The following is a 56,081-nucleotide window of genomic DNA, read 5'->3' as shown; positions in this document are numbered from 1 at the left end:
ATAAGTGCAATGTTCTAAGTTTATTAAACAGTCATTTTAGAACTGGGATTGTCGGTCTTTATTAAGAAGAAGAGCTAGAATAAAACACAATTGCAAGGTCATGTACACTTGGGGAACAAGAAAACGTTTCCTATTACAAATTTTCTTGAAGCAAATGCATGCCATGCAATTTATAGTGGGCTCAATTTGTTCCCGAAAATCGAAAACGAAGGAATTTGCACGATCTGCCCATGCTCATTTGTTTCCTCCGGAAGCTCCGGTTTCCTCCCACACTCCACACAAGTGTGTTTCAGTTGCGCTTATTGTGTGAATGAGTATTCGTGGACTAAATTGTTCTGTTGTGTACTGAGCTGAATGATTGCAGGGAGTTTCGTGTGGTGTATCTAGCACTGCAAAGTGTCAGCTAGGTGTGTGAGAAGAATATAAGTGTGAGTTGGAATCAATCATTCAATGATCTTTCATTATTGCAATTAAGAGCTGAAAATTGCTTTATAACTCTAACCAATACATTTCTTCCTTAGTGTTTCAAGAAGCTGGTTTTAAATGTACTGTATAACAGAAATGATTATTACGTAACAGAGAAATTTTTGCACTAATTATTATTATTGTGAGCGCACATGATTGGAACATTTACAAGTTTCATTTGGCTAACGCTTTTCCCCAAAGCGATTTATAGTGTGAATGTACTTACTTATTTCTCCATATACGGCTGGGTAATTTTACTGGAGCAATTTGGGGTAATTATTTTGCTCAAAGGTACGAGAGGCTGGAGGTAGAACTTGAACCTGCGACCTTTGGAGCTGAAGAAGGAGCTCTAGCCACTACACTCCCTGCTGAACACAATTCTGCTCATTAATTGTAAGACATCATTTATAATAAAAGAAAGATAAATAAAAATATACAAATTCATTTGTAATTGCATTGCCTGTCAAAAGAATTCTGTGCATTTTATCGCTTCAAGTTTTAAGTAAGGCTTTCTTTCTGTACTCTTTTGGTCCTTACTTTTTCAACACATTTTTGCGCGTTCTTCAGTTTTTTTTTTTTTTGTTTTAGGCGCTCATATTATTATAGGTGATGTTTGTCAGCAGGCACAGGTTTCGAGAAATATTTATGAAAAAATTTTCTTACGGCTTCATAAAATTTGGAGGTGATACATGAATTATGAGACACTTCCATTCGTGACGTAGTAATTATTATTTTAAAAATAAATAAATCCTTCATTTCTTTATTTAACTGTCAGTGTTTCTTTATTCCAGCAGTTCAGTGTGCATTGAGATTAACTGATCACTTACAGATAAAGGATCTCTGACAATGTCGAAAATTCCGTTTGCAACGCAGACACACTCACGCACTACCACTTTCACAGCCTACGCAAACTTTCATAGATTATTATTCTTTCAAGATCAATAGGAGTGTACTAATACAGATTGATTTGCCAGTAACCGCCTGCACACAAAAACAAACGATTAAAATAAAAAATATTCACATAATTGCCCATTTTATTGTTTAAAACATGACTGCATTCAGTGCTTTATTTTAAAGCATACCTGCCTGATTTATAATTTAGAGAAAAAATGTTTTGACTTTTATTTATTTCAGGCAGTTGTACGGGCGTCGGCGCAATCTGTTTATCGATGACCATTAGGACCCCACAGTAACCAATCGTTTTGCGGGATACACAGGGCTGTATCCAGTCAGTATCCTTCATGGAATCGTGTGGCGAATCGCATGCCCGGTTGGCGTCACGTCTTCTGAGGCCCCGTCCAATCCGAATCGCCTGTACGTGCGGCCCCCAGTCCCTTTTTCAACCTTCACTAGCGCTACCGACTGAGGAGGGGCACCTTCGCTGAGTTTCGTGGTGCGCTGGAAGCGGCATTAATAGCGAGTAAAGAAGAGAAATAACATACATTCGAACAGAGACGCTATGTCCCTTCTAACAGTCAGTCGGCTGACGCCCAGACTTCTCGGCCCGAAGGTAAGGCGAGGTATATCGCGGGAGAGCCGGGTTGTCTTGAGTCAGTGTTGTTCTCTCGTGTTGTAGTCTGACTCTGAGCTCGGCCGGCACAGGACAGGTTCGCGCGGGTCCTTGGCTCGGCTGTGTGTGGTGCTCCAGACCCCGCTGCAGCCGCTCTACACCGCTGTTTCTTTCGCGGTCAAACACACAAAGGGGGAAATCACGGTTTCCCAGGTCGCTGACGCGGCCCGCCCGCCCGCCTGCCTGCCGTCCGTCGTCACCGATTTCGCGTGCTAGCCTACGCTACGGCCATGCGTGCCATCGCATATGGATGGTGGAGTTTGTCAACTGTTGAGACACGGTAGCTGTGACATCATGTTCGCGACGCTCTGCGAGGCTCTCTCTTTCATTTCTTCAGACAGTTCTGTTCAGTTGTGTTCTGCTAAAACTCCTGTTTGAAATGTTGTATGTGATTGATTCATGATTTGATTTTATGAGGTATGCCGCTGGGGGTGGTGATGTGTGATCATGTAGACCTGCTGAGTGTCTCAGTCCTATCTGGTCTTTCAGATCATGTCCACAGTGTGGTACCGAATGTCTGTGTTATAACTACTCGAAATCCACCACTTCTTATCAGGCCGGATGTCTGATCAGTTTACCCATGTACCAGAGCAAATACCCCAAGTGTAGTTAAACTGCCACTGATCATTTGCAAATAACTGAACAACGAGCCTTGATGGGTCACACAGTAAACACCTCTCTGTTACAGAATTCATCTGAATACACAAACACACACACACAAGGGGTTAGTGGGGCTCGATGGCATTTGTCTCAATCCGATAGGTACTGTAGTCAAAGCTGAAATAGACAAAAACTTTCATTAAAGGAATGGGAAGCGTGAATTTGCCACCATTCAGATGTCTCAGTAAGATTTCAGTTAAAAATTCACATTTGTAGCTCAGCATCCAGTCTGAAATTATTGGACAGCATGGTTGTGAAGTTTACAACTCTCATGTTTATTATTCTTAAGCCCGGCAACACAGGGCGTAAGGCCAGATGGGGAGGGGAAACACCCAGGACGGGACGCCAGTCCGTCACAAGGCACCCCAAGTGGGACTCGAACCCCAGACCCACCGGAGAGCAGGACCCGTGGTTCTGAAAATGTGTGTGTGTGTGTGTGTGTTGTTAAACCCTAAAATTAAGTAGAAATTTTGTCTTAAATAAAATTGACACTAAAGAAGAGAAATAACATGGGTTTGAACAGTCACTATATACCTTCTGACAATCATACTTAATAGTGTACTGTAAAATTATCATCCAGTGCTATGCATATGTGCATGCATATACGTATATAATTCTGTAGTTCCTGAAATGTGTTTGTCTCCACAAATGGTGCATACTGAAGGGATGTTGATCAAATCTTATCTGGAAATTGCTGCTCTGCTCTTTGTCTAGAGGACTATAGTTGACAGCTGTTTCCTGTGCTTTCAATTCATTCAATTGTCTTGAGCTTTTATGTTTCATATGAAACTGCGGTCTCAGAAGTATACCATGGTATACAAGACATCAGATTTGGAAATGCCTAGTTAACAATGAACATTTTCAATGCTTGGAATAATAGAAAAATTGTTACAAACCCTTCTTTCTGTGCACAGTAATAACTTAATTGTGCAAGAAACTTTTTTTTTTTTGTATAGTGAAGTGTGTGTATATTTTTTTTGATGTTTTTTGTATATAAAGGGATCGGTGTTTTTTTTTTTTTTTTTGAAGAATTGGCAGAATTCAGTTGTCAATGCTAGTGTGCTTTCTTGTAAACTGAAATGAGGTGGGGACATGCGGAGAATGCGGTTCCTTGAGAAGCCGCTCATTTGTGCTTTCTCTACGCCAGTGTTGTAACATTAAAAACTGAGACAAAGGTATGAAACCAAACATCGCTACTGGTTTGTCCATTTGGCATTTTTAATGTTTTTCCTGTTTTGTAGCTGTCACAGCATTTTCATTTTTCTTGAGGCAGGAAGGTTTTCTGATGAGCGGTCTTCATTGGGTGATCTCAGGTGCGTCATGCTGGATCTGGAGCACCGGGTGAAACGTTCAAGGCCGAGGTCATCTTGGCCAGACTGGCTTGGGGCTTGGGCTGTCACCCTGAATATTTGCCAGGTGCTCCAGTAATCTGGTCACTGTGCCTTTGACTTTCTGACTTTCCTGGTTTTAACCCACTTCCCCCCTCATGTGTTTAGCGACCATGTTCATTGCAGGGTCATGGCCTTGACCAAGCCAGTCTTCTATTGGAGAACAGAGTGGTGCCTGTTGATGCTGCATTTTATAACCATGATTGTAAGTCTCTTGATAAGTGTGTATTCAAAAGAGATAAATAGGGTTTAAGGGTTATTTTTATTGCTGTTTAGGTTTCCAGATTGCCCCCATTTGACACACTTCCCAATTCAGTATTGTTCAGCCGTTTGTGTATCAATCAAAGTTTAACAGACGTTTGCATAATTGTACGATTCCAGTCATTTTCATGTGTTCGTAATGGAACTAAGGCAATTCTCCCTCTGGTCTTGTGATCCGCTGTCTTTTCTAATGTTACTGGAACATGTAACTGAGTGATTCAGTGGTGGTCCTGCTATCGCTGAACAACGAATGTTGGAATAATGCACAATCGTTTGTTGTGTTGCAATAAATGGCTCCCAGTGAGACTGCAGCAGCAGTTCCAGATGCTTGCTTGTCATGCCAGAAATGCAGTACTTTAAAGAGTAGAGTGCAGTGTCAAGGATTTCTTTTATTTCTAAGTGAGCTCAGACTTGTTATTCTGTGTGTTTAGCATTCTGGGAGTAAGTGTTGGGCTTCAGGAGTGTGACCAGTAGCAAGAAGTGTCTGCGGTCCCCACAGGAGGCCTGTTGTTGAGTGCTTTCCTAATCCTGGCCTCAGCTTTCCTTGGTGCATGTGCTTTCTCTTTATCCCATCTGTCCTTCTCTGCCTGACTTTCCTGAGTAACCTCTCTGTTCAGCCTTGTTATTTTCAGGAGGGTGCGGCGGCGCAGTGGGTTGGACCGGGTCCTGGTCTCCGGTGGGTCTGGGGTTCTAGTCCCGCTTGGGGTGCCTTGTGGCGGATGGGCGTGCCGTTCTGGGTGCGTCCCCTCCCCTCCAGCCTTACGTCCTGTGTTGCCGGGTTAGGCTCCGGCTTCCTGTGACCCCGTATCGGACAAGTGGTTCAAACTCTGTGTGTGTGTGTGTGTGTGTGTGTGTGTGTGTGTGTGTGTGTGTGTGTGTGTGTGTGTGTGTATTTTAAGAAATATCACTTGTGGTCCTGGTGTCATGTGGGTGTTTTGAGGGGGTCCTCCCAAACTGCAGATTTTTTTTTTTTTTTAAGCCAGTTATGGTGCTCCTGTGCTAGCTCCAAATGAGTTTTGTGGTCGCTCAGTGTGATGGACAGCTGTGTATTTGGTTGCCAGTAGACTGTCGCGTGAGTCACCTCCCAGCCAATGCTGCTGAAGTTCTCAGAAGTGAGATATGTGGAAGTCACACTTCTTTTCTTCTGCAGCAATAAGTGACTGAGGTGGAGATGATTGCTGAGGTTGATGGATGGCCACAGAGCAGAGTTTAATATTTTATTACCCAGTTCGGAGTCCTCAACAAGTGCCCCTTTTCTGAAACTCTGCAGCAGGGCTGAGATTTTATAGATGACTGCTCATGTTTTAGTGCATTTTGTGGAGCTTGGTATCCCGCCACCTTCTGCATGGTGCCATATTTTATGTACTTAACTAGGTTCTCTATGCACTCATGGTGACTGAAGAAGCCCATGGTTGCTCTCGTTGATGTCTTGACCAACCCTTGAGTAAGTTGTCACAGTTGCCTGAGAAGCTGTTGACAATCTTGATTTCCTGTAAAACTTACCAGGCTCATCTGATGTTCGTGGATGCTTCCCCCCCTCTCTCCCCAGAATGCGGCATGTGTCCTTGTGGCCTCCAGAAACGCAAGTTCATCAGCAACAGTAAGTACCTGTCACTGAGACCTTGTCTCTCCATCATTGGAAAATTCAGTGTATCAATTTATTTCACTGCTGTAATTTCATCCTCTACAGAGTTGTTTATTCTAATATCAGTATATTAGAATACAGTATATCAGTATAATATCAGCTTTCTCTGGGCATTAAATTTTATGTGTTGGGATGACCTTTGAACTGCCCTGAACTGTTTTCTTGTATGGTTGACCTTTGAACAACACAGGTTTGAACTGCGCAGGTCCACTTATACACAGGGAAAATTTTTGGAGATTTGCAACAATTTAAAATAACTCGCAGATGAACCACGTAGCCTAGAAATATCGAAAAAATTAAAAAGTTAGGTATGTCATGAATGCATAAAATATATGTAGATACTAGTTCTATTTTATCATGTACTGCTGTAAAAATACAGAAATCTGTTATAAAAAGTTAAAATTTGTTAAAACTTGCACACACAAACTTATAGAGCGTACATAGCACCATTTGCAGTCAAGAGAAATGTAAACAAATGTAAAGATGCAGTATTAAATCATAACTGCATAAAATTAACTGTAGTACATGCTGTACTACTGTAATAGTCTATTGTTTACTACCATAAATTACACACATTTCTTAAGAAAAAATAAAAAGTAAAACTTTATGCACGTACGTAAAATACAGACAATGCGTAGCAGGCTACAAATCCAAAGAAAAAATTGTCTAGTACATTACACAATATGTCATAAATGCATAAAATATTGGCATATTTGATCTATTTTCTCATTAACAAATATTACACAAATCTATTATAATAAGTTACAGTCCACAAAAGAACTGTGATTCTGCATGGTTTCAAGGATGATGCTAATCATCTCCACATGAGCAGTTCATACAGTACTGTAAATGTATTTTCCTTTTGATTTCTTAACATTTTCTTTTCTCTAGCTTACTTTATTGTAAGAATACAGTATATAATACATGTAACGTACCAAATATGTGTTAATCGATTGGCGGGTCAGCGCCCCTAACTCCCGCAGTCAGTTGTGTTACTGTAAATGCTGTTTTGCATTTACTACATGTTGGAGTTCTTTCTGTCTGTCTGTCTGTCTGTTCCGGTCCAGTCCAGATTACTTCTGTTCAATTTTTTTTCTGTTGCAGAACCTAAAGGATGTCCTGTCTGACCTCATACCCAAGGAACAAAGCAGGATCAAGAACTTCAAACAGCAATATGGCAAAACCACAATTGGCCAAGTCACCGTGGACATGGTAAGTGTATGTTTCAGAAGCGCACCTATAGGGTTCTAAACCATACCAGAGGATTCGAACCTGGTTCCAGGGGGTGGATTTATAGAACTCTGTAGTAACATCCTTTTACACCTCTGTTACAGAGAGCTGACACTGGTACAGTGTCAGAGTTGCTAAAGCTTGTGCTTCACACTATTGTGCAAAAATATACAAATTGATTCCTATCTTAGGAACCCCTTGCCTTCATTTAACACAAGTATTATGACTTTCTATTACAGAAAATGTTAAAGGCTGTTATACTGCTTTTTTTTAAAAAAAAAAAAAAAAAAAAACATTTGTAATGGTACTCAACAAAACTTTTGGCTTCCCACTCATAGGGGTGGAATGGACTTTTTTTTGTACACTTTTGATGTATATAAACATAGGACACAGCACCATGTGACATGCATGCGTTATGCCATGAGACAAGCATAAACTTTTTTTTTTTTTAAACACACTAAACAGCTTGCTCAACACAAAGCAGTTCTTCCCTTATTTGAGCTGCTAAGATGTGCCTCAAAATAGTGACATTACTTGCTTGTGCTCTGAATCCTCTGCTGGCATGTTACTAGCTTGCTTATCACATGATGTTAGTGTTATTAATTTGTACATTTTCTGTTTTTGTTTCTCTGAATTTTTTTTTTTTTTTCCTTCCTCCGTCTCCAAGTTAGTTGTCTCCCCTCACAGCATGGCAGTCACACAAGTGCAGTGTGCTTGATGTGAGCTGCCTGTTACTCCACCCTGGTCATTTCTCTTATGTTTCTCAAGGAAACATAAGCTGATTTGCATTTCCTTGGCCTCTTAGCCAAAGGCAACCTGTGCGGCGTGAATGACATATAGGTCTGGTACACAGCCATTTTTGATGCCCACTTGCTGTACTTGTCTTACTGAGATATTCAGGGGGAGAACACCAAATGTATTATTAATTTTTAACATTTAGTACAAATGGTGCAAATAAAGTATACATTGCATGTATGAGCACTTATGCAATATCTTATGTGTAAAGGGGGAAAAATTAGCCAAAGCTAGGTTTTTCATATCTAAGACATTCATAGTTTTGCTTGAAGTTTTTTTTTTTTTTTTTTTTCCCTCCCCTCCAGTAATTGTGAACTCTGTTTTGAGCACTGCTTTTTCCCAGTAAAATTCTGGTATGTATTTATAGAACTTCCACAACACAGCTCACAGAAAGGATCATGTGCCTGACCAGGACCAGAAACTCAGCTGCTGTTTTCTGTTTTACAACTATGAAAAATAGCTCAATACCTCAATTTTAAAATAAAACACTTTTGCAGTGACTGATTGAGTTAAGCTTTCTAACACAGTTGAAGTGAATGTGCTGACCAGGGGAGCTGCTGGTACAATCTCAGTGAGAAGCAGTGATTGGTCATGGTCGCTGAGTTTGATGTGTTTGACAAGTGTGTCTTGCCTGTTGACAGGTGTATGGTGGTATGAGGGGCATGAAGGGCCTGGTGTATGAGACCTCTGTCCTGGATGCTGATGAGGTGAGTCTTCCATACTGTTCCTTCTTTCACTGTAAAGCAGGCACATTTCTGAGAAAAAAAAAAATGTAACTGCATCTGTGTGGTTTTTGAATGTTCAGTGTTGGTTGTAGAATGATGCTAATTGACATGGTTAGATGTCCTAGTCAGTGAGTTGTGCACCACTTTGGGCAGCAACCTGTCTATCTGTAAACGAGTAGATTATTTTAATGTTCAGGGAATCCAAATGGCAGACCACATGTCATAGGTAATCCTCATGAGAGCAACTCTTTCTGGTTCTGCAAATGCTCTGAGCTGAAAGTGCTGAATGTGCCCCAGGAAGAAGTGTGGTGGTTGCTTCTGATGAAATAATCTGCTGTATGACCTCCTTTTAGTGTTTTGTTTGTAAGTGAACAGTGCGGTGTTTTAAGGTATATGATCTAGATTGTCTGGTTTACATTTGTTATTATAATTATTCCTTTGTGCTATCAATCTGTCTATCTTAAGATGCCTTACACAAGTGGAAACTCTTGTAGCAGTTGGTTCTTAATTTTAGTTTGAAATGACTCTTCCTTTTCTCAGTTTCTTGTCCAACTTTCCTGCTTTGTCCTTCACCTTCTCTGCCTTCAGGGAATCCGTTTCCGTGGGTACAGCATTCCAGAATGCCAGAAACTCTTGCCCAAGGCTCCAGGGGGTCATGAGCCAGTGCCTGAGGGCCTGTTTTGGTTGTTGGTGACTGGGCAGGTGCCCACAGAGGAGCAGGTGAGGAGTGATGGGGGAAGGTCCTCCAGGTGGTTAAAGGAAGCACAGTACAGATTTGAAACTGTATTGTAAACACATACAGAAATTATTCTGGGACTGCTTGTTATAAGCAGAAAATAATATGATATGCAGTAAAATATGATGCAAGACAGATTCCTGTCCTTGTACAATAATGTTGCTTTTTGCACAAAATAACAGTGCTGTCATTCATTTTTGTGCAGAGCTTTGATTCAAATGATAGAGTTGTTGGTTTTAGCATACCTAATAGCCCATTCAGTCTGTCTGGCTGATCTCCTAACTGGATTAAGTCTTCGGTTTACCTGGTAGAGAATCCAGTAGTGCTTGAGCAATAGGAAATGGCCCTCTCAGACTCATACATGTACTGTGTTGTGGCCAGTTTTGAAATGCACAGTGCTTATCTTGTGGCTCCAGCATACACTTGTAAAGTATACTGCTTTAATGTGTTGAATGGGTGAAGGGTGGCACATCTGTGGAGAATATTAGTGATATGTATAATAGCTATAGCTGAAATATCACTGGAAACAAGGTGTTGATGGGTAAGGTGGTTCTGCCAAAATCCTCATTGTTACAATAATTATAATTTGTCAGTTATGGTCATTTTGTACTGTTTTCCAGTTTTTCGTGGGAGTGTTCAAACAATTCTTACTGAGCTATGTGTGTGTCTGTCACTCCAGGCGAATTGGCTGTCGAAGGAATGGGCCAAGCGAGCGGCTCTCCCCTCACACGTTGTCACTATGCTGGACAACTTCCCCATGAACTTGCACCCCATGTCCCAGTTCAGCGCTGCTATTACTGCCCTCAACAGTGAGAGCAGCTTTGCACGGGCTTACTCTGAGGGTGTCAGCAAGGGAAAGTACTGGGAGGTGAGCAGACAGACATGATCTTTCATGTGGAGCGTGGACAATTTCCATTTTACTTTCATTAGAGTATTAGGTATTTTTTGATTATAAAATAAATACCCGTTAGCAGCTGGTTTTTCTTGTCATTGCATCACTACAGGTTTGACTAGATAGTACTGACATTTATTCATTAATTTGACACTTTCTCCAAAGTGGCGTAAATGATTAACTAGTAAGTAGAAATATGTTACAGTTCCAAAGCAAAGACATTTTCTGGATTTAAAAAATTCTAGTAATCAAAAAAACAGCACTCTTCCAAAGAACTCATTCAATCACACATACATACCTAGCTTCACACCTGCAATGCTAGATATAGACAGAACTCTCTGCAATCATTCACTCTTCTGTGTAGCATCACACAATATGGGAAACTAGTCATTTCTCACCTCAAATGCATCTTTGGACTCGGAGGAAACCAGAGCTGCTGGAGGAAACCCACACGAACATGCAAACTCCACTCAAACTGAGAAGCTTGTCCAATCGAGCAGCCCAGTTGCTTTGAGGCACTCTCGCAACCCGCTGCCACCTTTTTGCCTGTGCCTACATGTGTCTAGGCTGTCCATTTAGAACAGAAACCCTGTGGATGTGTCACTGCTTTGCTATACAGATGGGCTTTTCAGCTTCTGGAAGTAAGTTCTTATCAACATGCAAACTCCACTCAAACTGAGAGCCTTTGTCTGTAAATTTTCGTTGTGTGACTCGTTTGTCTCTTCAAATTTTACAAAACCACTTTTGCTAAGAGGTGCTCTTTCAGGCTAGCATATCTTTTAGCTTGTCTTTAACTGTGTTTTGTTTGTTGTGAAATTTCTGGTTCTCAGTTCATCTATGAGGACTCCATGGACTTGATCGCTAAGCTGCCATGTGTTGCTGCTAAGATCTACCGCAACCTGTATCGTGAGGGCAGCAGCATCGGAGCCATAGACTCCAGCCTCGACTGGTCCTACAATTTCACCAACATGCTGGGCTACAGTGACCCTCAGTTCACGGAGCTCATGCGCCTCTACCTCACCATTCACAGGTCAGGATGGCACACTGTGGTTCTATTTAGCTGAAGTCTGCACTTCCTGGCTCAGATGGGGCTCTAATGCTCTCATTCAGGATTTTCTGGGTTGAGTGAAAGATTTTCTGTGGTCCTGATTATAGTATTTTGCTCACTGTTTGCTTCGAAATCCAGAAATTTTAAAGTTTCTGAGTTTTAAAAAAAATCACTTGGAGCTCTTCAGTAAGGAGGTATGACATTTGAAACAATGAAGCTCAGTTGGGGCAAAGTCTGTTTTTCTGAATCCATATGTCTCAGTCTTTAGTAACACAGAGATCTCTCATCTCATTCATAGGGCAGGTTCTATGAAAACCTCAGGTACAGTGATAGTAAAAAATGCTCTAAGAAATCTAGTTATTCACAGGGTTTCAGTGTTCTGGAACCCATTCTAAAAACAGGGTGAGCAAAGCGAACATAGTGAGCTTCTCTTTTGGTAACAGTTTTATGGGAAAGCAAGATGTTCAGCAGTTTCTCATGCTGCAGCAACCTGTTTAAGGGTTGGTCAAGACATCACATTGCATTGAAATTTCTTGAAATTTAAAAAAAAAAAAAAATCATGAATGAAATCCTTTTTTTTTGCGTATTCATTGATTCTAGTGACTGAAATGCAAAAGAATAATTCAGTCTTGAATTCACTCTTTTTTTGGATCTATAAAACCAAAATTATCGTAATGTGTCGTCGTGTGGTACATGGAATTTGTACCTCAAGGTACAGTTTAGATCGTAATGTTCGGTTTTGAAGTGGTCTTATGTGAAGCTAGGAAAAGGTGAATATTCAACATCTGTAATTTAAAATCAGCACTGTTTGTTTGCATTGCATGGTTAATTAGTAACATTCATTTAGTCAGTGTAAAATTTGACTTTTCACCTGTCTCCCACTCTAGTGACCACGAGGGCGGAAATGTCAGTGCCCACACCAGTCACCTTGTCGGCAGTGCCCTGTCTGACCCCTACCTCTCCTTTAGTGCTGCCATGAATGGCTTGGCTGGACCTCTGCATGGGTTGGCCAACCAGGTGCGTGGGACACGTTCTCCAGTTCAACTTAACTCTCTGTATTTGCTGCCACTTGTGTGCAGATTTAACCCTTCCTCCACAGATTTGACTCTTGATTCATTGGGTGTGTGTTTTTGTGTGCCCTGTCCTTAACACATCACATATGTGTTCTGCAGGAGGTGCTGGTGTGGCTAACAGCTCTGCAGAAGGAGCTGGGTGGTGAGGTTTCAGATGAAAAGCTGAGAGACTATATCTGGAACACCCTCAAGTCTGGAAGGGTAAGGAGGCAGGGTGCTAGTTTTGAAGGCACCTCATTGTCATCAGCATTGCGTTTGGAGTCCTTATGGTTCTATACTGTGTCTACATGCAGCTCTCTGTTATACTTGTGAAGTATACTTATACAGTATTCTGTGCTCCTAGATTGGGACATGGTTTTAAAATTAGCGTTGACTTAAGCATGTGTAGGACTTAAACATTCTCCTGCCAACTAAGGCGTACTGTCAATATTTAGACAAGAAGGACTCTGAGTATGTGACCCCAGTTAAACAGACAGAGTTGAGAAGGTCCCTGGAATGCCCTTCGTTTTTCTTCTCCTGCCTTTGACAGGTAGTCCCAGGCTACGGACATGCTGTGCTGAGGAAGACGGACCCTCGGTACACTTGCCAGCGCGAATTTGCCCTCGAGCACTTGCCGGACGATCCTTTGTTTAAACTGGTGTCTCAACTGTACAAGATTGTGCCCAACGTGCTGCTGGAGCAAGGCAAGGCCAAAAACCCCTGGCCTAATGTGGATGCCCATAGTGGGGTTCTCTTGCAGGTCAGTCTGCTGTCTCAGCCCCCAAGTCTTGTGTGCTCTCAGCTCTGTACTCTTTTGTATTTTATATTCAGTTCAGTTTTGTGAATTTTTTTTCCTCCCCTCCTCTTTTTCTTCTCTGTTAAATTAAGTGCTGAGAACGATATTTGTAAGTTGAACTGAGGGTGCAGCTTCACAGTGGCTGTTGGTGATATAGCTCAGATTGTAGTTTTAATTTGAGCTTTGCTATAATTGGGAGGTCTGGTAGAGGAAGGGACTTGCTGAATTTGGCTGCTAGAAGTTTTGGAATTCTGCCCCTCCTTTATTAGGTGCTTGCAAGTTACTGGTGTCCACAATTAACAGATGTGTAGCTCCCTCCCGTCAGCACTTAGCCAAAGACATTGTGGGGTTGGCAGGCATTTGCCCAACTGTATTGTAATGAAGTACTCTTGAAATTACAAGAAGCTTACTTGGACTTGTTACACATAAGTGTGTTCTTACCCATGGTTACCCCTATGACAGCTGCACATGGTTTTGTCTTGCCTGTGCTTCTCACCTCTGTACTGACCGCAGGCCTGTTTGTTTTTTGCCTCTCCAGTACTATGGCATGACGGAGATGAACTACTACACGGTGCTGTTTGGCGTCTCCCGGGCCCTGGGTGTCTTGGCACAGCTGATATGGAGCCGTGCACTGGGCTTCCCCTTGGAGCGGCCCAAGTCCATGAGCACGGACGGGCTTATGGCCCTGGTGGGGACAAAGTCAGGCTAGAGAGTAGCTGTGGGAGGATGAGGACAGGGTAGGAAGTGGAAAAGATTAAAAACTACCCTTTGGGACAGGGGATTCAAAGAGTCTGTATGCTTTTTTTTTTTTTTTTTTTTTTTTTAAAGTTATAAAAGGGCCTTCAAGTAGACTTCATTAGGTTACCAAAAAGGAGTGACACATCTAAAATTCTGAAACAAAAACACTGATTTCAGAAGGGGAGAAGGATAGCTTGTGATACCCGCAGACACTCACAGCCCTCAGTTTTTGTCCTTTTTTATTTTTTTTGTACCTCATCCCCTGTAGACTTGAGTTTTAAAACTGACATTTTGTTAACGTCATCGGTATGCTTTGCTGATATAAGAAGTCCTGCATCCCTGGTTTATTTTTCCCCTGAATCTGTGACACCAATGGGCCAACAGCTCCCTGTTGATTGAGGCTATTCTAGGATGTGATCCACTGTTGACCTGACACCCACATCTGTACCTTCCACAGCTGACAGAAAGCACTGAAGAGGAGGCTAGTAGTGAAAACTTCTGTTTGCTTTAGTCTGGGAGCTTATCAATCCCCAAAACATATGCAAACCCTCCTCCCCTACTGAGTTGGGGGGGGGGGGGGGAGGAACTTAGGTAGCTCTTCCTTTTTGAAGCTACAGTAAACATGGGAAATATAGTCCATAACCATAATCTGTTTGCTCTATTTTAGTGAGTTACCCAGTCCTTCACCATTCCTTTACCTTACTGCATTTGTGTTATTTGGTGCTAGAAGTGTTTGCTGAAACATTGATTGTCCAAAAGCCTTGCCAAAGCAAGAACAAAAATGCAAAGAACAAAAAAGTTTGACCAGTCCATGTATCTTGCCCTAGCTTCACTCTGGAAGGTCTCCTCCCTTGTAGCTCATTAAAACACTCCATAGTCAACCATGGCTTTGTTTGTACTCCAAAAGATTCCCCTTGGATCACCAATTAGGCAGAGTTATTTAAGATTAAAAAGTACTGGCCCTTTAAGTAATTTGTGTCTGCTTGACTTTCTGACTTCAATTTCTTGTCCCTGTCCCTTCTGCCAGTTGTTATTCTGGCACCTCTTCATTGAAGAATAACCTATTGGTCATTTCACTGTGTGCAAAATAGTTTTTATGGGGATGCAGAAAGTGTGAGGAAAAGGTGTAGCTAGTATTTTAAATGGTTGTTCAGCTGTAGGTCTTGCAGCTGCTGATAGCTTTAAGTTTATTCATGCAGCCAGGAGAACATGTGTCTGTGACACATTTTGTTTTAGCGTGTGCATGCCTGTCTACGTATGGTCACATCATTGAAAACATCTGCTGTTCCAGAATGAGCACCTGCTTGTAGTTTTTGATTTAGTAGTCATGCATTTGAGTTCGCTCATTAGATCAAAATGTGAGAGGAGCAAAATCCTTCTGTTTTAGAAGTCATGTTTAATTTTGTAGGTTTATGGTTTTATTTATACTTAGAAGTCCTTTTACTTGGAAGGATGTCTTATTGTCTCTAGTGATATTTTGATGGCAAATTTTTGTTAAAGAAGTTTAAGTAATTGAACTTGTTACTGGAGATTTGCTATGTCAGGTCCAAGGAAGGGTCTTTGCTGTGGTAAACCTGAACAAGGTATCTGAGCTCAGTTCACAGTATGATTCTGTGATGGAGTAAAACTGCAGTACAGTCATCTTAGATAAGTGCATCTGCTACAGTAATCGGCAAAGGCCGAGCAGCTCAGTTATTCTAGATGTTCTGGCGCGTAAGGAGGAGGACACATTTGCTTACTCAGCTGTCTGTGTAAATAAATCTGTGGTTGCTAGTAGGAGCTCTGTCTTCCTGGTTGTGGCTCTGCTCCTTGTAAGTGTGTGTCTGAGAGGAGGGGTGAAGCCCCAGCGGACTTCTCCCCAAGCACTCCATTTTGTCAGGCACCGTTGGGGCTGCTCTCCTCCGAGGGCTCACACAGTCTTCATTGGGCATAGCAGTTTGTCCCCAGAGTGCCCCCATCCCCCTTGCTGGTGCATGGGTGGGTGTCTGGATTCTGTGGTGTTATGACCATTGTTACACACCTCAGGTTATTCTGCTTTTAAGAGGAGAGGGACAGGGACACAAAAAAACAAAGATTGAAGTTGGGTTCCTGATACAAATGTAGCTGAATTGGGGTGGGGGGTATCCACAGGAGGATAAAAGTGATACACATGACAAAAATATTAATAAATGTTTTTATTAAGTTTCTCATGGTCTGTTTTTTTCCACCAGTGATTTTCTGTTGTATTTAGTGAGTGGGATAGTATGGTGGGACCACAGGTAGTGTAGAAGCAAAGACCAGCGCTCTTTCCCACCACTATTGTACTGCTTACCTTGAATTTTCCAAGTGCAGGTTGTCTTGAAGAAAAGTGTTAAGTAATGAAACAATAAGATAGAAGAAAAGTGTAAAGTAAGGAAACAATAATAGCGATTGAGTATGGTGACTGAGCATTATCCTTAAGGGTTCTGCTGTTGTGCCATAATTAAATGGCACTTCTCCAGCAAAATAGCCACATCTGTAAACTGATTAAAGCACTTTTGGAGCTGAATAGGCAATGTGGCAAAGAAAAGGTAAAAATGCTGATAATGGTACAATGGTGACCAATAAAGCTGGCTTGATCAGTTTAAGTCAGACTTCATGGAGCAGATGTTTGTATGAGGCAGGCCAGAGTTCAAATGACTAGTGCACAGCTCACCTCTGGTCCACACTTTCCAGGCTAACTAGGTGTGGTCATGGTGATGTTCAGTGAAAGTTGTGTAAAGCATGTGACGCTGCAGGAGTTTTGGTTTCTATTTTTACATGACCTGAAGTATTCCCTGGTGGGTTCTTGAGGATCTCTGAGCAGCTGGGGATGAACATACCCCCTTTTCTCACAAGTGGCCACCATCCAGAGTTCCACAGCAAAGAGGGCTGGAGCTCAGCACCTAGACTACTATAATGGTACTAGATTTAGAGTTAAAGAAGCTAGACGTTTTTCCATTTTCCACTTTCATATGCAAATACTGTGTGAAACTCCCTTTTACCTTTAATTTCTTTTTAAATCCATTTTTACTATTACAGATAATGTGCATTTGTAACATTTCCATTATATGGTTCTAATTATTCCCCAAATGGTATCAGGTGGGCTGGAACAAAATGCATGTAGTACTTATGTAAGGTAAGGTGTAGGAACGTACAGATTACACGTTCCATTTCACCTCCTCATGTTTATAATTAGCTGTTCCAGATGACACCATCCCACTCCAGTTTCTGCGCCCTCACTTGCCCTTTTCAGGAAGCAACGAGGGGCTGTGCACGTCACTGAGCGAGGTGATGCCATGCCTCCACCCCTATGAGATTCCACCACCAGTGCTGAGCCCTCAACACACCCTCTCTGCACCATGACAGTGGGTACCAGTCCACCTTCTCCCCTCAACACTGTGCACTGTACTTCTCCACTTCATCTTCTTGGCAGTGCTCCAGCGGGTCTCGTGGTTAAGCAATTTCTCTGAAACCCAATAATGTTTATTCACTCCCAAGCTGCCTGCTTGGAAACACTGCTGTTCTGGCTATTGGAATGTATACTGCATCACTTAGAGTTGATAATAAAAGCGCACACGTGCACAGACGCACGCAGGCTGAAACTGCTTGTTCCATGCGGGGTCACGGTGAACCGGAGCCTAACCTGGCAACACAGGGCGCAAGACCGGAGGGGGACGGGACACACCCAGGACGGGACGCCAGTCTATTGCAAGGCACCCCAAGCAAGACTTGAACCCCAGACCCACCAGAGAGCGGGACCCGGCAAGCCCAATGCACCACCGTACCAAGGCGCACCCCACGGCCCCACAGTGCAAAACAAATTCTATGGATGTACGTTTCTACGTAGTACCTTTGTTTGTACAACATTTCAGAGAAATGCCATAAAGCAGGGCAAACGAAGGAAGCACAGTTAATATTGCACTGATCAGCAGTTCTAACTGGCACTTACCAGAGTAGACACACTTTCATGAGCATGTTTTTGAAAGAGAAGGTAAAGCATTACTGGATATAAAGTAAAGGACAAAGAATTTCACTTTCTAGGAAGAAGGCACATTTACATTTACTGGACACCCATTTAATCCTTTTATTGGCGCGCACACAAAAATCTACCTTTATTTACCCCTACGGGCCACAGCACTGAATTTTATCAAGCATATTTCAGCATAGTACCGGTAAGAGATTTTCCTGCCACTTTTTCTAGATCAAAACATTGAGGTGTACATTTGCTGCTCAGTAGCTGCATTTGTTCAGCTGCAGTGTTTCTGAATCCACAGAAGACCAACAAGACTATGTACACATACCTCCCATCAGAGGGTAACAACTCGAGTGATTCCTGTGCCTGAGTGTGATAAATGGACGAAAAAGGTATCTTCTGTCAAAGATGGGTTATAAATACACTGCTAATAAGAAACTGTTCAGCCACTCCACAAGTAATCAATATCAAATACAACACTTTTGAAAAGTCATCTAAGGTGCAAATAAAAGGAATCCCCCCATGATTTCTCAGGAATACCACATTTTTAACTTCCCTGATCCATGTGGTGAATTACTAAAAACTGTTTTTACATATAATATGCCAGTTGTTCTAATTAATCAATGAATATTTCCACTAATTCAGAAATCTTCAACTATTAGTATATAGGTAATTTAATCACTTACATACCTTTACTTGTCATACAAACAGGAAAGCTGGGAATTCTTTTATAAAAAATGAAAGTGTGACCAGGTGACACATAAAGCATCAACAAAAGTAAAAGGGCCAGATTTTCATACATATATTAAGGCATTATTTCAGTGTCACTGATTCCATTAGTCTCCAGTTATAAATAGTCACATGTTGTTCACAGTCCTGGAAGTAAGCAACTGAAAGCAGTTTTTTTTTCCTGGCAAACATCCCTTTTTTCAACATCTCACAAAATGGGAAACCTTCCCCGGAGTGACACTGCAGTTTATGCAAGAAGAAAGGTTCCACAGCTGTGGTTAAGGACACTGTTCACTACAGTTTTTAGGTGACTGAAATTCTGTGTCCACACATGGAAAAACACACGGAGTGTGTGGAAACCAGGTGACACTAGGTCCTGTGCAAATAACTTCAGTGACCCAACTAGTAGGAGAGGTAGAAATAAAACCAGCACCGTTGTGGCGATCGATGACTGGAGATCAGTGTCTCAACTCATGATACAGCCACCCACACCTTAAAACAACAAAGTCAACATGCTGTAAAAAATGCTATTTGCACAACCACTAACCAACAAGACACAGTTAAGAAGCTTGTGCAGTTTAGGTGTGTGACATGTTCCAAGTCACACTGATTTACCTCTGAGAATGAAGAGCTGCACTCAAACAGGAAAGAATAGTCCACAAGTAGATGTGATTTATTTCAGTGCCAATAACACTAAGCACCGCACTGTGTTTGCGTGTCTTTGGACCCATTCGTCCTCAACTGAAATTTTAATTAAAAGTGGCCATCAATTAAATGTCACACTTAAAAGCAAAACTGCATTGTAACAGCTGTTTCTTTCATAAATAGATTATAGTTATTGTGTAACAACAAGGAAATCTTCCGTCTAAAACGGCTGTCCAGCCTTTTTGGCTAAGGGCTACAATCATTATTGTGAACGAGTTCAAGGGTGGATCATGTAAGAATGATGTTAAGTAACATACTGAATCTTAAATGTCTAAACTGAAAAAATTGTATTATATTGCACTGTATTTTATTTAGGTGTGGTGTGTGGTCATGTGTGTAACTCCATCACATGATTTAATAGAATTTATAACACTTAGATATAGTACGTAACAACCTGCGTTACTGAGGAGTGTTAAGTTCCGGCGGGAAGAGACGTTTATCGGAAATAGTTGGAAATAGCGGGGCAACTGCCGTGGAGGATGACGGGGATTATAAGCGGGAGTGTGCCTGTTGGACAGTGTGTAAAGGTAAAGAAAAGCTTGAGAAGGGCTAAGCAGGCTGGGAAGGCTCGCTTGAGGTGCAGGTCCTTGAGCACAAGGGTTCTTTGGAACGAGAGCATTATTTTCTTGTATTCGTGCTGAAACCTCTCACTGTGTTCGCGTTCCAGCAAACGTTCATAATGAACACTGTGTGTGCGTCCTTCCTTGCCCCATTCGCACCCAGAGCACATAACGCTACAGTACATTATAATATTACAAATGTTCGTGTAGGCCACGTTACATGAAACAGCAGGCTGCACTTTAGACAACTCAACTCTAATGACCTTAGAGGTGCAGAGCAGACCGCGTGTTCGTCAGGATGGATCCGGGGTGACACCACGAAAAGGTGCATCTACCGCACTTCCCAACTGAACTGCTACACATTCTCTGCCATCAAGCCAAAAGCTACCTGTGTGAAAAATGAGTCCCCATCATTTCAGACTGGAAACATCTCTACCTTAAATTCCTATGAAGTGGAATTGCATTGACTCAGACCAAAACCATGTGTCCTTGCTGTTCAACTCCTTCATCTCACAGAAAAAAAACCTTTTGTGATTAAAGTTTCAGCAGGGTGTGAATAACGAAGAGATCAACGAAGATATTCCCTTAACAAAACCAGAAACATAAGATATGTAACATATACATCACTGAAAACTTACATCACCATCACCGCATAGAATATGTTAAATACATTAAAAATGTATACTTCTCAAATTTGGAACCCCTCTTTTAGTCATGACTACAAAGCAAATAGCGATATAAAATGTATACCTATTCAGCTATTCATCTTTAAAGCAGGTTTGGGACAGTACGGTCATCAAGCAGTACAGTCCTGCATGTCAGCTAAGGGATTCGGAGGGAATGCAGTCCAACCTCTGTCAATCAGAGGCTGAGACCAAAAGGAAAAAAGAGCACAGCCTGTGGTCTAAAGCGCTTCAGCGCAACTCCTTAACTACCAGTTGCTTTAGCAGAGTAATCCTTCAGTCGGGAACAAAGTCGCCTATCTGGGACTCTAAGTGAAAATCACGTATTGGTATAAAATATATAACTATATTCTAATGCTTATACAACTGTCTCTTGAGGACTGATTAACCCCTAGTTTAATGGCTAAGACTAATGCTTTTGTATCCCCTGAAAAAAGCACAAACACACCTCAGTTTATTCACTGGAATATCCAGCAATATGAACTGAAAATATTTTAAGGTATGTATGTTGCTTTGGATAAAGTATCTGCAATGCAGAACCAATATTGTAATTAATGGAATAACCAGTTCCGAATGATTACAGAAGTAAAGGTATTTTCAAAGGGCCAGGTTCCACTGCACCCCCAGTAACTGTGATAAATATTTAGTTCCTGAAACAGGCCCTTGGAACTCCCAGTGCAGTGTTGGACAGCTGCAGTCTAAATGGTCCATCTTCAAGCTTTGAAAATACAGGAGCTGTATTTGTTGGCACTGAAATAAAAGGCAAAGCAGTACTCTTTGGTTAGACCAGTCCATGGGTATAAGACAGGGTGTTCTATATGGCGGGATGAAAGATCACCAACTGAGTCATGTGCCGAGAGGTTTGGATCATGTCTGGTGCACCTCGTGGAACATGAGCTCTCGCGGGATCCGTGTTTCCGGACCATATAGCTCGTAAGCACGTTGCTCAAACGCCACCACCATCTGCTTGACCACCTCATCGAAGAACATGGTGGCCAGCTGGGAATGCAGCAGGGAGCAGAACTCAAAGGAGATCTGGCAGGATATGTAACAAAAAGGCAAGGTCATTCTTAGAGCTCACTCTGGGGGCCTTTTAAAAAAACATAGCCCATAGTGCAGGCAGACAATACTTACAGAGAAGTCAACGGTGCAGGTCCTGTGATGACCAGGGATGCCTGGGCTAAAGCGCCATATTGTTTCCAGGTGATTGAAGAGTTTGCCATCGGTGCACACTGCCTAGAACAAGTACAGCACAATCAAGATGTTGGGAAGCAGTAGACAAAAAGAGGAATACTGACACCCAGGATGCAAACATGTCAAGACTTGCGTATGATACCTTGGCACTTACTTTGACAAGATGAGGACGAACACTAGTGATCATGGATGTGTAACGTTCCACAACTGGTGGGAAGCCCACCTCCAGTTGAGCCCTGGAGTGACCAGGCCTCTTCATGATGGTCTGGGATTTTTTACACCAAGGGACAAAGAGCTTGTAGTCATCAACGTTGGACACCACGTCATACATCTCCTGCATTGAATACCTGAGCAGGTAGGTGCAAACAAGACAGAAATCAGCTTAATTGTCCAATTCGACCGCTGGACTTCACCTCAAGAAAACATTTCACTACAACAGCAACATGTTTCCTTAAAACAACATGCTCTGGACTACAAGCTTGAGAATTCTAACATACAAATTACTGCAAGCAATAAGAGTAACTTGTGACAAGAAATCTGTTCACAGCATAAGGGTATATGCTAGAAAAAAATACCCAAACTCCTCTTACCCCAGTATTCTACGCTCGGAGTACTCTTTCCTCTTGTTGGTAAGGTTAATAAAGCCCCGACTAGAGGTAACTGGGACCATTTTGCAGCTCAGACAGCAAATCATTGTGGGAGTCCTGGTCATCAGAATATGGCATGATGACAAGTATCTGGCAAAGAGCACAAGAACCTGATCAATCTCTGAACCACTGGAAAGACAATAAATCTTCACTTTCTCTCACAGCTGTTGTCTCTTTTGTCACATGCTGAACTGGTTGAACCAGCTGGTTACCATACACTACTTCCCCAAGTTACCGCTGTTCCCCAGATCCCACTCCTGACACCAGTGTAACAACCCACCTCAACTATGTTGTTGGTGGGATTATTATTAAGCAGACAGGACTCCAGGAATGTGGGCTTTATTGTGCTGCAACATGCCTCAACACACGCACTCACCAGCCAAAGTGCAAACACACTGAACAATACAGGGGTCAGCAATAACACAATGAGCAAAAATCCCCTAATGTTTGCCCACTAAACTCTGGACATCACACACATAACTGCAATGGATCATAGGAGAACCACAGCTCAGCTGTTATGTTGCTTTGGAGGACAGCATCTGCTAAATCAACAAATGCTAGAATAAATGTAACACAAAAGACACAAACCTAATCAATTCATTCCCTGTACAAATAATTTAACTGTGAGGTAGTAATCAGAGAAGACAAGAGATGCATCTCGAAATGAACATTTAGCATATCCTTCACCTGTCCTTAGAGAGCACTCTCCGGAGGCTCAGGATTAAGTGCATATTCCAAGTAAAGACACAAAAGCCCTAATGTTTTAAAAAAATCTTTTTTCTTTCGTTTTAAGATCTTTGTTTGTCGTTGGCTATTGAATTTTCTACTTGTGTATATGAATATGCTTTCACATGTTCAGTTTAATAAGTCAGGCAGGTTACATAATTCAGCCATCTTTCCAGGTGCCACATGTTCCCAGGGCTGGCCAAGATGAAGTCTTACATAATCCCTGTCCCCAGGGGAACGATACAAATACGCGGATTAATTCATTGAGTGCTTTACCCAAGGAGCGGAAGCAGTGGTCTGCTTTCGTAGGAAAACTGCACGGTGACCCTGAATGAGGAGCATTTTTAAATAGCTGAACCCTGTGTCACTGAAAGCATTTTCAGACCTCATGACACTGTGCATCATTGGCATTACAGCATGCCTGGACCAGAGGATACGGCACCGCTTATTTGTTCTCAGCTGAAGAGCTGGAAAAAAGTACCGCTTAATACATAATCAGTACCTTATCAGACTGTGAGAAGTCCTGCACATTCTGCACAATGGAAATTTTCACAGAGAGCCTGAGCTCAGCTGGGTCAAGGAACAGAATAAACAGGCACTGTTACTCGTGACCCTTGAACACACTGTCACCTTTTAACCAGGAAAATAAAACACATTCTGTCGTGTTAAGGTAAAAGCCAATTTCACGTATACGGTACTTCTCCTTTACTTTGTACTACTGACACAAAACATTTGCAGCATTTCTGAAGGACTCCCCTTCATACTGTCCTATTGCTCCCCCTCATTTATCACTTTTGGAATCACAGGGACAATGCTCGGTAGATGGTACATGGTTTGGACAGGTGTTCTAAACACCTACATATAACCTTGAGTGGGAAAAAATGCACATTGCATTAAAGATACATTTTGTGTCTCCTTCACAATCATGAGAACACCATTATTAATCAAATAAGACGTGATCAGGTAAAACAGTTTCAAGTTTGCTTTCCAAAGGGTGTATATATATATACACACACACACACACACACACACACACACACACACACACACACTTTCTGAACCGCTTGTCCCATACGGGGTCGTGGGGAACCGGAGCCTAACCCGGCAAATCAGGGTGTAAGGCTGGAGGGGGAGGGGACACACCCAGGACGGGGACACACCCAGGACGGGATGCCAGTCCATCGCAAGGCACCCCAAGTGGGATTCAAACCCCAGACCCACTGGAGAGCAGGACTCGGTCCATCCCACTGCGCCCCCGCGAAGGGTATATACGTATCTGTTATATACTCTGGTGCCATTTATTCCTTTGAGAAATAGTGTTAAGTCCCAGGTATCTAGAATTTGTTCTAATTAAGCCACTCAAGACTGTTTAAAGAAACCACTGTCTTGACTTGTACCAGTTCATTAGCTCTGGGTTGGAAGACGTCACAGATACGAAACCTGCAAAACTGTGACATGTGCTGGATCCCCTGTGGAACACTGTCCCGCCAGGGACAAAGGTGTCAAACTGTGCAAATTTGTAAGTGACACTTTTTTGGAAGAAACCACACATGGGTTATGTTTGAAATATGCTGAAATGTGCTTTTTTTTTATACCTTCACTGCTGCACAGCACTGCAGTTACACTGCATGTACAGTGTCACACAGCCTGTTTCGCTTAATGGCATCAGTCACCAAATGTTTGAGCTGTTGCCTTGCAAATAAAAGGTTTGAATTCTGCTCTACATTTTATCAAGGTACCTAGCCTGAACTAATGTAGCGAAATAACCTGATGTATAAATAAATTATGACGTTGATTACCCAACATTGTAAGTCACCTTGAACAAAATAATGGTTAATAACAATTATGACACATAGAACAGTATACTGGCATCCAACAGAAGCTGCCTCAAACAAAGTATCTGCATGGATTTGTCCTCAAACTCAGTCATTTTACCCCAGAATCACAAACTAGGCTCAAGTCATTTAATTTAAATGTCTCAATTCTGATGTTCCCTTAAAGCGCTTCCGCTGAAACAGGATTACACGGCTCTGCTCACGAGGATCCCTTAGGTCCATCAAGTGGCCCATGCTTGGATTCATCCAGAAAAACTGTCTTCTACTGTCCAGCAGGTGGTGTAATGGTTAGTGCTGCTACCTCTGAATGTCAATCTTGGCTGTGTAGGTTTAAATAGCATAAACTGCTACAGTACCCCCAGCAATATACTTATCCAAAAATTGCTCCAGTAAAAATAACTCTGCTGGTTGTGTAATTTGGTAAATTATATGAAGTCCCTAGATTAACAGATGTACTGTTGACGGAATAGGATTTTAATCCCATATGGACTATGTCGGCTAGGCTGTGTATGATCAGTCCGGGAGGGCGAGTCCTGTCCATCCTGCGTGATCGCTCACCTGCTGGTGGCCTGTCTTCGTGGAAGCGCGTGGGCTCGGCGGGGGGTCCGCGCGCCCACCTCCGCCACCACGCCAGTAAAAATTCGCGTCCGCACGGGACAACCCCGGGCGCCCACGGACACGGCCATGTGTCTGCCCTTAACACAGAGTCTCTGAAAGTCCAGCGTGAGAGGGTTCGCCGGCCGCCACTCCCCGGGTCCGGTTCTAAACGGCGAAACCCCGCGCGATCTCCCCACACGTTCAATGTCCCATCAGTTCTTACTGTTCCTGGAAAAAAAAATCAAAGAAAGAACACTAAACATTACTGTTTCCGCGCAAAGCGCTGCGTGGACGGATCCCAACCATCAATGTTAAAGAATGTACAAACTAAGATGGCATTTCCATGATTTCTCAACAAGTCTTCGCGGATTTGCGCGTGATGTCCGACAAGCGGGACTGAGTCACTGAGGCAACGCTTCACGCGGTTGTTGACAGGTACAAATTTAAATTACCGCGCGCAGCAGCTGGGGACACAGCGTCCTCTGTACACGTACTCTGCACCACAAACTAACAGGAGGACATTATTGTGAAACTTGGAAAAAAACCTAAATCTACAATGTCCACCGTCTTCACTATATTACAAAACCAAACGACTACTTTCCCCTGTCCAGCACCGCCACGTTGTTGATAGGTTGCCTATGCTGGAATGTGGGCGGGGCTATTGTGGGTGGAGCTTCCAGTAGGCACGGCTTCTCGATTAACTCCGCCCCCTGGTTCATTCGGCGTTCAATCGTTTATTTACGTCACTGAGGGTTCGGAGCAGTCAGATAACGGCTCTCGGTTCTTCGCGGGATGCTGATACATCGGGGGCACTCAGGCAGTTAGTGACAACAAAAAAACATTAAAATTACAAGCATTAGTACTAGTTTTTGTTCATCATTTTGCTGAAGCGCTTATCCAACGTTGTGTACTAACTACGTAACTAACAGTTGCTCACCCAATTATACCACATTTACAATGGAGGTGCTTATGGTGAACCCCATCCCTCTGTCTGGAATGACAATAGGCATTTTTTCTCAGGGAACAAATTCAATTATATCAGTGCATTTTTTTTACATTTTGATGTCTTGATGCATCAAACAGCATTTAAGCCAAGACCTATAACGTCTGTGAGCCAAAAAAGCTTTTGGTTCAAGTGCCTTGACTCAAGTCCAGTGATGATGCTCTGTGCTGTACTTCTGTTATAGATTCCTGTTTAAACTTTGAGCTAATGATGGATGTGACTGTTGAATGAATTTGGGACAGCATTACACTATAGCACCTTTTATTTATTTTAGTTTGTATGTCTTTATCTCTACATTAGTGACTTTGGATTGTTACATGGGTTTGCTGATGATGTGTTGTTCTTGCATCAGCAACACAGTCTGGGGCATCTGATAATGTAGTGCTTAGAGCTGCTGTCTTTGGATCAGAAGGTTGCTATAGAAGTACAAACACACACATTTTCAGAACCGCTTGTCCCATACGGGGTCACAGGGAACCAGAGTCTAACCTGGCAACTGAGGGCGTAAGGCCAGAGGGGGAGGGGACACACCCAGGACAGGATGCCAGTCTGTCGCAAGGCACCCCAAGTGGGACTCGAACCCCAGACCCACCGGAGAGCAGGACCCGGTCCAACCCACTGCACCACCTTGCTATAGAAGTATAAATGGGTAAATGATTGCAGGTATCTTAACATTTTCACGTTGTAAGTTGCTTTGAAGAAATGCATCAGCTAAATGAAATAGATTTCTTTTGCTTTATGCTAATTATTTTGTCTTGTCCTAGATTGATCCTGTCTTAGCTGCGACACAATGTTTTACCCTGGATTGCCATTATGTGATGATCTTATAACATTTACTTAATACAAATCTTTGTGTTTTATGTGAACTATGGAATAATTTAATGTAAATTTAATGACAATGAATGATATTTAATGAATTTAATAATAATAATAATAATAATAATAATAATAATAATAATACGGTATATCGCTGTGGATTTTAGGTGCCGCTAGATGGCGCTGCTCACACTAGCGCGCAACTGCTTTTCCACCGCCACGCCTGCAGGCGGACTCTGCATTTTCCCGGTCAGTCTACCACAGCAATAAACAACGACGAGCACAGACAGACACCGAGAGACGCTATCCTTTAATAATAATCATAATAAAACTAAAGTACACCAGTTACCTCTCTGGCCCATCCTAATGAAGGACCTTCGCCCTGACTGACTTTGGGAGATGGGAATACTAAACATAACAGACCAGGTAAGCGGTGCGAACGGAATGTCGGCCGTTTGTCTTTCTCTTGTCCCTTTTTCCGAGGGAAGAAGCGCGAGCGGACTGGCGGGCGGGCGGCGCGCGCTCGGTCGCGCGGGCTGGGCCATGGCGCGGACTAGGAAATGCGAGTGGCGCGCGGCCTGGCGGCCCTGCTGCACGGCGGCCCGTGCGTTAAGCTTAACTTGAAAGTAGTGTGACCTATTTATATTTATTACCAGTTCTGCCGAAGCGCTTTGAATCGTGTGATTTGTCAGGAAATGTGTCGTAGATTCCAGCGCGAGTCGGTTGTCTGTACGCCGGATTCACCTGCCGAGGCGTATGACGTACCTCTCCTCTGCCTAGCATGGAACCAAACGAAGCGCTTTGTTTTGTGTGTTTTTTGGAGAATAATAATCATATATCGATGTCTGCTTCATTGACTGTTGTCAAGGTATCTGCGGCCGAGTTTGTTACCACTTCAAATTTGCCCCTGGCTCGTTTGCTTCCTCTCTTGACTTAGTTTCTTGACCGTGACGTACCGACCGGTTAACTCGGTAACCAGACGTGGTGTGAGTGAGGCAAATCTGTTCACTTATTTGCACCGCTTGCACTCGATTCCTTCTATGTGTGAGTCTTGCGACTTGCATTTTTTAAAAAAATTTTTTTTTTTTATTGTAATGATGTTTCCGTCTAAGGATTTGCTCCGTCATGAGCGGCCGGCTTCATCACAGCCGGTCTTGTACTAGTCCTGACAGTTAGAGTTAGTAGGGCACTCACTGGCCACGTCTAGCTTTGTTACTGAGAGAGTTACTAGCAGGGCACTCATACTTTGTACACAGCCAGTGATGTGTGATTAGCATGTAAATAATAACAAATGAATTTAATGGTTGAGGTTCAAGTACAGGTCCTCAGTTCAATGGGGAGTTTTGTTCCGGTAACCTTCAACCTTCACCTTGTTGTGAGTCATGAAATCAATTTATGCTGCATAAACCCTAGTTAAACTAGTTAGGATATCTAACTTGCAATTCTACGTTTTGTAAAGGGCTTTGTTTGTTATTTGTCACTAATTTCACATGGTACTCATGTTACAAGGCTAATAAAATACAGTAGTATATTTTCACTTTGCACTATTACCTTCCTTTCTAATTTTCTTTTGCTTTTTCTAATCTGCACCACCAGAATGTTTTTGGTTTGTTGCCATTTTAAGAGTAACTTGCGTGGAATTACAAACTGAATGTTTTTGTAAATTAAACACAACATACCGATGGACACTGAGTCCGTAAAGTGGGTGTCTTGCTGCATCGCGACCCGATGTTATTATTGTACAGCAAATTGATAACACACAAACACAACAGTGGTACTTTTTGTCAAAATTGAATACATGTATGTTATACTCATGGCCCAAGCTGGAAGAAGTATGCGAACCTGCTTTAGTAGCAATAACCTACACCAAATGTTCTCTGTTTCTGCTGAGAAGAACTTTAGACTGTTCTCCTTACAAAACTGTTTTAGCCTCTCTTCTCACAGCATCTCAGTTGGGTTGAGGTCTGAACTTTGACTGGACCATTCCAAGATACAAGTTCTGTTTGTCATTCTTTGTTGATTTACTCCTGTGTTTTTGGGTAATTGTCGACACCCAAGTTTTATCAGCCTTCAGGTGATGGACCACTACCATGACAATGTCAGGTAAAATTTAATAAAATTTTGGATTCATTGCTCCCCGATAGCAAGTTGTCAAGCCCTGAGGGAGCAAAGCATCTCCAATCCATGATGCTGTCACCATTATGCTTTATGGTTGGGATGAGGTTTTGGTGTTAGTGTGCAGTGCTTTTCTTTCTCCAAAGATACTGTTGTGCATTTCTGCCAGAGAGTTCAAATTTTGAGTAATCTTTTCTTACGGTGTTATCCCGGAAGCATTTTGGAACATCCAGGTGGTTATTGCAAACTTTAGACATGCAGGAGTTTTTTGTTTTGGAGAGCAATAGTTTTCTCCGTGGTGGTGTTCCATAAACACTATTGTTGTTCACTATTTTTCTGATAGTGGGCACATGAACAGGTACTTTTGCAGGTTGTTTGCGGTCATCTGGGGGTTTTTTTTCAGCATTGTGCACTGCAATCTTGTGGTGGTTTTTGCAGGGTGCCCACTCCAGGCGAATAGCAACATCACTGAATTTTTTTGTATTCATAGACAATTTGTTTTACTGTGGACTGATGAACACTGAGGCCTTTAGAAATGCTTCTTTTTTTTAAAAAAAAAAAAAAAAGCCTTTTTTAGTTTTATGCATTTGTGTAATTCATCTAAAGTCCTGGAATTTCTTTTGATCAGAGCATGGTTCACATGAACAGATCTTCATTAAGAAGAGCGGACTCTGTCAGTAAGCTACATTTCCGCGCTTATTTTATAGACCTCCAATCCACACCTTCATTCTCACTGATTGGAACATCTGACTCCAATTAGTTTTTGGACAGTTAGTCTAAAGGTTCACACACTTTTTCCAGTCTGGGCTGTGAATGTTCAATTATGTGTTCAAAAAGAAGTACAATTGTATGTTAAACAGAATCCATTTGCATATTATTGTAACTTAATTGATAAGACCACATTTTATGAATAAGTAATGCAGAAATTCAGGTAATTTCAAGGATTCACAAACATTTTCTTGCAACTGCTCTAAAAAATAGCTTTTTGAATTAGCACTTTTTTAAAGCTTTTCAGAGGGAGAAAAAGACTAAATATGCTAATTTGCATGACACTCGCATACCTTACTCAACCATAGGATAGTTTCTAGATCCCATTTATACGAATTAGAACTGATTGAGTACATTAAGGAAATTACTGTCTAGATTAACTTTATTGTATTACCAAAATATAAATATATACGGTCCCCAAAACCCATGGTAAGTTGAAAAAGCATTTAATACACCTAACCTACTGAACATCTTCACTTCTTATCCTTTAAGATGGTCAAGATCGTTGATTGCAAAAGTCCAAGTTCACGTGCGATGGACATTACGGGCTTGCCACTTTCATGCTAGACAGTTATCTTGAGTTTTTCCTCAAGAGTAATTTCCTTTCTCATCCTCCTCTCACCAGTAGCTGGAGACACAAATGGGTGTTTCGTAGACATGATGGATGCATAAAGCACAACATAGATACAGGGGGTATCCAAAAAAATGCTGGCAACACAGAACACTGTAAAGTATCAGTTGTATACACTAGCGATTCTGCACTAGAGTACAAAGCATCATGAGAGAGTATCGTACCGCCTATTTCTTGCTTGGAGGGAAAAAAAATCAAAATTGAAAATTCGAAGTTCTGTCGAAGTTTTATTCCTTCTTGCCAGTGAAATGCAGCTGGTGTTTAAGGTGAAACACTTTCTAATATTTTCTCCGTTCTACAGTTTCATTCTTGTGTAGCAACTGAAGCACAGATGGAGCAAAGCACTGTCTCTTTGGGTATAGCAGAGCACAACAGACTGAATAGGAGGTAGTGAACACAATTTTTTTTCAGATTTTCAGTCAGTTTAAAGTAGACTTTGTTTATTGTGAGTTGTTCACTGATTTATTCGAGTAACATGTGCAACACTCGTCATCTTGTCTTTGATTACCACACAGGTTCCTCACAGATATGGAACCTGAGCTCTAAACCCTGCAGAAGTTGGTTGAATTAATCCAGTCTCATGCTCCAGTTCTGTCCTTGGATGCATTTTACCACCAGCTTATGGTTGGACATAGAAATGCAGGTTTTGAAAATACTATTTAAAAATAAACAATTTTTTTGTTTGAAAACATAACTCAGATCTTTGCAACACTGGTACCCAGTGTACATAGATGAGTAGGGTTTTTTTTAATGTTTCTTGGACACCACAAATGAAAGAGGCCCCATGCAGTTTTTGGATACAAAGGCCTCGTTTTGTATTCTTCTGAATGGAGAAGGGTTTGGTTTGTAATCATTTTGCCGTCTTCATTAGTCATCTGTGGCTCACAAGCATAAAGAGCTGGTTGTTGTTCATGTGCCAAGTGGTACGAAACGGCTACCCTGCATCCCTCTTTCACTCATCAAATCATCATGATGAGGGACTGTTTGTGGACAGTGAACAAATTTCAGTTGGTTTCATTTTTAAACTAGTTTGCCTTAATTCTGTGCTCTAAACGGCTGATGCACAAGTCTGCCGCCTTGTCTTCCTATTCTATTTATAATAAGCTTTGATCTTTGACATAATAAGCTTATTGGTAAGCCACTCAGCTTTAATACCGTTTTTAAAAGGCAGGATTCCTCTTCTTTCCACTTGTACACATTTTAAGATGGACAAATCATTGTAATGCTGGCATTGGTATGAAATGGGGTCACAAATTTGCCTTAAGGTATCATTATGATGATCCTTTAAACTAAAACCTGAATAATGGACACTGAATTTTGAAAAATTAGTAAAAGCACAGTTCTTCTGAAACAAACTGTATCCAGACTAATTCCAGTAAATATCTGCCTTTGTGTCCATCTGTTGTTTCAATGTTTGTCCTTTCTCCTTCAGCCCCCTCTGGTCCAGGCCATATTCAGCCGAAATGCAGAAGAAGTTCAGTTATTGTTATTGCACAAGAAGGAAGAAGTTAATGCACTGGTAAGTACTGGACCAGAATTTCTATTTACATATTTGGCTGTTTTAATTCTTTTCATTTTAATTTTTAAATTAGATGTCCAGTTTCCAATTCACAGCTGTATGGTTTAAGTGTAAGAAGCCTGTGGGCAGCATAGTAGTCAGATCTGCTGTCTTGTGCTTGAAGGACTTGGGTTTGTCCGGCTTTCTCAGGGTAGTTCCCCTGTTCAAGGTACTTTCTCGAAGTGCTCCAGAAAAAATTGCCCAGCTGTATAGATAGGTAAACACTACAAGACCTTTAGTAGTGTAAACCCTACGCTGTAATTTGATTTGAAATAAAAAACTTAAGCATTTAATAAAGCAGAATATCATCATACATTCTTTTCAACAAGCTTGAACTGGTCAACGGAACATACTGGCATGTCTTCGGTTTTAACCTTGGGCCTGGGAAGTGAACTGCACCATTCTACAACCTGCTGAGACACCAAACCATAGCCTTTTAGTGCGTAGAGCTGTAACTCCTCCCACTCGTGTTAACTCTTGTTGCAACCTTTGTAGGCATTTAAACATTAATGTCAGAAGCTGCTGTTCTTATTGCAAGTAATCTTTACACACAAGAATTCGACAAGTTGTGATGTAATTTTTTTCGACTCCAGATTTATTCATTTTTAATGTGGTAAATGTATCCCCTCTCGCTGATGTCAGGTTACCTGACCTGAGAAGACTATCTAAATTTTTGTGAAGGAATAATGGACCGTTACAAGTATTTTCTGGTCTCATCTCCGATGACCTCCTCACTGTTTTACACTGTGGGCCCCTAAATCTAGGACAAAGCTGAAATGTGTATGTCAAGTTCCATTACGGTTCTGAAATGAGCACCACAAGCTTCTAAACTCCTTTTACTATTCCAGTGTTCAGTTCTGAGGGATAACATGCATTGTGTGTTATAGTTAGAATATAATATAGTTGAGAGAGTACAGCAGAGCACTTAGAGTAAGAAGCTGCTTTTCATGACCTGCTGATTTTGTCTGATGAGATACATGCAGAGAGCTGGGGCCCATCTTACTCATGACTTCTGCTGTTGTCCATTTGTCCTTAGTGTTAAGCTACTTACAATGATTTACCTGTATACTTGGTAATTTTTACTGTATAAATTCTGATTAAGTACTATGTTCACAGGTACTACAGCAGGAGGTGGGATTCAAACTTGAGGCCTTCAGTTGTACTGCTGCTGTTCTCGGCAACGATTCAAATATGAGTGATAGGGCTGAGACCTAATGTATCAGTTGTGCACTGAAGTATTTGCATGAGTGTGTAGATTAAGTGAATGTGTTTCTCTGTATTCACTATAATATTAGTCTCACCCCACGACCTCAGCGTAGGATTTTTGTCCCTAGTGAACATGTGGAGCTTTGATCCTTTTTGTTTCATATTAGCATCTCGTAAGTATCAGTTTTTGCTCCATGGTTACATTTTATTTTATAATTGCATAACTCTACCATCAAATATTGAAACTATAAAAAAAGCTTTACAACTTAACATTTTAATAGCATGTAAACTATGAATACCTTTTCCATTTGCATGGGATGCGTTTCTGTCTAAGCAAATGTGACACTCCTTGTGGTACAGCCTGTTTCCGGTCAGCACAGAGAAGTGTTTGTTTTCCTGTAAACATCTTCACCCATTGGATTTGTGTGTGGTTGTGGTGCCATGGAGCCCTCTGTCCTTTGGCCGCATTATTCAGCGCAGACAGTGCCGCGTTGTGGTGTGGGCGGAGACGTTGAAATCGATGGTAAATCATTTTCCTTGGGTGTTGCTAAAAGCCCCAGAACCTCATGGCGAAATCTTCCTGGAAGTCTGTCTATTAGAACTTAAGTAATGCTTGCCAGCTGTGACCAGTCTGAACTGACCGCATGGCTGAGGAGGGCATGTATAAAAGGCACATTTCACAGTGGGCCTCATTTGTAACATGAGTGATGGCTGTGAGAGCATTGTGTCTTGTGTCTTGTGGCCTGGCAGTTAGCTCTCTAGATGAAGTTAATGTGTAGGGATCCTCATAATGGTAAAGTAGTGTGCATAAAATGTCTTATCTGAAGTTCTGTTTTGTTTAGTAAGTTGTAACTGTTAGTGGTATTCTCAGTGGAATTTTTCAACACACTGACATTTTTCAGTTTTTTAATTGTTTTCTTCTAAACAGTTTTTATTGTTTGTTTGTACAGATGTCACCCGCAGTTCTGCATCCAGCTGTGAGTTGGCAGTAAAGAGCACCCAGGCAGAGAGGGGATGTGGGATTACACACACACACACACACACACACACACACACAGTTTCAGAACCGCTTGTCCCATACGGGGTTGCGGGGAACCGGAGCCTAACCCGGCAACTCGGTGTAAGGCTGGAGGGGGAGGGGACACACCCAGGACGGGACGCCAGTCCGTTGCATGACACCTCAAGTGGAATTCGAACCCCAAACCTAATGTAGAGCAGGACCCGGTTCAACCCGCTGCACCACCGCGCCCCCTGGATGTGGGATTGATTGAATGTGTTTTCAAATTTTCAGCTAGTGTAGGGTGTTTGTGAACAATAATAAGGTGAAAAATGTTGCATGTGTTTATGAAATAAATCTGTAAACAGTTGGCATTACATAGGAAGACAATTTCTATTTTCTGTCATTTCACATTAGTTTTAACAGTAAAGTAACTGACCCTGCGATGGATTAGCATCCTGTCCAGGGTGTACTCCCCTCAGCCTTGTGCCCACTGATTCCTGGGTAGGCTTTGAACCTCTCCAGCCCTGAATGAGACAATTAATTACTGAAGATGGAGGGGCATATGGCTATACATAACATAACTGAGTTAACATGGGATGATTTTTTTTTAATATAGCGATATCTGAGTCATTGTTGAAGTGATACAAGTCACAGAATTTACCCAGCAAATATTGTATATCGAGCGATACCTTTGTTCTTAAGCTTTTGCTGATTGCATAGATAGTAAAGCAAACGAAGTGGCCATATGCTGAAGAATGGTGAACATGTTTGTGGTATTTTTTTTTTTTTTTTTTTGGGGTAAAGAAAAATTCCTGTGATGGACTGGAGTCCCATTCACGGTGTTCTCTGTTTCACACCCTGTGTTTTTAGGGTAGGCTCACAGTGACTCTGCACAGGAGCAGTTAATGAAAATGAGGTAAATAAGCAAAAGTCTTGCAGTTTATTTTAGCTTCAGAGGAAGTTTTTGAGGAACCTCGGTCATGAGTAAATTGAGGGAGATTTTATAGATGGTCACATCACAGTTGGGTTTATGAACAAATTCCGTTTCTGAAAAGTTACAGTTGAGGACGTAGTGTAATTCAGCAAAGGACTGTAAATGGTAGCAGTAGGCAGGGGAGACAGCATTGTGTGGGGTGGGGCTGATCTTCACCAGTGCCTCTCTCTTCTAGTTGTTAGATACCATCAAACTCAGTCCTTTGAAACGTCTGCTCTCCTGTGCTTCTGTCCTGTCTATGTGGCCACTTCCATGTGTCTCCATGTGTCCAAATTAACATCATTGGGTATTTGATTTTAAACAACTGCTTTATCCTCTTGATTTTTTTGGGGTATATAATTACATGGCTGTTTCAGTGAGATTATAATAGGGTAAATTGGGGAAGGAGGACTTCATGTAAGGTGTTCCAACCCCGGGATTGGCCACACACCAATATACTTGTGTTCAAAGCTGCTTTTACTGGCAGCCTCTGGGTTACAAACGTCTAACTTGCGTATAGCCCATAGTTATGAACTACCCCCTTACGGAACAGAAGGTGTTTTTTTTTTTTTTTTTTTGTCACCGTTAAGTAACAAGAAAAAAAAAACTTTATATCAGGCCTATTATATAAAAAAATTTGAGTTACATGCAATGATTCGTAATTACAAACGGGCGCTACTTTGCGGCGCACATCAAGACATTGCCTGTCTACAGCGGTTTGTCGGCTCGTGGGGGGACGCATGAGCCCAAGGTAGGATAGACTTCATTCCCTTCAGTCAGACCACGTTGCTGCTAAGTGTCTCGTGTGTTATTATATTTGGCTTTAATTTTTTTTTTTACCCTCCTAACCATAGAACCAAAGTGTAAATGTAATGCAAATGATGGTGATGCATCCAACAACAGGAAAACAATTATTATTGAAACTGAAGTTGAAATAATAAAGCAATCGAAAAAGGTGAAATGCCAGCAAACATTGGAAAAGCAAACATTAAAGTTTCTTCAATAATTACTGTATTGTTATATTAAAAATGTTTTAGTATATCTGGAAGTGTTTCTTTAATGTTTCTTTATGCATGGAAAGGTACACGATATACAATATATTAAGACAAACATTTCACAAACTGACGTTGGATTTTCACCATACCTTACTGTTCTGATTTACGTTAAAGTCCAACTTAAAGACAGACTTCATAAACCATGTATGTCGTAATCTTTTGCGTAGTGTAAGACAATTTGGGTAAGGTCACACACATACAGGGCGGCACAGTGAGTAGTGCTGCTCTCTCACAGCACCTGGCTGGTGCGAGAGGACATGGGTTCAATCCTTGCTCAGTCTGTGTGGAGTTTGCGTGTTCTTGTGTTTGCGTGGGTTTCTTCCAGGTGCTCCGGTTTCCTCCTAGTCCAGAAACATGCTGTTCAGGTTCCTACATAGTGTGTGAGTGACAGAGAGAGTGTTTCGCTGATGTATGGCGTGAGTGACTTATTGTAAGTAGTGTATCTAGCAGTGTAAGTCACCTTGGTGAATAAGGTGGGTGGGTTGATAACACTACATAGAGTTCATTGGAAGTCGCTTTGGAGAAAAGCATCTGCTAAATAAATAAATGTAAATGCAGCTTTTTTTTAAAAAGGAAGTACTCATGCTGATAGAAATTATTATATGTTCTTAGTAATATTTCATTTGAGCACAAATCAATATTTTTTGAATTGCTGTAAAGGAAAATTACTCCTGTGTGTAAAGTTGAAATCAGATATTTACTTTTTCTTTTAATTGATATGTATACTCTCAATTTTAATTTTTATTAAAACAATATATTCACATCCTTATAGATTTATAAGTTTAAACCTGCATTTAACATGCGCATTTTGATGAGCTCCATCACATCCCTAGTCTTTGCATTTCTAGACCGCACACAAGAATCCACAGTTATTATGAATAGATGACATACATCAACCGTGTAATCAAGCGACCGGTGGTTGGAACTGCATACAGCTTCATAAGAAAAAGCAATTGTTATTGATTATTCGTAGCAATCACATTTGCTGTCTAAGCCTGCTGGTGCCATGATGTTTAAGAAATGGAGCAGTAAGCACTTGAGTTGGTGTTGAGTGAGAAAGCAAAAGTGTGCTGAGAGGAACTTGAAGCTGCTTTCATTGCAGGTATGTCAAAGTTCTCTGATCTGTGTTCTGTGATGGGACAGAAGCTCAAACACACCTTACTCTCTTCCTTTCTGTAGGACCAAGAGCGCCGCACACCCCTGCATGCTGCTGCTTGTCTGGGTGATGTTCATATAATGGACCTCCTCATTAATTCAGGTAAGACAGCCCTCTGTGATCGGTAAATGATGGAGGTGTCTGTGCGCTCAAGCACAATCCACTCCCATCACCTGGGTGCCAGATGCCTTTATGTGACTGTCTTCCTTACCCACCCCCCCAGGTGCTAGTGTTAATGCAAAGGACCACGTGTGGCTGACTCCACTGCACCGGGCAGCTGCCTCTCGCAATGAGGTAAGATGACAAAATTAAGGCATCTGATGTATTTTTTTTTATTTTTTAAATTCATTATTTTAAAAATGAAATTGATAGAAAGCTGGCTCCTTCAAGTGTTTAGAAATTAACCAAACTTCCTTTAGCTTTTCAAAGTCCACACATCTGCTGTTACAGATTATTTAACTTAAGATTCTCTGTCTTAAAACTTGATATAGCACATGAGAAAGGGGAAAAAAAATCACATTATTAGAAAAAGTCAGTGGATTCTGATGTTTTAGAATTTAAAAATAAGCATTTAATGTGAATTTTTTTTTTTTTTATTGCCAGTATCATAGTGTCTGCTCCTGTATTTTAGTCAATGGAAAAACTGACATGAATAGATAAACATGATAGCAGCTGATATAAAATGTGTAAACACCATAAAGGCAAGTAAAAGTGCACTTAGCTTGTTGGACCTGTATAATAGATTTTGAGCTGGAGTACTGTCAAAAATGTTCAGTTAATGTTAAAATATCCACCCAGATTAGGATCACAGTCCAGCATGTGCACACAGACAACCACAATGTCAAATGGCTTTGTCTCCCAGAGGGCTGTGGGGCTGCTCTTGCGCCAGGGGGCAGAGGTGAACGCGCGGGACAAATACTGGCAGACACCACTGCACGTGGCAGCTGCCAATCGTGCCACGCGGTGCGCCGAGGCCCTGTTGCCCCAGCTGAGCAGCCTGAATGTGGCAGACCGCACCGGCAGGACTGCCCTACACCATGCCACATATAGTGGCTACCTGGAGGTCAGGCAGGCAAGGGGATGAGGGAGGGCGATGTGGGTTCGGTGAAACTCTGGTGTGCAGTTGTTCTTTTTCACAGTGTTGATCAGTTTCCCTATGGTTTATTTTTCCCCCTGTCCTGTCTGCTTCAGATGGTGAAGTTGCTGCTGAACAAAGGGGCCAACCTGAGTGCCAGTGATAAGAAGGAGAGGCAGCCCATCCACTGGGCAGCTTACCTAGGTGAGGCACCAACCTCGCTTGCTCAGCCCACCCATGAGCTGTCAGTTGGCACTTTCACTTCGCTTTCTGTGGGCTTTCAGTTAAAAATTGCAATATCTTAAAATATCTAAGCTGTTGAGGGGGAAAATATTAGGTATAATTTTACTTCAGTTTTTGAGGCAGATACATGGACACCTCTGCTGTAGTAACACACACTGTTAACCTCTCTCTTAGAGCACTGCTTTGTGGTTTCTGGTTGAGTTCTGACACAGACCCCTCCTGTTTCCTACAGGGCATTTGGAGATTGTTAAGCTGCTGGTCTCCCGAAGTGCAGACGCTGTCTGCAAGGACAAGCGGGGCTACACTCCCCTCCACGCTGCCGCTGCCAGCGGTCAGATTGAAGTGGTCAAGTATCTCCTCCGGCTGGGCGCTGAGGTGAGCGGAGGTTAAAATTGCAGCTCTTTATGACAGTAGAGTTTGGTTAGAAGTGTGGTGCTGTGGGAAGCAGTTTTGTTAGTTCTTGCTGTTATGTCAGTCTCAGTGGAGGTCAGTTCTCAGATGTTTTTTTAGCAGCTTTGAGTTTTGAAAGAGTTCCATGTAATGCACAGGCTTGCTTGTTCAGTGGTCAGATGCTGGTGGTGCTGTCAAGGATGTTTGGATGGGTCACTGAACACTTGCACCTGAAAAAAGTCTGAAGTGCATCTGAGTACTGAAGCTTAATTTATGTACATTTCCTAAGCTGGCAGTAGTAAGAAAACCATCATGAAAAATGTATGATTACATTTGAAGGTTTGCTGCTTGCATTAGAGCACTTAAGAATCTTCTTGGACTTCTTGGATATCTGATCTGCAAATGTTGTTGAAGATTGCTTGTGATGAAGACTGCAAGCATTGACCATAAATAAATGTTTATCAAGTAGTGTGTCATATTTTCCCAGAATTCAAAGTCCATCCATTTTCTAGCCTTGTAGAGCTCTGCATTCCTCTCAGATGTTTATTTCCAACTCCCAGTGCGTTACAGGCAACCTAACATGAGTACCAATAGGTTTATGCATATATAAAGTTATTCAGTCTTTCAGTAAGGACTTGTATTTTTTTAATTTTTTTTTTTTTAGTGGTCACAGTCTAATTCCCATTTGTGATCTCGCTTAAGTGCACACACTGTCTCATTGCAGCCTAGTTTAGTTTTGCCTCCATTGTAGTGTTTAGCTTTGTGTAACAAAGTCTCATATCCTCATAGTTACAAAGCTCTTGATTCTTTCTCTTCCTTACTTGTTTGTAGCCTAGCAGTGATGTAATTTTTATTTGGCATTGTCCCCAGTCTGCCCCCCCCACAATGCTCACGCTGCTTTTCCACTCGGCTTCCCCTGCAGATTGATGAGCCGAACGCCTTTGGGAACACGGCGCTGCATGTGGCCTGCTACATGGGCCAGGAAGCAGTGGCCAACGAGCTGGTCAACCGTGGTGCCAATGTCAACCAGCCCAACCTGCGAGGCTATACACCGCTGCACCTTGCTGCTGTGTCCACCAATGGGGCCCTATGCCTGGAGCTCCTGGTCAATAACGGGGCTGACGTCAACATGCAGGTTAGACAGCATGGCATCAGTAGCGATGGTGCCAGGTGCAACCAGAAAGGCTCTCAAGGCCGTTTGTAGGGCTTCCTTGTGTGGTTGATCGGTAGTTAGAGCTGCCACTTTGCATAAGAACCTGGCTTTGAATCCTTACACATTCGGTAGTATTCTTGAGCAAGGTATTTGCTCTGGATTTCTCCTGTAAAAAATTACCCTGCTGTATATATAATTTTGGGAGCTGCTTTGGAGAAAAGCATCATGTTAATGAATTTTTTTTAAAAATGCATTTTCTCTTTTCTGTAGAGCAAAGATGGGAAGAGCCCCTTGCACATGGCTGCCATTCATGGTCGCTTCACTCGCTCCCAGATCCTCATCCAAAACGGTACTGTGACAATGGGGTGTAAATTCACAGTTGCAGAGTGTGTAAAAATGGCCAGTCCTTGATGGAGACCCCATGCCCATGTCTCACAGGTGGGGAGATTGACTGTGTGGATAAATATGGCAATACTCCTCTTCATGTTGCTGCTAAGTATGGCCACGAGCTGCTCATCAGCACCCTGATGACCAATGGCGCCGACACAGCCAGGTGAGAGATGGCTGTAGCTTGTTGCAGTAGGACTGGAAATTCCTTATTTCTGATTTTGTTTGAAAACGGGAGTTCTGTGATGGGTTTTCGCTGTGCTTTAAGGCACATCGCTGCCGTTCAGGTTAAGGGGCTATAAGCCTGATCCTGTGGATTCTTCCCGATTTGCGGCCGCCCTTTCTCATTCTCCTTCTCGCTGTGTGTATGCTTCCAGGCAGGGGATTCATGGGATGTTTCCGCTGCATTTGGCAGTGCTCTACGGGTTTTCAGACTGTTGTCGCAAGTTACTCTCCTCAGGTGAGTAGGAACCCAGCTGATGGTCTTGAAGTGCTTCGCTGTATTTGGACAAAGTGGCAAAACATTTTTGTTTTCCTCAGAGCAGTTTCTGTGTCTGTACCATTCCTGAGTAGTTGGCATAAAGTTCTTTGATGCTTCGTGCAGAAAAGTGTTTTTACTAACGCCACCCCCCACCCCTCTGTCCCGGCAGGTCAGCTGTATAGCATTGTATCGTCTCTGAGCAACGAGCACGTGCTATCAGCGGGGTTTGACATAAACACCCCAGACAACCTCGGGAGGACCTGTCTACACGCTGCTGCTTCTGGAGGGTGAGTCACAACACCCTGGGCAGAGCACAACTTGGTGTAGTATCCACTCCTGTGGATACAGCTCTTTCGGTGTCAAAAGCTCATTTCATGACTTTCTTTTTTCTGCCCATATGACAGAAATGTTGAATGTCTTAACTTGCTGTTGAGCAGTGGTGCTGATTTGGGAAAGAAGGACAAATTAGGAAGGTAAGTGCTCTGTATTCTAAGGCTTTACAATATTTGCTGGAATACACTCCTATTTCTTCTGCCTTGAGCCTTTGGAATTCCTCTTCCTTAGAGTTGTCCTAGTCTGTGGCACCAAGTACCCCATCATTGTTGGATTTGAACAAGCACATTCATGTCCCGGCCCTGTCTCCCTCTCTCAGGACCCCATTGCACTATGCGGCAGCTAACGGGAGCTACCAGTGTGCGGTGGCCCTGGTGAGCGCTGGCGCTGAGGTTAATGAGCCTGACGGTAAAGGCTGCACCCCCCTGCACTACGCTGCTGCCTCGCAGACCTTCTGCCGGTGAGATACGGAGATATCCCTCATGCTCCTGTACATATACACAGATGTTCCTTGTCAATAAGTCCTTTCTTAAATTTAACTGTTCCAACTCCAATTTTCACCCAAGCATTTGTAAGCCGCTCCGAATTGTTATTTATTTTAAGCGACTTTTTTGGAGTTTGCTTACACTCTGATTTCACTCTCTAACTGCTGTCATTTCAGAGTGGACCGACAACAGTCTGGGAGCCATCGAAATGAGGAAGAGAGGGCAAAAGAGACTTTCTGGTGATTCTGTACCTCTGCCTTGTGATTTTATGCTGTTAGAGCACTTTTATTACATGCCTTGGTGTTGCAAAGGGAACAAACCATGCTGATTTTTAGAAAAATTGCAAGTACTGTTGGTTTCCAAGAATCAAAGTACATCATAAGTCATCAATGTAGTGTGCTGTCTTTGGGACATTGTATGTAGAAAGCTGAGGTGTAGCATAAATGACTGTGCATTTGTGTATCCAGCTGTTTGGAACATTTGCTGGACAACGGCGCAGACCCGGCCATTCGCAACATCAGCGGTTACACTGCAGTCCACTATGCAGCCGCCCATGGCAACAAGCAAAACCTGGAACTGGTGAGGGTCCTCCAGATGCAAGTGAACAGTGTTTACCTAAATGTGCAATGCAAACTAAGCCAGTTTATTTTGAAAATGGAGTACAGCTGCTGTGTGAAGACCAGAATAGTTATAGTGGAGTTTCAAGGGCTTTCCAAATGCTTTGTGCATTTTATTTTTTTTTTTTAAAAAAAAACCCATTAAATTATGATTCGTAGGTAAATTTACTTGCCAGAAGTGCCCGAGCAGATCTGGGGTCTTCAACAGTCCATACATCCACCCACCCATCAATCATAACTACTTGCTTGTCCAGTGTATGGTCACTGTGGTCCAGAGCCTATCCTAAAGGCATATGGTTTGAGACAGGGTATACCATGGAGGGAACACCTCTCCACTTCAGAAACTGTCACTCACACATGCGCTCGCTCACTCACACATACATACGCAAAGTGCAGTTTAGTTTTACCAGTTCCACTAAAATACTGTCTTTGGACTCTTTTCAGAAGAGATGAGGCTTTGCATGTGAAATGATTCATCGGACACAGATACGCACAGAAAAAATTCACTTGGCAAAGGCCTTGTTAACACTGCTGCAGCCTATAAGGAACTAACAACATTTATGATGCATCCTCTTTTTCTATTAATTTTTCAGCTCCTTGAAATGTCTTTAAACTGTTTGGGAGATGTGGAGAACAGTGTTCCAGTTAGCCCCCTGCACTTAGCCGTAAGTACAGCGTACATCCAGGCACCTCCATGTGCCTTACACCCCTCCCCTCTTCTGTTCTCCTGTTCTAATGTGAACATTTTACTTAATGGTGTCTTTAAAACTGCTGTGTGGGCCTTACTGACGTTTTAATTGCGTTCATTTTTATCATCGTTTTTCACCATTATAGAACGGAAAAGTGGAAGAGTGTTCCGGTTTAATGATTCATAATGAGAGTGCTGATGAGCTTCTTTAGCTTCAGAATGGGAGTGAACCGCAAACCTCTCATCTCCTTCCCCCAGGCCTACAATGGTCACTGTGAGGCGCTGCGCGTGCTTGCGGAAACACTGGTGAACCTGGATGTGCGTGACACCGGGGGACGCACTGCTCTCCACTTGGCTGCCCAGAGGGGCCACTGCCGCTGCGTGGAGGTCCTGCTGGGCCACGGGGCCTCCTGCCTCATAAAAGAACGTCGCCGAAAGTGGACCCCTCTCCATATGGCAGGTAGCGTTTGCTCTCATACACATGAACTCCGGCGTGTGCGCGTGATTATACCCAGTGTGTGTGCGCGTGCAGACCCCTCCACATTACAAGTAAGGCTACCTCATTGTGTTCTCGACAACCTTGGCTTCAGTCTTGCTGTGAGTGACCAAATATACATACACAATCACATACACTTGTGTTTCCAGCTGCCAGTGGCCACACAGACTGTCTGCAGGCACTGATGGACAGTGGAGAGAGAGATGACCTTGCCGATGTAATGGATGCCCTGGGACAGTGAGTGCCCCCCAGTTCTCTGTGTAATTCTCTTTGGCTTCCTCCAGCCACTGACATTTCACTGCTGTTCACCCAGAACCCCCCTGATGTTGGCTGTCCTGGGCAGCCACACAGGCTGCGTCCATGTCCTGCTGGAGAGGGGGGCCACAGCGGATGCTGGGGACAAGAGAGGCCGCACAGCTCTACACCGGGCGGTATGTCCCCCACATCTGTACGTCTTAGCTGGCTTTCATGTCTGTCATTTCTTTCTGCAGCTACATGTTTTTTCAACATGTAATTTCAGCACAATTTTATAAGCATGCCGTCTAAAAGCATTTTAGGATATTTTTAGACTTTTTTGATGGGAGTCAGAAAACGGAGTCCAACCAACTAGTGCTTCCCAACCCATTCTAAGAGCTCTGTGCGTGTCCATGGCTGAATAACTACCCTCCTTGTAATCACGAGTGTTATAGATTACATGCAGAAAAATTAGTGCTTTACTAGTTAGTATCATTGTTGGTCACTCCCTGGTTATCACAGTCTTCTAACTGGTGGAGAACTGTATGGTGTTGGTATAGCAACAGCTGTATGTCAGGCTCAGATCTCTGATTCTCGCTGTCTTATAAGCCACATGCCCATTTGAAGTTGGTGGTCTCTGAACTTGGTACCAGATGCTTCAGAAAGGGATGGCGAGCCCCTTCTTAATATCCTCAGCCTGGGTTTGACAGTCACTTCTCCTGTCTGGCAGGCGGTGATGGGCTGTGAGGACTGTGTGCTGGCTCTACTAGAGCACGACGCCTATGTGATGTGCCGTGACTTCCAGGGCCGCACTCCAATGCACCTGGCAGCGTCCTGCGGCCACGCGGAGCTTCTGGGCAGCCTGCTGCAGGCTTCTGCCCGCACTGACCCTCTGGATTCCCTGCTGGACTACAGTGGCTACACCCCTTTGCACTGGGCAGCCTACCATGGTGAGCACAAGTCTCAGAGCACCGTGGTAACAAGACCTCTTAAAGAAATACTTAAAGACATTGCTGGGGACAATTCCATTGTGTGTGTATACAATCAGAATATCTGTTTACGTTTTCTTTTTTTTTTTTTTTTTTTTACATAAACAGTCTGCAGGTCCCTCACTCGATGACTTTGTGTCTCACCCTTTGCTCTCCTGTGGTCTCCTTAGGGCATGAAGACTGTTTGGAAGTTTTACTTGAACACAAACCTTTTAGTATCCAGGAAGGAAACCCTTTCACCCCATTGCACTGCGCTCTGTATGTATACCTCTGCATGAACTGCTAAAAGCCAGTTTCTGGTGTGCATAACATGGAAGAATTGTGGCCCTTTACTGGGTGGTGTTGCACTGATTTAATTTTGTCACCGCTTCTGATGTGTTGCAGTATGAACGGCCATGATGGCTCTGCCGAGCTTCTGTTGGAGACTGTAGGCAGTCAGCTGGTGAATGTCAGAGACATGAAAGGAAGGTAAACAGAAGTGTCTCTTTGTACCACTTTTTTCGAAAATAAAATTGTCTGTGTGTACGTATAGTAGTCTGACAGTGACGCTGCTCCTGCTGCACTATAACCGTAGGTCCCCCTTACACGCTGCAGCCTTTGTGGATAATGTAGCGGGGCTGCAGCTCCTGCTGCGCCATGGTGCTGAGGTTGATGCTGTGGACCACGCTGGATGCTCTGCCCTCATGGTGGCTGCTGACAATGGCCAGACTGCAGCTGTAGGTTAGTGCAGACAAACAAAACTGAAGGCTGTGCATTTTGATGTGGGTTCCAGTCCTACTCAGTCTCTGTGGAGTTCAAATGTTTTATCTTTGTTCACATGGGGTTCCTCTGGATGCTCTGGTTTACTCCCAAAGTCTGAAGACATGAGTTTCAGGTGAATTGGGGACACTAAATTGCCTGTAGTGTATTTTGATTTCTGGTACACTGTTCTGCTGTATAGATGTGAGTGACTGTAGGGAGTTGACTGCACTGTATCTAACACTGTAAGTCACCTTGGATAAATATTGGTAAAGATAAATACTCAGACATACTAATAAATGTCAGCTAAATACTAGTAAATTACTGTGTCATACTGGAGAAGAGTACCTGCTCAATGAATAAATGTAGATGTACAGTAACTATGATGGGGAAAACCAGAGTGGAAACCAAACTAAACGGAACACACAATGGCTACTTTTATTTTCTGTTTTTGTATCTTTTATTTTTCTCTTTTTAAAAGCCAAAACAAATCGTGATCCTTCTTTATGTTGTTTTTCTGTTTTGCTCTCTGCTGCTCCTTGAACAGAAATGAAAATCAAATGTGGTTTTGTTTTGAACTCTTTCTGAACTAGTAACCAAAGACAGCAGTAGTAATAAATAAATAAAAAGCCCAACAGAAGAAGAAAGAGGCCAAACTAGAGATGCTGAAAAGGGACAAATCACACATTTGGTTACATTTGCTTTTTTTCATGACAATTTGTTTTTAAAAGGTGGTTATCAGAAGTGCTCAGTAAAGCAATGCTTTCCTGTGGGTGTTTGCTGCATGATCTAACAGACTGGGTGTGTTTGGAAGATATATTGCAGCTGTGCAGCGCTAACTGCTCTGACCCCTGCAGAGATTTTGCTGCACCGGGCCAAGGCCACCCTGTCACTGCTTGACATTAATAAGAACACTGCCCTTCACCTGGCCTGCAGCAAGGTAAGAATACCCCTTTTCCCCTCTGCCCATTGCTTGCTGTGTGCAGCTTCATCCTGCATAGCACCACCATGTCTCAGAGATCCTTTTTCATATGGTAAAATGAGACTTGGTGGATTCTCATTTACACATTTACCAGTAGTAAGATTAAGTATAAAGTTTGAAGAAACTGCAATTAATTCTTTATAAATAGTGCAGTTACTCACAGCAACATGTATGTGTCTGTATCTGCATAATATAGGATGAATAGCAGTACAACTACATATAGATACGCAGTGGTGACCAACACAAGTACACTTAAACAACACAGTAGCCGCACATCTCGGTTTCCCTAGCATGCGCCTTGATGATAATGTGAAGTATGGATGTAAGGCAGGATGTAAAGTCCTGCTGTCAGAATGTGGCGTGATGCTAGAGATGGGATGTCCATGGGACGTGTGGCTGTTCTTGTCACAGCGCAGACACAGATGTGTTAGCCTGCTTCTCTGTGTTTCTGTCCAGGGTCACGAGATGTGTGCTCTGTTAATTCTGGGAGAGATCCACAACCCATCACTCATCAATGCAACCAACAGCGCGCTACAGATGTGAGTTCAATTCTCCGTATAAAGATTATTTTAAGAATGTACGCAGTGGAGCAATTGGTGGGTGGCAGGAAGGAATTTTGTTGTGGGAGCAGGTGGGCACATGTATGAGAGGTTCTTCAAGATATGTCTGTGTGCAGGCCCTGTGTTTTACTCGTGTCACTTCCCACAGGCCCCTGCATATTGCGGCACGGAATGGCCTGGCCACCGTAGTCCAGGCGCTGTTGAGCCGAGGGGCCACGGTGCTGGCTGTGGACCAGGAGGGTGAGTTGGGGTCACCACTTTCTAAAGCTTGCTTAGTTTACTGGCAGGGATGGCATTCCTAAGATGTTTCAGCTGAACTGGCGGCTCAATTTCCCTTTGAGCGTGTGTTATATTGCAGTACAAAGGGTCCGTGGTTTTTTAGGTAGTTTAGGCGGTGTATCTAGTCATCTTGGATAAAGGTATCTGCTAAATACTATATTATGTAACTATACATTACTTTGGAGGTAAGCATCTGCTGAACGATTTTATGTAAATGGCCATCATTTATATACGTGCAGAACTCATTTGCACAGCTGCTTTTATATATGACCTCGGTAAAGGGTTTAACGGTTCTGGCAATTTAGTCAAGTATTGCTTGTCTAGTCACAACCTGATGTTGTGTCCCAAACCTCCACCCTTACAGGCCACACTCCAGCTCTGGCCTGCGCCCCCAACAAGGACGTGGCCGACTGCTTGGCCCTCATCCTGTCCACCATGAAGCCTTTTCCTCCCAAAGACCCAGCCGGCTCTCCCTTCGGCCTTAACCTGCTGAAGCACTGCGGCATAGCGGCAGCCTGCGGCCCTCTGCCCAGCGCCGCTTTGCGCCGTGCCTATGCCAAGGAGCGGCATGGCGCCATCGGGCTGGACGGCTGCTTCTCCGAGTGAGGCTCCGCCCAACCTCCCCCTGCCCCATAACAGTCCGACAAGCCTGAGCCCCCGCCGCCGTGACTGGGTGAATCCCTTGCAACACACATTAGACGAGCAGGAATACATTTATACACGTTTGTGTGTGTTCAAACAACTTTAGGGGTGCAGTCAAACCTATATGCAATTACAGCCTCTCTTTTATTATATCTCCATAAAGTCTGCCTAGATCAGTACTGCTTAATCCTGGAACACACTGTGTTTTGTCAGGTAATTTGGCATATTAGCCCCAGGGGAAAAAGCGGGGGAAAAAAAATCAATTCATGGGAGTCAACAGAACATTTCAAATGAACAATTAATCTTTATCAGCTTTTGCTTAATTATATATTATCTAGTAGTATTAATTCCACATATTTCTTTCTTTCCATATAATAAGATGTGTAGCATCAGCTGTCCTGAAAGCCACATAACAGGCTGTTGATAGAGAGACTGGCGTGTTTTCCAGTATGGATTTGACTGCACAGCTAAGGTGTCAAGAGGGTAGGGCGGTGTGCAGAGAACCCCTGAATGTGTCCAGTACAAGTGGCAGCGCACGGCATTACCCAGGTGAGCAGTGGAAACATGCGAAAGTGCGGTACCTCACTGCATCGCATTAGCAGGTGCAACAGCTTATTTCATTGTACCGTTGTGCTGTTCGCTAAACCTTTTATTGTGTCACTTGTTTCTTTAGGAAACAATCATATTTAGTACAGGAAAAAAAACAATAATCAGTGTCCTGCCGGACATTGTGTGTCGTTAAAGGAGCACTGAGATATCGACATTGATCACCTCCCTCCCATTTGAACCCTTCCTTCTTGGTCATAGGATCGTCCAGTTCTTTGGTGCCGTTAGAGAGGCTTGTCCCCTGTGCACAAGTTTTTCTGTAAACACCGGATCGAATGTGAGGTTTGGGGGGGCTCTCAAGGTGGAGCACAGCATGAAGCTGCAAACAGGTTTTACAGCTTTGTGCCTGACCTGAGAGGACCCCACCCCACACACACACACATATCGTACGATCCTTAATTTCTAAAGAGAACAATTCTAGCGCTGTTTCTATTAAGGCAACATTTGGCAAAAAGCATGAGCGTGTAAAGCAGGAGGCACACACTTCAGAGTAGGCCAAGGGCACAGTTCAATTCCATCAGTGAAGTTGATATGCTTGAATTCTACTATGTACCTCAACATCACTTGAAGATGAAATAATGGACATTAAGACAAATTTAAGATTTTTTTTGGGATTTTTTTTTTTTTTTTTTTTTTTTAAATCAATGCTTTTAAATTTGATGGCACTCAATTTGCACAGATTACGGATAAGGTTTTTTCTTTCACTTTGTTACATAGCTGCTAAATTATACCATCGTGGTCTTTAGTTTGATCAATAATACCATAAAGCAGTTATTGCAGATGTCATATTAGCTTTTTGGTGCCTTTTTAAATATTAATTGCTACATTGTGTTTTTTCTTTAATTAGTTGCACTTTTTCTTGTGAAGAGTAAGGGTAATTTGTGTTAACTTATGTTTTGACATAAGATTAATTCTTTATTTAAATTAGTCCAAAATGTAGTTTTCTGTTTGAGACTGGAATGCTGGTAACTGTTTACATGACCAAAGGTTATAATCTATTAACACTAGAAAGGCTTAAGGTGTAATTTCATTTATCAGACAGCCATACTACACTGAGAACTAAAAATATATATAGTTTTATGGGGTGAGGTTGCTTATCTGGATAAATTTGTCCTTTTACCTATCAGTGTTTAATTATTATTCAAAGATTTCTGGCAATAAATAGTCAGTTGTGCATTGTCTTGCAGAAGGGGGAGTAGGTTGTATAAGTGCACCCATGGGCAAACGGTGCAGGTTCAGATATTTGAAGGGGAGCTGCTGTTTTACCCTTTAGTGGGGTAGTTACCTTGAACCCCTTCATTTACTTTTTACCAGTCATTTGGCTTTAGCTGAGAAAATGAGCATGCAGACAACTTAAATTGGCTAAAACAGCTGGGCTATAGTGGACAGTTGAGATCTTACTGCTCCCAGTATTGAGCCTTTGCAATCGCATCTATTCTGATACCTCAGAGGGATAAGTCATTGTGGTATTTACCCTCTCAGTGTTTTTTTTTTTTTTTTTTTTTTTGGTTTGTTTTAACAATAAGCTGCATTCTATTTGTTTAACCGAAATGTTTTGAGACCTCTGTCCCTGCCACACAACCTTGCTGCTGAGCATTTGAGTGGGCCAGCTACTATCAATACCTCACAATCCTGCAAACTCAACTGGAAAAATGTGTAATACACAAAGAGGATATTCTTGCCCCCAAAAATCAATTTTTAACCACTTTGAAATATCTTCTAAAAGCACCGAGGCTCAGCTTCTGTGCAGTGCACTAACTGTAGCTGTCATGGCCAAAATTACCCAGCTGTACCCAGCCTGGCCACAGCTAGTGAGTCCTGCCTTTCCCACAGAGAGTGACCACTGTTCAGGTGTCTTGGTGCTGCATGGGTGTTCTTGTTTTTACAGGTCGATTTGCACATAATCATAGCTGAATAGGAAGTTGCATACCTATCAAACTGACAGTGGTAATGTGTTGTGAGATTTGCTTTTAATACTTGAAATAGTTTAAAAAAAAAAAAAAAAAAAGCCGCTATAAGTCTTAAAAAATAAGTGCAGATCCAGTTATTGTCTATATGTGCAAGTTGTTTGATCTGATTTCAAAAGCTGTCCAAAAAAAGGAATATCAGGAAAATGTTGAGTGGAGTTTCCAGAAACTCAAAGGATTTTGCATGTTTCTGCAACCTTATTATGCAATTCTGTTATATTTATAATTAAGCCAGCAAGCTGTCAAAATTACGTAGCATCGAAGTACACTGTAATGTTAAATGTTCTTGATTTCAGAATTGTAATAAAGTAATTATTGTAAGCTCATTTATATGCTTGTCCTTGTAGCTATTAACTGTTTTAAGATTTGCACTAAAGCTATACAGTATATTGAGCTCTTAAGTTTTCACTAAAAGAACAATTTGCATACTGCGTCTGGTATGGCTGACCTCTCTGGCACTGAGCTTGGACAGAAATGAAATGGTGTTTTTAAAAACTCCTTTATTATGACTCAGTAGCTGTGGCAGGTTTTTTATTTTTATTTTTTTGTTATAAATTTAAAAATGACAATCATTACTATAAGGGCTTATTTTACTTTTTTTGACATTCGTATCCACACATTGAGTTATATCAGTTTGTCAGTGTTTAACAAAAAAACTGAATGTTTCAGGCTTATGGTATGAAGTGTGTGCCTGTGTTTTCTCCGTTCGTTAGATTTTAAGAATTTTTAAAGGTTTACACAATCTGACAGTTTCTTGTTAGTCTTGATGCTTTACTTGACATATTATCATCAAATAGTTTTTAGCCTAATACCTAGAATTGTTCTCTTTAACCCTCATAATCCTGTGGTGGAATTCATGCATATTGCTATCAAAAACATTTCTTACCTGTAAGCCAGTAAAACAGTGTAGTTTTTGACATGGGTATTACATGAGCTAGAAGTGTTGATGGAGTAGTGTCACCTGTAACACTTCTCCTTCCAACATTTTCCATCTCAAATGGTGTCATTTTGCAAATTGAGATTTAAATTTTGCTTCCCAGTTGCATTCCAATGTAAGACTAAAAGGGAGCCGAATTGGGGGAACTCTCAAGCTTATCTTACACCCAGGTGTGGCCAGTACCTGGTGTTTCACAAAGTCTTTCATTTTGAAGTTTGAAGCCTTTAAAAAAAAAAAAAAAAAAAAAGAAAAAAAAAAAATCAATATCATTTACATTATGCAGAGTAACAAATGCCAAATCCACTGTCATTGTTATTCTGCCTGTATGGTACTAAATATGCTGAAGATGATTGTATTGAGCTACCTGAACTGTTTTTTTTTCTCTTTTTTCTTCCCCTCCCCCCTCCATAAGCCTCTTTTGTGATGTCTGATGATGAGGAGATGACATCACATAATCAAGCCATTTGACAATGTTTTTATTAAGCTTTTTGGGGAGAGGAGTAGAATAAGGGCGCTGTTCTTCTCTCGCACCATGTAACCGAGTGACATTGCATTTATTTTTGGCTGAATTAACTTCTTTCTTTGAATAAATGAGTCAGTGGGTGGGTGGACTTCCCTTTAAGAAGGCAAACCGTTCCCCTTTCAGTGTACTCCTGCAACGGGAACTGAAGGTCAGTAATGCGGCACATGGGGGACACAGCTATCAGTAGGGATGGACACTTTTGCCCTGACCTTTTTTTTTTTTTTTTTTCCTTCTCCTTGGTCTTTTCCATTTTTGCTTATTCCATTTACACAATGGGGACATAGATCTGTGTAGTGTCAGGGGTCGTGTGGTGAAGTCTGAGCTTTTTAGAGTCACATATATGAATAAAATAGATAAGTTGAAAAACATAAAAAAATAAAATGCAAAAAAGATGTCTATAAACATACAGTTCCACTCAGCCCTGATCCAAAGCACTTGTTTAAATGAATAAGCACTTTTATATATTTAATATCTATATATGTATGTACGCGTGTTCATGAATGTATGTGTGCGTGTATATATATATTTATATATGTATAATGTATTGTGTGTGGTGTGTGTTACATATGTAGATATTAAGCAAAAAGGGATGCCATTCCCGAAATAGGAGCTTGAAGTGGTGACTTTTCATTGTGATCATTTGCGTGAGAAACGGGCGAAGTAGACAAAATAGGTTTCTCTGGTGATCGATCAGCAAAGGGAAACACTGAGGACATTAGACACACTCCTGCTGGTGTGTGTGTGTTTGTGTGTGTGTGAATGTTTGCATGTATGTGTAGCACAAATACATTAAGAAAGGTGTATTTGCACTGCCATTCATTTCATGAGTTGCCAAAAAAGAAAATGGAACAATTTACAGAAAAGTAACAAAAGACACACAGGCACACACAAATTGGATGCTGTGTGCAAAATATTTGAATGGACAACTCTTCTGAGCCATAAAAGTAAAAATTCTGACTAAAGCTGAATGTATGGTCTGTTCTGTGCAGAAGTCGTATTAATTGTAGAGCAGCTTTCACTTGAATTTTATTTTCACTGAACTGGCTAACTAGGAATATAAACCAGTGGAAATGGAACATAAGCAAACAACCCTTCCGTTTTGATCAGAAAATAGCCGTCTTCCTTACGTGGAGTAGCGCACCTTCTCTTGGCTCTCTGTGTGCTTTCGGATGTGTCGTGTGTGCGCAAACGCAGGCCGTCTCCGAGAAGAGACGCGGCAAGGAGGGACAAAAGGGAAACGCGTTAGCTGCTCATCCATTCGACACGCCTGGCCAGCGCTTCGCAGTTTGCATGGTCCGTACTGGACAAGCCTGTTTTTACTGTTCTCTTTCATTTACCTCTGATGATAATGCTGTTAAATGAGCTGTGAACTCTGGCACAGCGAGGTGCCAGGGTGCGAGTCTGCTGTACATCAGGCTTTTGGGGTGTAGTGGTAGTAATAATAATAGTAGTAGTAGTAAGTAGTAGTAGTAGTAGAGTTCCACGTGCGGCAGGCAGCCGATGGGTGGCTTCAGCGCTAAAGGTTACCTTTCCAACGGAGATCTTTGACTTGTTTTTAACGCTGTCCATGCTGTTATATGCACCCTCTATGAAGTGCCATAGAAACTTACACTAAAAACAGCCTATTCTTTGAAACGATGACATTTGTCTCGAACCATAAAAGCAACTTAGGGAGTAAAGTGCACACTGAGGCCTAAGCATTAATCAGAAGAGAACGAAATGCACTGTGTACAAAATCCTGAATTGGCTCAAACAAAGAGAACATAATGGCGCTTGGGCAAAAGGGAATAGAAGATGGGGCGGTGAGGGGTGTGGGGTTTTTTTTTTTTTTTTTTCTTTCTTTTTTAAAATGCTTCTGGGGGTGGGAGGGGTTCGGGTGCAGCAGGGGTAGCTGATAATGCAGGCTAGCAACAAGTTTTGAAGGCATGTTTTTTGCTGCATGAAGTGACCATGTGGGTGGACTAGGTGCCATCCAATCAGTTTGGATCCAAGTCGGGCAGGTAGGTGTGTAGTACTGGAAAGCAATAGCGGGATTTTAATTGCACAAGGTGGTGGCTTTGGCGCAGATGGCAAACAGAAGGAAAATGACATGGGTGGGATCGACGGGCACAAGGCCTACCCTCGGAAGTGTGTACACATACAGTACATGTATTAGTTTAGTTGTTTGCACACTTCAGAGATATCCTCACCATATAATGTGGATTAGGTTATTTGACCAGTAATGGAAAACAAACGTGATGTCAGATACAAGTTAGGAATGGGAGTTTGGGGCTTTAATGGCGAGGGGGAAAAAGTCGTTTCTTCATCACTTGTGTGTTTCTCTTGATATTATATCGGCTGTAGTAATAACTGTGTAATACTGGTAGCATATCGATGTTGGCCAAAGCGTTGGTCTGCTTGGGGAATGTTCCGTTTACCTCCTAGGGCATCACTGTCCCTATTACTTGAAGCATCCATTTAAGGCAATAGTAAAACTAATCCCATTGAGTTTTAACTCCCAGCGAACGTTTTGCCTTAAACTAGGCTACAGTGCAGAAGTTTACCACGGGCTGAAAGGCCTCACTTCTTCGGTTTCTTTTGGAAGCAGAGTGTTCGTCAGACTCAGCATATGTTACATCTTGCGTCAAAGTGATCTTAGTGTTGAGATGCGCATACACCAATGTGGTAGCACAGTTCTGACAGTTGCCTTGTAAAATATCTGTAATATAAGTATACTCCAAAAATTTTGTGAAATATGTAATTTTAACAAACCTATAATAACCTTATATGAAAAGATGTCATTGTTGCTTGTGTATCGATAAGATCAGTTGAAGTAATTTCTCTCAGCAGCCTCTTCTGAACAATTTCTAGGTTTTTTTTTTTTTTTTTTTTTTAAATTAATTTGTACATTACAACAGGTGTTTTGTGGGTAATGGTTGTACCCTCCTTCTCTATCATATTGCTCCAGATGATGCAATCACATAGCTCCCCGATTAATTTTAACGCAAGAAGCAATCAGTATCAACAGCAGGTGCAGGTTACATCTTTCTCACTGCACCAGGATGGTCGGCCTCCCTTTTTTGCTGTATGGTAGTTTCCTGAGCATTTAGAAATCTCTTCGAAAAACAAATCATTTGCACTGATGATCTGTTGGCTCAGATAAACCCAAATGAAATGATATTGTTTGATAGAGGGACATAATGGGCCCATTTTGTTATTTAAACAGCCAGGATCATGAAAGACCATGCTGATCATTGTGGAACATGACCATGCTCTCTGCTTTAGTGTGCTTTGTGAGTTGGTTTGATTTTTATTTTCTTCTATATTATTTCTTTGGAATTCCATTTTGTACATGCCTTGTGATTA

The 56,081-nt window shown here is 42.2% G+C and overlaps 3 protein-coding genes across 3 annotated transcripts; 2 read left to right on the top strand and 1 right to left on the bottom strand.

Annotated features, from left to right (window-relative positions):
- The first annotated feature begins 1,749 nt into the window (after positions 1-1,749).
- Positions 1,750-14,577, top strand: cs (citrate synthase). The gene is made up of 11 exons (XM_018760125.2): positions 1,750-1,975; positions 5,894-5,944; positions 7,094-7,201; positions 8,656-8,721; positions 9,328-9,459; positions 10,155-10,343; positions 11,198-11,397; positions 12,303-12,432; positions 12,588-12,689; positions 13,018-13,227; positions 13,802-14,577. The coding sequence occupies exons 1-11, from the start codon at positions 1,925-1,927 to the stop codon at positions 13,970-13,972; spliced, it is 1,410 nt and encodes a 469-aa protein (XP_018615641.1). The 5' UTR covers positions 1,750-1,924; the 3' UTR covers positions 13,973-14,577.
- Positions 14,578-18,010: 3,433 nt separating this feature from the next.
- Positions 18,011-26,280, bottom strand: LOC108939047 (coenzyme Q-binding protein COQ10 homolog B, mitochondrial-like). The gene is made up of 6 exons (XM_029246491.1): positions 26,103-26,280; positions 25,612-25,878; positions 22,436-22,582; positions 22,000-22,192; positions 21,786-21,887; positions 18,011-21,686 (listed from the first exon to the last, which is right to left on the bottom strand). Exons 2-6 carry the CDS (start codon positions 25,737-25,739, stop codon positions 21,519-21,521), a joined length of 738 nt encoding a protein of 245 aa, XP_029102324.1. The 5' UTR covers positions 25,740-25,878; positions 26,103-26,280; the 3' UTR covers positions 18,011-21,518.
- A 1,456-nt stretch (positions 26,281-27,736) lies between these two features.
- On the top strand, positions 27,737-49,900 carry ankrd52a (ankyrin repeat domain 52a). The gene is made up of 28 exons (XM_018760126.2): positions 27,737-27,895; positions 32,416-32,502; positions 37,955-38,033; positions 38,155-38,225; positions 38,794-38,994; positions 39,123-39,210; positions 39,482-39,624; positions 40,562-40,774; positions 41,063-41,141; positions 41,231-41,345; positions 41,557-41,639; positions 41,830-41,947; positions 42,065-42,133; positions 42,313-42,453; positions 42,655-42,717; positions 42,946-43,057; positions 43,689-43,760; positions 44,042-44,243; positions 44,429-44,516; positions 44,593-44,710; positions 45,244-45,463; positions 45,673-45,760; positions 45,887-45,970; positions 46,077-46,222; positions 47,098-47,180; positions 47,679-47,761; positions 47,931-48,022; positions 48,426-49,900. Exons 1-28 carry the CDS (start codon positions 27,869-27,871, stop codon positions 48,665-48,667), a joined length of 3,207 nt encoding a protein of 1,068 aa, XP_018615642.1. The 5' UTR covers positions 27,737-27,868; the 3' UTR covers positions 48,668-49,900.
- Positions 49,901-56,081: the final 6,181 nt, after the last annotated feature.

The sequence above is a fragment of the Scleropages formosus genome, chromosome 19 (assembly GCF_900964775.1).
Source record: "Scleropages formosus chromosome 19, fSclFor1.1, whole genome shotgun sequence".
NCBI classification, from domain to species: Eukaryota; Metazoa; Chordata; class Actinopteri; order Osteoglossiformes; family Osteoglossidae; genus Scleropages; species Scleropages formosus.
The sequence above is the reverse complement of the archived record's forward strand: the minus strand, read 5'-3'. Positions and strand labels throughout refer to the sequence as shown.

Excerpts from the sequence above, each read along its gene's own strand:
- ankrd52a (XM_018760126.2), top strand. The coding sequence starts at position 27,869 with ATGGGAATACTAAACATAACAGACCAG. Across the intron at positions 42,718-42,945 it reads AGGGCAAAAGAGACTTTCTG|CTGTTTGGAACATTTGCTGG; the intron begins GTGATTCTGTAC and ends TTGTGTATCCAG. Across the intron at positions 45,464-45,672 it reads GCACTGGGCAGCCTACCATG|GGCATGAAGACTGTTTGGAA; the intron begins GTGAGCACAAGT and ends TGGTCTCCTTAG.
- cs (XM_018760125.2), top strand. The coding sequence starts at position 1,925 with ATGTCCCTTCTAACAGTCAGTCGGCTGACGCCCAGACTTCTCGGCCCG. Across the intron at positions 1,976-5,893 it reads CCAGACTTCTCGGCCCGAAG|AATGCGGCATGTGTCCTTGT; the intron begins GTAAGGCGAGGT and ends CTCTCTCCCCAG. Across the intron at positions 13,228-13,801 it reads ATAGTGGGGTTCTCTTGCAG|TACTATGGCATGACGGAGAT; the intron begins GTCAGTCTGCTG and ends TTGCCTCTCCAG.
- LOC108939047 (XM_029246491.1), bottom strand. The coding sequence starts at position 25,739 with ATGGCCGTGTCCGTGGGCGCCCGGGGTTGTCCCGTGCGGACGCGAATT. Across the intron at positions 21,888-21,999 it reads TTCGTCCTCATCTTGTCAAA|GCAGTGTGCACCGATGGCAA; the intron begins GTAAGTGCCAAG and ends TACTTGTTCTAG. Across the intron at positions 21,687-21,785 it reads CCTGCACCGTTGACTTCTCT|ATCTCCTTTGAGTTCTGCTC; the intron begins GTAAGTATTGTC and ends ATATCCTGCCAG.